The following is a 71321-nucleotide window of genomic DNA, read 5'->3' on the forward strand; positions in this document are numbered from 1 at the left end:
GCAACTTGTAAGATATAATTTACATGATACATATGCTTTATTACTACCGTTGACAAAATTGTTTCATGTTTTCAAAACCAAAGCTCTAGCACAAATATAGCAATTGATGCTTTCCTCTTTGAAGGACCATTCTTTTACTTTTATGTTGAGTCAGTTCACCTATTTCTCTCCACCTCAAGAAGCAAACACTTGTGTGAACTGTGCATTGATTCCTACATACTTGCATATTGCACTTGTTATATTACTCTATGTTGACAATATCCATGAGATATACATGTTATAAGTTGAAAGCAACCGTTGAAACTTAATCTTCTTTTGTGTTGCTTCAATACCTTTACTTTGAATCATTGCTTTATGATTTAACTCTTATGCAAGACTTATTGATGCTTGTCTTGAAAGTACTATTCATGAAAAGTCTTTGCTTTATGATTCAGTTGTTTACTCATGTCATTACCATTGTTTTGATCGCTGCATTCATTACATATGCTTACAATAGTATGATCGAGGTTATGATGGCATGTCACTCTAGAAATTATCTTTGTTATCGTTTACCTGCTCGGGACGAGCAGAAACTAAGCTTGAGGATGCTGATACGTCTCCGACGTATCGATAATTTCTTATGTTCCATGCCACATTATTGATGATATCTACATGTTTTATGCATACTTTATGTCATTATTATGCGTTTTCCGGAACTAACCTATTGACGAGATGCTGAAGTGCCGCTTCTGTTTTCCGCTGTTTTTGGTTTCAGAAATCCTAGTAAGGAAATATTCTCGGAATCGGACGAAATCAACACCGAAGATCTTAGAATCCCCGGGAGCTTCCAGAACACCCGAGAGTCGCCAGAGGGGGGCCACAGGCCCACCAGATGGTAGGCCGGCGCGGCCAAGGGGGGCCCGCGCCCCCCTGTTGTGTCGTCGCCTCGTTGACCTTCTGACGCCGCCTCTTCGCCTATATAAAGGTCCCTGACCTAAAACACGAGACGGAAAAGCCACGGTACGAGAAACCTTCCAGAGCCGCCGCCATCGCGAAGCCAAGATCTGGGGGACAGGAGTCTCTGTTCCGGCACGCCGCCGGGACGGGGAAGTGCCCCCGGAAGGCTCCTCCATCGACACCACCGCCATCTCCATCAACGCTGCTCGTCTCCCATGAGGAGGGAGTAGTTCTCCATCGAGGCTCGGGGCTGTACCGGTAGCTATGTGGTTCATCTCTCTCCTATGTACTTCAATACAATAATCTCATGAGCTGCCTTACATGATTGAGATTCATATGATGATGCTTGTAATCTAGATGTCATTATGCTAGTCAAGTGGGTTTTACTTATGTGATCTCCGGAGACTCCTTGTCCCACGTGTGTAAAGGTGACCGTGTGTGCACCGTGTGGGTCTCTTAGGCTATATTTCACAGAATACTTATTCACTGTTATGAATGGCATAGTGAAGTGCTTATTTATATCCCTTTATGATTGCAATATGTTTTGTATCACAATTTATCCATGTGCTACTCTAGTGATGTTATTAAAGTAGTTTATTCCTCCCGCACGGTGTAATGGTGACAAGTGTGTGCATCGTGTAGTACTTGGCGTAGGCTATGATTGTGATCTCTTGTAGATTATGAAGTTAACTATTGCTATGATAGTGTTGATGTGATCTATTCCTCCTTTCGTAGTGTGAAGGTGACAGGTGTGCATGCTATGTTAGTACTTGGTTTGGTTATGTTGATCTCGTCATGCACTCTAAGGTTATTTAAATATGAACATTGAATATTGTGGAGCTTGTTAACTCCGGCATTGAGGGTTCGTGTAATCCTACACGGTTAGTGGTGTTCATCATCCAACAAGAGGGTGTAGAGTCTAGCATCTATCTATTTATTCTGTTATGTGATCAATGTTGAGAGTGTCCACTAGTGAAAGTATGATCCCTAGGCCTTGTTCCTAAATATCGCTATCGCTGCTTGTTTATCGTTTTATCGCATCTTTACTTCCTGTAATATTAAAACCATCAATCGCACGCCGGCAAGCACTTTTCTCGGCGCCGTTACTACTGCTCATATTTATTCATACCACCTGTATTTCACTATCTCTTCGCCGAACTAGTGCACCTATTAGGTGTGTTGGGGACACAAGAGACTTCTTGCTTTGTGGTTGCGGGGTTGCATGAGAGGGATATCTTTGACCTCTTCCTCCCCGAGTTCGATAAACCTTGGGTGATCCACTTAAGGGAAACTTGCTGCTGTTCTACAAACCTCTGCTCTTGGAGGCCCAACACTGTCTACAAGAATAGAAGCACCCGTAGACATCAATGGCCTTGCTCTCTTTGATGCTTCGGAAGATATCCAGAGGCGCAAATCTTGGGACGCAGAAGCTACAGCCAAAGAAATGGCAGCCACTAACGCGCTGATTGCTCGCATCCAAGAGCTCCAAAACACCGAAGGGGCGGAACTGTCGGGTGTGCAAATCATTGCACACTTTCTGCGGATTCGAGTACAACCTCTTCAGGCTCGCAAAAATCCTCTTTGGATGTATTCGGGTCTTGAAGACGCTGACAGAGTTTCCGATGATCTTCCCTTGAAAGATTTGGAGAATCTTGTTCGCCGCTTCACCTCCCTGAGCAAGAATAATAAAGTCCCTTCTTCCTGCCGCGTGGAACCTTTAAGTGGTGACCACGCACTTCCCGATGTAAGTGCTTTCCTTCGAGTTTACTCCTATTTTTTGGCTGCTCTCTTTCGGGTTTTGATAATTTCGTCTTGCTCTCTCGTTCTTTTTTATTATAGGATCACCAGACTCTTTCCTCCCTTCCTCCACTACCTGAAGGTGGAGATGTAGATGAGCGAGCCATCGTTAATGACGACTCGCAAGAAACTTCTGTTCCTGAAAGCGAACCCGCGAAATCAGAGAAAAGTGCGGGTTCCTCTGACCAAGGTTCGGAGTCAGTACAACCTTCTGACTCCACTCATTCGGTCTCTCCTCCTCCTGACGCTTCTCTAGACAAGAGCAAGAGGAAGAGAAACGTTGACGAAGAAGATTCCGGTGCGTCCAAGCTTTCTGTGCCAGCTGTCAAAGAATCTTCTCCCGAGGATCTAGAAATCTTCGACCCCTACGCTGCTACTGGTCCTGTCAGCTCATAAGTTGATTCCTCTTTGCTTTTTCGTATCTTTTTCTTTTCATTTCAACGTATTTATATTGCTGCTATTGACAAAGACGACGAAGAGGAGCTGGAACCCGAAGCTCATGGGCCAGCCAATACAAGCACCTCTCACACGTTGGTCCTTTCTGAGGATCATCGTGTTGTGCTAGAAACTTCGCCTCCAGCGCAAGATGATCCAGAAGTGTCGACTCCAACGCCTAGCCCCCGAGTACCGAAGAAGAAGAGGCTAAAAGGAGAGCTGTTGGCAAACAAGAACTTGCCACCGGGAGTCTGTTGACTCCTCTCCTTAACGATGTAAGTTACCTCTTCCTGTATGTCGCCTTTTTTGTTTACTCGAACAACTTTGTGCTGCTTAGTACTATATTTCTGTCTTGTCGACTTTTTGCAGCCCTTGATGATGGAGATGGTTGACTTAGGCTCCCGTTTTATCGGGTTCCGCGACGAGGCTGAATCTTTGAGAGGTAATTTTTTACTGCACTTAGTGCTTTATATGTTTCTTTCTTGTTTCGTATCTAAATTCATCCTTTCTCCCAGAGGCGTCGCGTTGTGCCGAAGAACGCGCCGATGATTTGGAGAAAAAGCTCAAAGCCAGTGAGGAAGCTCGCAAAAAGGCTGAAAAGGATGCCGCTGATCTTCGCCGAAGACTTCAAGCCGCTGAAGATGCCTTGAGCGATAGAGAGGCTAAGCTCGTCCAGCACGACAATGACATAATTACGCGCCTCAAAACACAATCAGGAAGATCCTCAGAACGACAATGACATAATTACTCCTGCCATAGCCATCTGGTACAGTGATGACATGGGATCTCCTTGAGGTGGTTTGGACGCCATCAAGAATGCATGTGTCGCCATATATCCAGCCTCTGGTGTTTTTGGTATGATGTCCCCCCTCGTGTCTATTGACATGAAGGACGTGTCGAGGTTTCGAATCAAGTTCTCCCTTTCTTGTTCGGGTATACCAGCCAACCTAGATCTTGCTATTGCGCGGGTTTCCCTGTGGATATCTCCTGAGGTTCTCGAGTGTCGACTCAGGTTGGCCCTACGTTCACATGAATCAGCTGCAACTCTTCTTTCGTCGAGTGTTCGCCGTAATTTCTCTAACTCTCGTCTGGAACGAGCGATTTTATATTGATATGCTTGCAGCGCTTGCGGCGTAGCTGTAGTGGTCATCGGCTCTGTGCCATCCACGGATCTCTGAGCTCTATCCCACGCTTCCTGCAGCAGCTGTACTTTTTCTTGCGGCATGGTTACGATGTATTTATTTCCCATTCCGCGCGTGAGATCTGCGGGATCGATATAGGGGTTGCCCAAATCATCGAAAGCCTCAGATTCTTCATCGTCTTGATGACCTGCTCCCGCATCGCGCAGATCTGATGATATGTTGCGGCTGTGTTTTCTTCGGACTCAGGGTCGGTGACACCGTCGTATAGATCGACGAAGACCTCCCTACTAGCAGTAGAGTTGTTGGTGAAGTCAAAGTTATTGAAGCTTTCCGAGTCGCTGTCCAGATCGGTTTCCGTGAACGACCCGAAAGTCATGTCATCAAACAGATCGGCGAGTGCCTGATACGTCTCCGACGTATCGATAATTTCTTATGTTCCATGCCACATTATTGATGATATCTACATGTTTTAGGCACACTTTATGTCATATTCGTGCATTTTCTGGAACTAACCTATTAACAAGATGCCGAAGTGCCGATTCTTGTTTTCTCGCTGTTTTTGGTTTCAGAAATCCTAGTAACGAAATATTCTCGGAATCGGACGAAATCAACGCCCGGGTTCCTATTTTGCCCGGAAGCATCCGGAACACACGAGAGCCGCCGGAGGAGGGCCCTGTGGGCCCCGGACGACAGGGGTGGCGCGGCCGGGGCCCGGGCCGCACCCCCTATGGTGTCACCGCCTCGTCGCCCCTCCGACTCCGCCTCTTCGCCTATATAAAGGTCCCGGACCTAAAACCTCGAGACGAGAAAAGCCACGGTACGAGAAACCTTCCGGAGCCGCCGCCATCGCGAAGCCAAGATCCGGGGGACATGAGTCTCTCGTTCCGGCACGCCGCCGGGGCGGGGAAGTGCCCCGGAAGGCTCCTCCATCGACACCACCGCCATCTCCATCAACGCTCGCTGTCTCCCATGAGGAGGGAGTAGTTCTCCATCGAGGCTCGGGGCTATACCGGTAGCTATGTGGTTAATCTCTCTCCTATGTGCTTCAATACAATAATCTCATGAGATGCCTTACATGATTGAGATTCATATGATGATGCTTGTAATCTAGATGTCGTTATGCTAGTCAAGTGAATTTTACTTATGTGATCTCCGGAGACTCCTTGTCCCACGTGTGTAAAGGTGACGAGTGTGTGCACCGTGTGGGTCTCTTAGGCTATATTTCACAGAATACTTATTCACCGTTATGAATAGCATAGTGAAGTGCTTATTTATATCTCTTTATGATTGCAATGTGTTTTGTATCACAATTTATCTATGTGCTACTCTAGTGATGTTATTAAAGTAGTTTTATTCCTCCCGCACGGTGTAATGGTGACAAGTGTGTGCATCTCGTGTTAGTACTTGGCGTAGGCTATGATCGTGATCTCTTGTAGATTATGAAGTTAACTATTGCTATGATGGTATTGATGTGATCTATTCCTCCTACATAGTGTGAAGGTGACGGTGTGCATGCTGTGTTAGTACTTGGTTTAGTCGTGTTGATCTTTCATGCACTCTAAGGTTATTTAAATATGAACATTGAATTGTGGAGCTTGTTAACTCCGGCATTGAGGGTTCGTGTAATCCTACGCAATGTGTTCATCATCCAACAAAAGAGTGTAGAGTATGCATCTATCTATTCCGTTATGTGATCAAAGTTGAGAGTGTCCACTAGTGAAAGTCTAATCCCTAGGCCTTGTTCCTAAATATCGCTATCGCTGCTTGTTTATTGTTTTATTGCGTTACTATCGCTACCATATTACCACCATCAACTACACGCCGGCAAGCTATTTTCACGGCGCCGTCACTACTGCTCATATTCATTCATACCACCTGTATTTCACTATCTCTTCGCCGAACTAGTGCACCTATTAGGTGTGTTGGGGACACAAGAGACTTCTTGCTTTGTGGTTGCAGGGTTCCATGAGAGGGATATCTTTGACCTCTTCCTCCCTGAGTTCGATAAACCTTGGGTGATCCACTTAAGGGAAACTTGCTGCTGTTCTACAAACCTCTACTCTTGGAGGCCCAACATTGTCTACAAGAATAGAAGCTCCCGTACACATCAAGCTATTTTCTGGCGCCCTTGCCGGGGAGGAAAGGTGAAAGGTACTCACACTCCGGATCTCGGCTACTAAGATATTTTCGCCGTTGTAAGTACTCGAAGCTATTTCCTTTAGATCCTGCAATTGCATCTTTTTGTTTCTTGTTTACACTAGTTTGGCATAATGGACAAGAATGAGCTTCTTATTCTATTTCCTGATTTAAAACATGGATTGTTTGATGCGAAAATTAAAAAACCTATGAAATCTTATTTGCATGCTGGTAGTAATATTAGTATGAACGTTTTGAACACCATTGTTGATAATGATATAGAAAGTTCTAAGCTTGGGGAAGCTGGTTTTCATGATCTTTTTAGTCCCCCAAGCATTGAGGAGAAAATTTACTTTGATGATACTTTGCCTCCTATTTATGATGATTATAATGATAGTAATCTTTTAGTACCGCCTACTATGGAGGATAAATTTGATTATGATTACAATATGCCTCCTATATTTGATGATGAGAATAACAATGATAGCTACTTTGTTGAATTTGCTCCCACTATTACTAATAAAATTGATTATGCTTATGTGGAGAGTAATAATTTTATGCATGAGACTCATGATAAGAATGCTTTATGTGATAGTTATATTGTTGAGTTTGCACATGTTGCTACTGAAAATTATTATGAGAGAGGAAAATATGGTTGTAGAAATTTTCATGTTACTAAAATGCCTCTCTATGTGCTGAAATTTTTGAAGCTACACTTGTTTTATCTTCCTATGCTTGTTACTTTGCTCTTCATAAACTTGTTTATTTAGAAGATTCCTATGCATAGGAAGCATGTTAGACTTAAATTTGTTTTGAATTTGCCTCTTTATGCTCTCTTTTGCTTCAAATACTATTTCTTGCGAGTGCATCATTAAAACTGCTGAGCCCATCTTAACGGCTATAAAGAAAGAACTTCTTGGGAGATAACCCATGTGTTATTTTTCTTCATTACTTTTATTTTACATTTGTGTCTTGGAAGTTGTTTACTACTGTAGCAACCTCTCCTTATCTTAGTTTTGTGTTTTGTTGTGCCAAGTAAAGTCGTTGATAGAAAGGTTGATACTAGATTTGGATTACTGCGCAGAAACAGATTTCTTTGCTGTCACGAATCTGGGTCTAATTCTCTGTAGGTAACTCATAAAATTATGCCAATTTACGTGAGTGATCCTCAGATATGTACGCAACTTTAATTCAATTTGGGCATTTTCATTTGAGCAAGTCTGGTGCCTCAATAAAATCCATCTTTACGGACTGTTCCGTTTTGACAGATTCTGCCTTTTATTTCGCATTGCCTCTTTTGCTATGTTGGATGAATTTCTTTGATCCATTAATGTCCAGTAGCTTTATGCAATGTCCAGAAGTATTAAGAATGATTGTGTCACCTCTGAACATGTTAATTTTTATTGTCCACTAACCCTCTAATGAGTTGTTTCGAGTTTGGTGCGGAGGAAGTTTTCAAGGGTCAAGAGAGGAGGATGATATACTATGATCAAGGAGAGTGAAAGCTCTAAGCTTGGAGATGCCCCGGTGGTTCACCCCTGCATATTCTAAGAAGACTCAAGCGTCTAAGCTTGGGGATGCCCAAGGCATCCCCTTCTTCATCGACAAATTATCGGGTTCCTTCTCTTGAAACTATATTTTTATTCGGTCACATCTTATGTACTTTACTTGGAGCGTCTCGTGTGCTTTTATTTTTGTTTTGTTATTTCCATTCTCTGAATAAATACATGCTTGTGTGGGAGAGAGACACGCTCCGCTGTAGCATATGGACAAGTATGTCCTTAGGCTTTACTCATAGTATTCATGGCGAAGTTTCTTCTTCGTTAAATTGTTATATGGTTTGAATTGGAAAATGCTACATGTAGTAATTGGTATGATGTCTTAAATAATGTGATACTTGGCAATTGTTGTGCTCATGTTTAAGCTCTTGCATCATATACTTTGCACCTATTAATGAAGAAATACATAGAGCTTGCTAAAATTTGGTTTGCATATTTGGTCTCTCTAAAGTCTAGATAATTTCTAGTATTGAGTTTTGAACAACAAGGAAGACGGTGTAGAGTCTTATAATGTTTACAATATATCTTTTATGTGAGTTTTGCTGCACCGGTTCATCCTTGTGTTTGTTTCAAATAACCTTGCTAGCCTAAACCTTGTATCGAGAGGGAATACTTCTCATGCATCCAAAATCCTTGAGCCAACCACTATGCCATTTGTGTCCACCATACCTACCTACTACATGGTATTTATCCGCCATTCCAAAGTAAATTGCTTGAGTGCTACCTTTAAAATTCCATCATTCGCCTTTGCAATATATAGCTCATGGGACAAATAGCTTAAAAACTATTGTGGTATTGAATATGTACTTATGCACTTTATCTCTTATTAAGTTGCTTGTTGTGCGATAACCATGTTTCTGGGGACGCGATCGACTACCCTTTGTTGAATATCATGTGAGTTGCTATGCATGTCCGTCTTGTCTGAAGTAAGAGAGATCTACCACCTTTAATGGTTAGAGCATGCATATTGTTAGAGAAGAACATTGGGCCGCTAACTAAAGCCATGAATCATGGTGGAAGTTTCAGTTTTGGACATATATCCTCAATCTCATATGAGAACACTAATTGTTGCTACATGCTTATGCATTAAAGAGGAGTCCATTATCCGTTGTCCATGTTGTCCCGGTATGGATGTCTAAGTTGAGAATAATCAAAAGCGAGAAATCCAAAATGCGAGCTTTCTCCTTAGACCTTTGTACAAGCGGCATGGAGGTACCCCTTTGTGACACTTGGTTAAAACATGTGTATTGCGATGATCCGGTAGTCCAAGCTAATTAGGACAAGGTGCGGGCACTATTAGTATACTATGCATGAGGCTTGCAACTTGTAAGATATAATTTACATGATACATATGCTTTATTACTACCGTTGACAAAATTGTTTCATGTTTTCAAAACAAAAGCTCTAGCACAAATATAGCAATCGATGCTTTCCTCTTTGAAGGACCTTTCTTTTACTTTTATGTTGAATCAGTTCACCTATCTCTCTCCACCTCAAGAAGCAAACACTTGTGTGAACTGTGCATTGATTCCTACATACTTGCATATTGCACTTGTTATATTTCTTTGCATTGACAATTATCCATGAGATATACATGTTACAAGTTGAAAGCAACCGCTGAAACTTAATCTTCCTTTGTGTTGCTTCAATACCTTTACTTTGATTTATTGCTTTATGAGTTAACTCTTATGCAAGACTTATTGATGCTTGTCTTTAAGTACTATTCATGAAAAGTCTTTGCTTTATGATTTAGTTGTTTACTCATGTCATTACCATTGTTTTGATCGCTGCATTCATTACATGTGTTTACAATAGTATGATCAAGGTTATGATAGCATGTCACTTCAGAAATTATCTTTGTTATCGTTTACCTGCTCGGGACGAGCAGAAACTAAGCTTGGGGATGCTGATACGTCTCCGACGTATCGAAAATTTCTTATGTTCCATGCCACATTATTGATGATATCTACATGTTTTAGGCACACTTTATGTCATATTCGTGCATTTTCTGGAACTAACCTATTAACAAGATGCCGAAGTGCCGCTGTCGTTTTCTCGCTGTTTTTGGTTTCAGAAATCCTAGTAACGAAATATTCTCGGAATCGGACGAAATCAACGCCCAGGTTCCTATTTTGCCCGGAAGCATCCAGAACACACGAGAGCCGCCAGAGGAGGGCCCTATGGGCCCCAGATGACAGGGTGGCACGGCCAGGGCCTGGGCCGCGCCCCCCTATGGTGTCACCGCCTCGTCGCCCCTCCGACTCCGCCTCTTCGCCTATATAAAGGTCCCAGACCTAAAACCTCGAGACGGAAAAGCCATGGTACGAGAAACCTTCCAGAGCCGCCGCCATCGCGAAGCCAAGATCTGGGGGACAGGAGTCTCCGTTCGGCACGCCGCCGGGGCGGGGAAGTGCCCCGGAAGGCTCCTCCATCGACACCACCGCCATCTCCATCAACGCTGCTGTCTCCCATGAGGAGGGAGTAGTTCTCCATCGAGGCTCGGGGCTGTACCGGTAGCTATGTGGTTAATCTCTCTCCTATGTGCTTCAATATAATAATCTCATGAGCTGCCTTACATGATTGAGATTCATATGATGATGCTTGTAATCTAGATGTCGTTATGCTAGTCAAGTGAATTTTACTTATGTGATCTCCGGAGACTCCTTGTCCCACGTGTGTAAAGGTGACGAGTGTGTGCACCGTGTGGGTCTCTTAGGCTATATTTCACAGAATACTTATTCACTGTTATGAATGGCATAGTGAAGTGCTTATTTATATCTCTTTATGATTGCAATGTGTTTTGTATCACAATTTATCTATGTGCTACTCTAGTGATGTTATTAAAGTAGTTTTATTCCTCCCGCACGGTGTAATGGTGACAAGTGTGTGCATCCGTGTTAGTACTTGGCGTAGGCTATGATCGTGATCTCTTGTAGATTATGAAGTTAACTATTGCTATGATGGTATTGATGTGATCTATTCCTCCTACATAGTGTGAAAGTGACGAGTGTGCATGCTTTGTGTTAGTACTTGGTTTAGTCGTGTTGATCTTTCATGCACTCTAAGGTTATTTAAATATGAACATTGAATTGTGGAGCTTGTTAACTCCGGCATTGAGGGTTCATGTAATCCTACGCAATGTGTTCATCATCCAACAAAAGAGTGTAGAGTATGCATCTATCTATTCTGTTATGTGATCAAAGTTGAGAGTGTCCACTAGTGAAAGTCTAATCCCTAGGCCTTGTTCCTAAATATCGCTATCGCTGCTTGTTTCTTGTTTTATTGCGTTACTACTGCTACCATATTACCACCATCAACTACACGCCGGCAAGCTATTTTCTCGGCGCCGTCACTACTCGCTCATATTCATTCATACCACCTGTATTTCACTATCTCTTCGCCGAACTAGTGCACCTATTAGGTGTGTTGGGGACACAAGAGACTTCTTGCTTTGTGGTTGCGGGGTTGCATGAGAGGGATATCTTTGACCTCTTCCTCCACTGAGTTCGATAAACCTTGGGTGATCCACTTAAGGGAAACTTGCTGCTGTTCTACAAACCTCTGCTCTTGGAGGCCCAACACTGTCTACAAGAATAGAAGCTCCCGTAGACATCAGTGCCCCGCTGCCGGCGGGCTTGGTGAAGCGTGGCGGCGAAACTTCCTAGCTAGTCGTTTGACTCGACAGATGATGTTGACGATCCCGAGAAATCGGGCTTGACTGCTAATGGCCCCGAAAAAATTGGTGCCGTGAGACGATGCGATCCTTATTTTCCAACGAGGAGGCGGAAGCTCCCGAACGTCATCTCCGTTGACTCCTCCAGATCGGCATATGCATGCAAACGGGCGGGGGGGGGAGGGGGTGTGGTGACCCAGCATACCACTCCATGCATGTTGTAGTATACAAGTCGTTGATACGATCTTCATGAAGGGACTTATTCACAAATATCACATCCCTCAGAGTGGTACAACAGAAACATTGCAGGTCATAACACTCTAGATTATATTACAAACATGGTCTTAACAAGTTGGTATTCTCACAGGTCCGATGAGAATACCCTACGATATTACTTAAGTACTCTTACAACTCAAACTTAAAGAACATAACGAGCTTAGCAACTTATTTAGGTAAGCTACTACGCTGCTCGGCTCTAAGATGTCTAGGCTAAGACTCTATTCATCCACCTCGGTGTTGTCAGCTCCGTAGACTATCCCATAGTCCACACCTTCCACTCCTCATGATAGATCAGGCTCTTCGTAGACCAATTCGTAGTCCCCTTATGGTGCTCCGGCGCAGGCCTCTTCTTCATTGTCACAGTCTAGCAAGGGTGTGGAAAGAAAGTGAGTACAGAGGTACTCAACAAGTTCAAAAGAGAAAAGGTGTTTGATGCACTAGCTACGACCATTGATACGAAAATCTCATGTCAATGCATGTTTCGCAAACATTTCTTCAAAAGGTTTATTTTATTTTTAAAACTATGCTTTCCAGTCTTCATAGGTTGACTAGAACTTCACGGAGTTCCTTTCCTGCCTCGTTCGTAGTTCCCTTCCTGGAACAGGGAGTGACAAGCCACAATTTAATACACTCTGCAGAGGTGCGCTATTTTTCCCATAAGAGAACTTATCCTTGTTGCCATCCGGGTGTACCTTCCCATCCACACTTCCTTGGTGTGAGGCCCAGTATAAGAACCAAGCCAATCACTACCTTCTCCGCGACCCTGCATATCCACCCTTTTGTCCATCCGCACATCCCTGGTAGACATCTCCCGATCATACGGCTTTACACTCGATGTGCTACGGACAATCCATCATAGACGGTAGAGCGCTCTCATCCACATGGATGGGGATTTAAAAGGATTTCCCAACCTACTGCGGTATTATCACAACACCCAGCCATGCTCTATCAAGTCCGTTGATATGCAGAAGAGAAAAGATATAGCTGACTTCCCCAGAGCCATTATAGATCTCATGGTTAACGCGGTATGTACGGTGCTAGAATCACTAGACAACATTGGTGATTAGTCCTAGATGTGTAGAACCCATGCAATGGAACCTCCACCAATAACACATACCATGGTTCCATTGCCCACCACATAGTCATATTCATAATTGGAAAAGTAACATTTTATTTGTAGTGCAGGAATGATAAGTATATTACTTTGCGGATAAATTGATAGAAAATAATCAATATGACATGAGCAAGAGTGAATTAGCCTGGTGACTGCGAGATAATGCATTTCGAAGGTTTGGATGGAACCTGGACCTCTGGTTCTGAAAAGAAGCATCATTGTCCGATAAGGACAATGTTATAAAATCCAAATAATGCATGCATGAGTGATTTATTTTTAAGTTGAATTCCTTTCCCCGAAGTATTATTAAGGTTTGTGGATTTAAATCTTCATTTAAATATTTATGCCTTACGCAATAATTTATAACCTTTAAATCCTTTAATAAGGTTTTCCTTAAAAAGAAAAGGATTTAAGAGTAATAGAATTTTCCTTTGGAAAATATTTATTTCATAAAGAATTTGAAACAATAGAGTTTCCCCTTTTTGGAATATTTATTATAAAAGAAAGGCTTTGGAATATTAGAATATTTACTTTTTGGAAAATGTTTATCCTTTAAGAGAAAAGGTTTGGAATATTAGAATTATTTTTTAAAATATTTGATAAACAAATATTTAAATTCATGTGGAATTTTCCTTGATTTTTATATCAAAGGAAAATTGCAAATTTCAAATTCCAAGTTTATAATTCAATTCAAAAATTTCAAAATATGAACTTGTGTTGTTTATTTATTTTCTTATTTTATTATGGTTAAGAATTATTTTAATATAATATTCCAAATTTTCTTGAATTTTTGGAGGTATTTATAATTTCTTTGGAATTTTTCAAAGTCCAAGGGTTATTTGAATTATGAAATGACCAAAATGCCCCTTGGCCCACCAGTCGGGTCAACCAATTGGCTGAACCGGACTGGCCCAGGTCGGTCGGCCCACCGGCCTCACTTTCCCCTCTTCTCTCTCTCGCGCACACGAACCCTAACCCTAACTCCTGGGCGTGGCATCGCCGCCACGGTCGCCGCCACTCTCCAGCCGATTCCGGCGGTTCTAGGGCTCGCCAACGGTCGAGTTCGACGCAGCGCGCAACGACGCTCCTTCCTATCCGCGTCGATCTGGATCTCCTCCTCTCTACTGGCCACGCGCAAGTGCTCCCGTGCCTGGAATTGACGAGTTCATCGACGAACTCCGTCGATCTGAGCTCCCTGGACACGCTCGTGCTGCTCGCCGCCTTCTCCAGCGATGGTGTGTAGCTGGCACCGGCCTGGCCACGGTTTGGCATCGCCGTGGCTGGCCTGTGCCACTGTGCCGCCATGGACACCGTCATGGACACCTCCAGGTACCACTGCATCCCCCTCCACTCCTTTCTCTACTCCATCTCTTCCATCTGCTCGAGCTCTGGCTACTGGTTTATCTGATGCTTGTGCTGCTGCCTGTTGCGCTTGCTATGCTATCCTGATGCCATGCCTAAGCCTACTACAACCATGCTCATGCTTGTCTAGGCATGATGCTGCTATGCTCATGCTTGTTTGATCCTACTGGATGATTATGCTAATTCTATTCTACCTGTTCATGCTCCTAAACTGCTTAATTGCTTACTGGTGGCTTTTGTTGTTGGCAGTGGCTAACAGCCTGACACTTGTGATGCCAGTGTTGCTCTCCTGTGACCCTTTACTGGATCCAATTGATCCATTTGGATCAATACATGTTAGTGGCTAGGTTACAAGTTCAATTCTTGGATAATTTGGATACTTGCCCTAGCTACTGTAATGGTTTAAGCTTACTCTAGCTGCTACCCATGTGTTTGTGAACCGCTATTGCTTATCAAGTAATTGATTATCTAGTATTCATGCCTTGGTGAATTATTTGTGTATGAACTGCTTATGCAGTGTTGATTATATGCATGGATCTGTATGGAATGATATCTCCAATATCAATCGGAAGATATACAAAGTCTGAATCCATCCTCGATAATGATGACTTATAAATTTTGATTACTAGATGTCTTGTGGTTGATGTGACCACAGTAGCCTAGATAGTGCTTGGGTTGCTCTCACCGTTGGATCATTTCTTGTTGGCTAAACTCATTATTGTTTGCACAGTAGGGTATCATAATTCATATGAATGCCACTGTGACTTGTCTGTGAAGAAAATATGCATAAACTGATGGTTTAACTGGCTAGGAATAACTAGGTGGTCTGTGTAGCCTGTAGTATATATGTACTACTCTACTGGTTTGCTATTTGTGCATCTCTATTTATCTATTTGCATAAGAATAGCTTCTGGATAGTATTTGAATCTAGCTGCTCACTTTCTGCCAGCAAACTCTTGGTCAATACCAAGTGATGTTATCCCATCATGAGCATCTGCTCATCCTTATGCTGTGTGACATGCTAAGAGATGGATTGGATCCATTGGATCCACTCCAGGTATTAGCTATACCTTGCTCCAGCTCCTAGATGGTCATGTTTGGTTGTTGTGGAGCTTTGCTTGATGTTTTTGGTTACTTGTCCTTCTCCTTGCTCCTGGATGATCTTGCTTATGTTCCCATGTCTCTGATTGGTTTTGGTTTGGTTGGTTTGGAGAACTGGATGGTTTCTAGGGTTTAGTTTGTGTTCTTGAGCAAGAACATCTATCAATTGCTACTGTTCACTGCTAGCCGCTGGTTGATGTTGATCTGGTCGACTGGAATGACCACTCCAGCTGGTTTTGCCTATTTATACTCTCTGGTGGCTCTTCCTTGCCTTGACACACAGGCATGTGCACTATGGTGACTAAGCCCTGGTTGCCTAGTGTTGCTCATGCACAGCAGCTTGTAAGCTGTGTGTGTGTGCTTGAGATGGGAACTTGAGCCCATCATTTCTCTAACTTGGTCTGGTGATACCTATCTCACTTCTTGGCTTGGTTTTTGACATTGACTAGTGGCATTGACACTTGTTTTTCATATACTGGCTAGTTTCCATGTCTATGCAGGTTTAAGGACTTCCGTTGATTCAGGGACAAGAAGATCAAGACTAGTAGTTTAGGGTTTATGTTTATAGATCAATACTTGTAATCTTCTTTTATTTTCTTTATTTTCTTTATTATATTGCTCATTCTTGTATATTAAATAGTTTAAAGATAATGTAATTGTGTGTATATGATCAATAAAGCTCAAGGTTTTGTTTATGAGCTTTTATATAAATTTGATATTCACTTATGAATTATTTGTGTAAGATGTGGTTTTGAATTATGAATTCATAATTCATTTATATATTGATTACTTTATACTTATTTTATTTGAATTCAAATTTGAAATGCCAAATAAAATATTCTTCCAAAACTCTAAATTTCAAAAGTGGTCATGTCGAAATTCATGACACTCACATTGCTCTAACCCTAATAGCAACGAGAGAGAAACCTCGATCCCTCTTAGGTTTTATGTAATAAGGCGCGGAAATTTCCCCCTTTTTGCGATGAAATGTACATCTCATTTCTAAATCTACCTTTCGTTGGTCCTTTGTTCTGGGATATTACAGAGGTTGGACTCGTTTACCTCCGTCCATCGCGTTGCTTGCTGTTGATGATGATGTTGAAGATGCCATCGAGATCAAAACCTTGCAGCCTCCAATTCCCACAGACGACGCCAATTGACGAGGGATTAACTCATCAATGCCTACAATTGTAGACTTAGGGTTTCGTAAAAAGTAGAGGGCAAGTACATCTCGAAGGTTCAGTCGACAAAGGTGCTCGACTCAAGATTACGGTGGTTCTGTTGGCAAAGATTTCGATCCCTTGTTACTCCATCGGCTTTTCGTGTCGTACAAGTTACAAACTATCCGAGGCGTATCGGGCCTTTCCTAGGTTGGTACAAGATTCTTATTACAACTCTAATTTCCTTATCCGAATATCTCTGGGCTTCTGGGCCTCCAAAGCTTCGGGTCCTGTGGGCGTCACGTTTTCTTTATATAACTAGGGTACTTTATTCGGCATGTCTGCTAGGCATACCTATGTCACAAGGAGAATGGCATTTGTCTCTTTCACTTGACCGCCCGATTATGGCCTGTAAGTTAGAGTTTATTTCTCAATAACAAGTCTTTCGGTGATCTATTTGGGCTAGTATAACTCTGAACTTGTATCTCGACTTCTTATACGACAGAGCTTATTCATGATGATGTGAACTTCTAATATGGGAATTCCATCCCACTCCAAATCTAGTATGGATTACTTTCTTTTCATTGTTTGCTATCGTGTCTACAATATTTTGCAATACATAAGGCAACGTCACAAACAATGGGTAGGAAACTTCACAAACAAACAAGTAGGCAGCTTCATACTATTGGTAGGAAACTTCGAAACAATGAGTATGCAAATTCACAAAACACTAGGCAACTTGCAGCCGTACGAGACAACTTCGCAACAAAACTAGGTAACTTCAGTGCAATTGTAGTCAACTTCACTACAATAGTAGGCAAAATCACATGAACGGTAGCAGCACGAGGAAACTTCAGTGCGTTTGTAGGCAACTCCACTACAACGACATGCAACTTTGCAAGAACGGTATGCAATATGCATCAAACTCGACATTAGGCACCTTCGGAGCAGTAGGCAACCTCACAAGCCATAGGCTGCTTTCGCCATTGGAGCGGTTGCAGACTCGCAACTGGATTTGAGGCCAAGACAGAGGGATGTCCAAGGCGGCGAGCCAGGCGATGGCAAGGGGAGTTGAGGAAGCGGTGGCGCATGAGCTAGGCCAACGGGGAGGTAGTAGTCAGCGAGAGCCACAAGCGAGTGGGGTAATTGCGGTGGCGGGAGCACTAGGGAGGCAACGAGAGCACTTGGTGTGTGGTGGCAAGAGCAAGAGGGAGGCGGCAAAAGGAGAACATAGGGACAAGGGCGGGGACCCAACGCTGGGCTCGAAGAACCGGGCCATGTGCAGCATTACTGCGGTGAACAATCTGGGTTCTTCCTTGAGGAAGAAAAGTGGCTAGGGTTCCGACCGCGGAACACCTAGAAACTTAGGATTGCTAATCTTGACACCAAGTTTAGATCGAGCAGCCGTGAGAGTGTGTGCCCGATGATTTGCAAAATAGGGCAGCTGCACTTTCAAAAATTTGGGTTTACAAAATCATAAGCATATTATAAAAGAAAAATAAATACAAACCCTCCCGAAACTAGAGAATGTTAGCCCAGGATTAGTGCAAATAAAATAATACAAACCCTCCTCGTGAAACATTGTGCAGTCATCCGCGTTCGAAAAAGCAGTCAAATAGTACACGGTACAAGCATAATTAGTGGAGAAGTTCGTATCGCAACTTTGATTTCACGCTGCAGGCATGCAACGGCACGCCTGCCCTCTCGCCTTCCTTCCTCTAGGCTATAAATCGCTGCACCACCTTGGCTTCCCAATCAGATCGCATCGCACCCCTCTTGGCGATACTACTTCTACACACTTCATCCATTTCCCTCTTTCTCTGCCTCGCTGAGATGGGGGCAACTACGGACTGCGACGACGGGCCGGCGATCGGCATCGACCTCGGGACGACCTACTCGTGCGTGGCTCTCTGGCGGCCATTGCACAACCGCGTCGAGGTCATCCCCAACAACCTCGGCAACCTCACCACGCCGTCCTGCGTCGCCTTCACTGACACATGGAGGCCCATCGGCGAAGCTGCCGTGAACCAGGCGGCGAGGAACCCTGTCAACACCATCTTCGGTAAGAACCGGACATCATCTGTCATTGCTAGCTGGCTACTCATCTGGTGTGGTGTATGCATAAATTCTGGGGGATTACCTTTTTCATGCAATTAGCTTTTGTAGCCCGGTGTTGATCTTTGATTTTATTTCTATTTTCGTGTATTTTATATGCGACTAATTGATTTTTTTTATCGTGAGAACTGCCTAGTCGTAGTAGTTAAATGGGAGTGACTATATAACAGCCGTCTGTTTTTCAATTCATGAACAGACACTTTTTCAAAAGTAATTAGAATGTGACAACTGTACTACTAAAAAATCCATGAAAAAATGGTGCAATTGACCAAAAAGTGTCTGTTTTCATTGATGGAAAACAGACAGATTTTCTTCAGTACGAATTTCAGTTTGCAATTCTCACTTTTGAGTCCACGTTGAGTTACAATGGCTCACTGTCTCAGCCCACGTTGCAGCGGTGTACGCCTAAGTCATGTGTTCTGATACCCAGAACATGCAAAGCACACAGAATTGGAACATGGAACACCTTTAAGCCCATAACACCTGATCGACCTTCTGTCCAGCAAGCAAACAGAACAGGAGCTCTACCATCCCTTCCACAGAAGAACTGCCACGAGGTTTTTCCTTCTCTGGTTTTGACAGAAGACCTACTTCAATTTGCAAATTCTTTGCAGTCCAGGATATGCTCCTGAACTCCCTGTGATGCGAAAACATGAATTATGTTCTGTCAAATTCGAAACTACAAGTAAATGCAAAACTGAAAGTAGGGCTAGAGTTAGACACATGTATTAAGACCTCATTTTCTATACTCTTATAGTTGCACTTTCCTGGAACACAATACGTGCAAATTACTCCTAGCAATTAATAAAAAATAAGTGCAAATACTGAACCAAAATAAGAACCAACCCCACTCTTTGATACTGATGCTGATAGTGAAGTTCAAAAAATATATGAAGAAATGAATCTAACTAGCACTTACATACATAGGTGCACTAAGTTGTTTTGTGGTGTACCATACTACCATATGAATCATGAAGTTCAGGATTGAGACAAACTGTTCTGGAGGTCATTGGATAATGTGCTTTGTCCTGTACAATTTTGCAAATTGTGTCCTGTTCTCGGTGGAAGGAGTGACCTACCAAATACAACATTCAGACTTAAACAACAAATAGCATATACATGGAGAGAAACAGAATATATGTGGACTATAGGAGTAAATGGTAAATATCTGTGTACACATTGGTGACAAATTTTTGCACTACATGGACATCAAACATACGGTAATCAATGCCACTACTAAGAAATAATGAGTTCAGAACAAGATAGAAATTTAAGAGAGAGAAATCTAAGAACACTATGTGCTTGTGTAAAATAAAACCTACATGACAAACTCCTTCAAGAAAAAGTAAACTAAAAATTGATGGACCAAGTAACACTTACCAGATTTGGTAGTGGATGCGGGTTTGGGAACTGCTTCAATTTCCGTTGCAGGCCAAGTTGCTCCTGAAGATTTATTTATCGGTGTTCCCTTACAGGTTTCCTAACTGACTAGAAGAAAAGCCTGAAATAAATCTGAAAGATTTAATGAAAGAGCTTCTAATTGAGCGCTATCCAGATGAAGGACTAGCTACTTATGGGACCTATAGTGCTAAGAGTTTTCATTATAACGATCATCACTGTGGAGCAATACTATCTGGGTTTTGGGTAAGTGCAAATCCCTTACTACTATACATTAAGTAAGATTGGTAAGTTGAATAATTGAGTATACAGAATTGAATGTAATCAACACTATATAGAACTGAAGCCACTTGATACTTGACGTAACTGAAAACTTAAGCGACAGAATGAAAATGAAGCCACGCCGGACTAAATAGCTGAAGATTACTAAGGCTGAGAGAACAATCTGGCTATGCAATAACAATAGAATCCGCGGGTAGAAAAAAGCAAGCCAGGGCTAAGCAGAAGATAGATCACATACTAAATATGACAATATCTTATAAATGCATTGAGCAGAAAATGATCTCTGATAAATAAAATGTTGAGAATCTGAGAAACTGAAAGACTTGAAATGATCAAGACTAAGGTCCATTATAGAAAAGAATGCTTAGATAATGAGTAAAAAATGAAGATTACTTAACACTCGTAAGATTAATTAAGCAAATTGAACTGGCCAAAAAGATGAACCAATAAACTAAGAAAGACGGAGCATGAAACTGAGGAAAAAGACTTGAATGGGCACACAAAATTGTATTGATTTCTTCAATACAATTGACCCTAAAAGAGAAAAGTGTGCTTGAAAAACCCGAGCAATTGAGAAAGAATGAGCAATCGGTTTCTTCAATACAATTGAACTTATAAGAGAAAAGTATGCGTGAAAATCCCGAGAAATTGAGAAACAATTATCCAACCAATTAACTGAGAAAATGAATAAAAAATAATTAAAGAAATCGGGAATAAGTTGCAAGATGAAGTAGTGACTAAGACAAATAAGGAATGAAATGCCTGAATAAACTAGAAATGAAAGACTAAAAATGAGAGATGGAGAGCACTGAGCAAATAATACTGAGAAGAAGAGACAAAGAGATACTTAAGATATATAGAGAAAGACATAAACAGAGACAAAGCATCGGAGCGAGCACATCGAGGAGGAGTGCAGCGGCTGCTGTTGGCACTGATTCGTACAAGTGGCGCACGGACGGAAACGAGCGACTCCGGTTGTAGGTCGAACTGGATCCGGTCAGGAATGCAAATGGACAGTTTGAGGCAACAAAAAGAGACAATGCCTCAATGCTCAAGCAGAGACACGTCGAGTAGCTGAGAAAATAAGAAAAATAGCAAAGAAGACTAAAAGACATGAAGCTGAGGACTAAATGAAAAAGCGAAGATGACTGAAAGACTACATACCATGAAAGAAATAACTTAAAAATTATATCTAAAAGGCCAAAAACAGAGAGAAAAGGAATAAAAAAGCATTCAACAAGAATTATTTGAGTATACTGAGGAAATATTACTAAAAATATGAGATAAACCGAAAAAGTAACACTGAAGAAATATTTCGTAAACTGAGACAAGAAAAATAGAAATGTTGGAAGCTAAACGTCAGACTGAAAGACGAATGACTGAAATACAAAAAAAAGAGAAAAAGATCAGACTGAAATACTTTGAAAAATAAAAAGAGTGACTACAAAACTGAAGCAGTTGAGCACTAAAAAGAATGAGGACTGAACTCTGAAATGCCGAGAAATGAGTGACTACAAAACTGAAATATTAAACGGAGTTTTAGAACACAAAGAAATGAGTGAAGAACTGAGAGACGTACGAAACAAACCGAGCCACAAAGATCAACAAAAAAACTGAACAACTAAGATACTGAGTAAATGCAAAAAAATGATTGACTGAAATAATGAGAGACTTATGAAAATGAAATAAGAAACTGAATAAAGAGACTAAACAAAGAGGGACCGATAACTGAAAAACAGAGGCTAATTGAGAAAGTCACTAGAAAACTAAGGAGCTGAGGAGCCTAGAAACTGGGGACTAAAAATATATACTGAGGAAGTCACTACACTAAATGTGGAAGAGAAAATAAGGAGGAACTGAGCAACTGAAAAGGAGATATAGACTAAATCGAGAATGAAAAAATAAATAACCTAGGGACTGAAAAAGACATACCAACTAAATAATATACACACAATTAACATATCAAATAGTGTGTGTGCAGATCTCTAGATCGGCATTGGCATTGCCGTACAGTGTCAAGAATTGCTCAGCATCCGCAATTAGCATTAATATTTTAGATATAAATCTCCTAGTGCTAGTTGTATATCCTACGACCAAACACTTAGCAGAGAGTGTAGAACCAAACCTCCACCACTAACACGCACAACAGAAAAACATGCTCAATCAACTCACCATCATGTGTGCATGAACGGGAGTTCTAAGACAGTAAGACTTCTTAATCCACATCACATAATTTACTCGTGTGCATACACTAGAGATGATAAAGAAAAAAAGAGCTAACAGAAGAGGCAGTCCTGCTGTAAACAACAATAGTAGAGCCCGATGCATAGCCCACTAAGCAACAATCCTCTTGTTCCATGTGTCTATTAGTCCATGCTATTTTGTCCTATGTTCGGATGTGATGAAAAATTGTTCGAAATAGAAGAAATCGATGCTACTTCTCGTGTGAAGATGCTAAACCATTATCTATTCGACCTGTTCGAACAACACATCATGGGCAACTCATAGTGATAAATCAGGTGCACCGACTACCTGCATCAACTACGTACATGATCTAACACACATAAAGCATAGGAAAAAACAAAGGATACCCCTTTTATTAAAAAAACAAAAGTTATCTGCAAAAAAATTGAGCTGAAAAATCACAGACTCATCTTCAATGCAGGTTCGGTTAAATTCAGAACTGAAATGCTATCAACAATACGACAGTGAAACACAGGTTCACAAATTCATATAAGAAGTCTTCAGCAACAAAAATTTATCAGATAAGAACAAATTCCACACAGTATAACACAGGTTCACAAATTCATAAAACACAGGCACACAAATTCAATCTAGCTAGTATATTATATTATAAGAACAGTAGAGGAACATACAGAGAGACGCAATTTCTTTACACATGCAAACACAGGAAAGGGGATTGGGGAAACGAGAATCAAGGAGGGGAATGTGCACAAATCAAAGTATCATACTAACTTCTTGGTTAGTACTCTTGCCCCACGCACACGAGCAGACAACTGCCGATCTAATTTCTCTCCCGACGATCTGAAACTGAGAAACCACACATGAAGAAGCAGATACTCCCCTCGACCATGGAGCTCCCGGGCACAAAATCAAACAAAATAGGAAATCAGTACCCATGGTGACATCTCCGCTGCCGCCCAGCGACTAAATCCACACCTGAAGAGGACCGAACCACCGACCACCCCGTGGTCACGACGAATCTGCTACCCTCGAGCGTCTGTGTCGCCACTGAAAAAGGAGCATCCCTCTACTCCTACGCCGTCCACGACTACCACGAACAACACATCTTTCTCTCTCTGGCAAATAAATGAGAGTGGAGCAGAGGAAACGAAATCGAAGACGAACCTATCTCCACGGCGGCGCCAAGGGCTTACGCTCCAACGAGCGACTGCTCTCGCGGGTCGCCCCCGATCAGGAATCCCCGCAGACCTTTCCGGCTTTCCGCCATGACCCCGCCCTATCTCAGCTTCCCTCTCCCACCTCGAGCAAGAGGAAGACAAAGTGAAACACATGGCCGGAACCCAAAAGAAAAGAAACTGAGACCGTGTCGGTCGGTACGAGGCCCTGGCTAGCCCAAAACATCACAGCGAGCGCCGAGATTCGTGAAAATGAGAAGGGAATCAACGGATAGAAAAGTGACCGTGCACCAATTGAAAAACAGCTAGCAAGTAAATGCGTTCAGCTTCCCTAAGCGCCGCGAACAGTTTAGAGCTCGATCTTTCGGTTAATCCCTAGAGTGACCAAGTGCATTCAAGAGTATTTGAGTAGATGACTACCTGACGCGCGACCGTTTCGTCCTCGCGCTCCCGTGGGCGTGCGGGCGAAACCCTAAAACCGCCGCGCCGCCACCCCCTCCCCAGGTTCGTCTCCTGCTTCGCCGCCGCCAAGGGGCGCAACCTGAGCGAAGCTCGGGCGGCGCCGGCGGCGGCGGGGCACCTCCTCTCCCTCACGCGGTGGCGGCGGCGCGGGCCGTGGCGGCCGGTGAGGGCGCGGCGGCCCGGGCGGAGGGCGTCGGGGCGCGGGCCGGTCGGCGGCGGCGCGGAGACTCCACGGTCTCGGGCGTGCTCCTCGCGGTGGCGGCTCCCTCCGGAGCGTCCGCAGCGGCGAGCGGCGCGAGCTCTGCCTCGCTCTCGGCGGCGGGTGACGGGAGGCGGCGCTTGGGGCGGGGATTCGGCGGCTAATCGGGTCGGCGGCGGCGCCGTTCTTGAGGAGGGCGGCGGGGATCGGGACGGGCAGGGGCAGCGGCCGGCTGGCCGCCGCGTGCTCGGCCGGGGCAGGGCCCCGGGCCGAGGCCGTGATCTCCCGTAAGCCCCGGTTCCGGATTCGGCGGTTCTACGGCCCGCGGGGCCGTGGGGCGTCGATCCCTCCGCGCCCTCTCTCGTGGTGGTGCTCGGTTCCGGCCGTCGCGTGTCCGCAGGTCCGTGCTCTTTGTGGTGGTTTCCCGTCTTCCTCGGGTCGGCGGCGAGCGAGTTTGGGCGCCGGGCGGCAGCCCTCGGTCGGTGGGAGCCATCTTGGTTGGCGGGCGTGCCGGTGGCTCGAGAGCTGGCCGGAAGCCATGGTCGCGGGGGCGACGTGGAGGCCGGCGAGCGGCATGCGGTGGCAGCGGGTCGATCGTTCGGTCGATTTCCTGTGAAGAAGGCGGGGAGTGTTTGCCGTGGGGAAACCCTTGCCCGCTCGGGCCACGACGGCGACGTCCGCGGACGCCGCTCCCTTCTTGAAGGCGTTGGTGAGTCCTTCTTCGTGCTCCGGGTGAAAGCCCAAGATCCTCGGATCGGGCGGTGGCGGCGCTCCTGTGTCGTGATCTTCTTGAAGACACCGCCTTGGAGTTCACAGTGTGCGGCTCTCCGTTGGTGGTGTGGCTGAGGCGAGGTATTCGACGAGCAAGGGGCTTCGGGTGAAAACCTTAGATCTGCGGATCGGGCGGTGACGGCGATCTCGCGTCGTGTTCTTCTTGAAGACATCGTCTTGGAGCTTACCATGTTTCTTCGGATGGCGTTGGCTCTTCGCTTGGCGACCTTCGGCAAAGCTTGCGTCCTCCCCTGCCTCCTCGTCGAGTTTCCATGGTGCTGCGTGTTGGGGTTCGATCGGCGGTGGTCGATGCACAGTGGAGGTCGGCCACTGGTGGCGCTGCCCGCGGCGGGGAGCTCTGTTGACGGCGTGCGTGTTCGATAGCTCTCTCTAGGGTGAGCTCCGGCCCGACACTGTTGCTGTCCGGTGTCTTCTCCGAGTCTTCGTAGGCTTCGTAAGGGTCGTGATCGTCGTCCGAGTTCCCGGATGTAGCCATGTTGGCAATTCGTGTGGGTGTGTGGGTGTGTGTTGTAAGCTGGGTTCAGCTCTTTGTACCTTGTCGCCGTTGAGGGCGTTATTAATTTAACGTCGGGCCTTTGGCCTTTGATCTAAAAAAAGTATTTGAGTAGATTGGGGCGAACAGTATTTCAGCTATTAGCTTTTGCAGTCCGGTGTTGATCTCAGATTTTAACTACTCTCGCATCTATAAAAAAACACATGATTAATGTTTATGAAAAAACATTTTTTTTTGAAATGGGGTCATCCCAGTCTCTATATTGATTGATGCATACGGCTTATAAAAAAAAAATATGACTAATGTTTATGAAAGAATCACGTGACTAATCCACAATGGATCTTTCTTCCAGACGTGAAGCGACTAATCGGCCGGCATTTTAGCCACTCGTCCGTTCAAGGAGATATCAAGACGTGGCCTTTCAAAGTCGTCTCAGGTCCCAGCGACCGGCCGATGATCGTGGTACAGTACAAGGATGAAGAGAAGCAGTTTGAGGCCGAGGAAATCTCGGCCATGGTGCTCGCCAAGATGCGGGAGATCGCAGAGGCGTACCTCGGCACCGAGGTGAAGAGTGCCGTCATCACTGTCCCGGTCTACTTCAACGACTCCCAGCGCCAAGCCACCGTGGATGCCGGTGCCATTGCCGGCCTGAACGTCAAGCGCATCATCAACGACAACGAGCCCTCCGCCGCCGCTATCGCCTACGGTCTGGACAGGATACCCCACATCGATGAAGAAAAGACGGTGCTCATATTTGATCTCGGCGGCGGTACCTTGGATGTCTCAGTTATCAACATTGATCCTGCCTCCGACATTGGTATAAGCATCTTCGAGGTGAAGGCCACGGCTGGTGACACCCACCTTGGTGGCGAGGATTTCAACACCCAGATGGTGAAACACTTCGTGCGGGAGTTTGTGTTGAAGTACAAGAAGAAAGACATCAGAAACAACGAGACTGCGCTCCGGCGACTGAGGACGGCCTGCGAGAGGGCGAAGAGGATGCTATCTTCAGCAGTGCAGGCTAAAATTGAGATCGAGTCTCTCCACGACGGCATTGACTTCTATGGTAGCATCACCCGCGCCAAGTTTGAGGAGCTCAACTTGGACCTGTTCCGCAAGTGCATGGAGCATGTGGAGAAGTGCCTCGCTGACACCAAGATGGACAAGTCTCAAATCCACGACGTTGTCCTCGTGGGTGGCTCCAGTCCGATCCCAAAGGTGCAGGAGCTGCTACAGGATTTCTTCAACGGGAAGGTGCTCTGCAAGAGCATCAACCCTGACGAGGCCGTCGCCTATGGCGCCGCTGTCCAGGCCGCTAGCCTCAATGGAGAGTGCGAGAAGAAGGTGCAGGACTTGCTCCTGCTCGACGTCACGCCGCTCTCCCTTGGGATAGAGACCGTAGGTGGTTTCATGAGCGTGGTGATCCCCAGAACAACCACCATCTCGTGCAAGAGGGAGCGGATTTACACGACCGTACACGACAACCAGACAAGCATACACATCCAGGTGTTCGAGGGTGAAGCGGTGATGACCGAAGACAACAATCTCCTCGGCAAGTTCACACTGCACGGAATCCCCCCAGCGCCAAGGAGCGTCCCCAAGATCAATGTGGCATTCGACATCGATGTCAACAGTATCCTGAAGGTGACGGCGCAGGACACGGCGACTGGAAACAAGAACAGCATCACCATCACTACGGACAAGGGTGGGCTGAGCAAGGAGGAGATCGAGCGCATGGTGCAGGATGCTAAGAAATACAAGTTTGAGGACAAGGAGAGTGGTGTGCAATGGCTGAGCAAGGAGGAGTTCGTGCGGTTGGTGCAGAAGAAACGCATGTCGCAGTCCCAAGACAACAACCAAACTAATAAGAAGATAAAGAAGGAAGTGGAAACACATGAGGAGGACAACCTGCTTGATTTTTTTGCCTTTCTTTGACGGATAAGACAGGGTACTCTGCCAATTCATTTCAGAAGAGGAGAAGAGTTCACAAGTTACGGGGTTTAATCAGAAAACGAAAAACCAGCAAGAAGATGTGGGAACGAAGAGTTTCTATCTGAATGTCCTCAAGGTAGCTGAAACGTGGAAGCTGCAGGTCAGAGTTGTACAATGTGCCTCTGCAAACCTATAATCCCGCTACTTTTGCGACAAATGGATGTTCCAGTACTGTTCTACCTTAATACGTAGTACTATGTTTTGTGTGATTTGGGAACCCTCGTTTAACTAAATTAATTTATATATCATGTGAGTGCCTACCAATTGTTCGAATAAGACTTCTGCTGCTTAGTGAGTGAAGCCTTCCCCTCTGTCTCGGCTCGTGTTGAGTGTTATACTAGGACCCGCCGCTTCACAGCACAGTTTTACTTTTTTTTTCGATAAAGGGAATATATTAATATCAAAACGATATCAATTACACCCAGCCTCTGCAACAACGCACCACCCTAATGGCACTACGGATGCACACAGCCAAAAAAAGGAAAAGAAAACTAAGAAACAAAAGTCCCGCTACAGTATCTCGGGTCTAACAACAACAATATATCCACCGCCAAGACAACACCTGAAGTACAGACTCTCCAAAAACGACGCCTCCAAGAAGGGAACAGTGCGCTAACACCATCGTCGCCGGATCAAAGATCTTAGGTTTTCACCCTGAAGATAGTCCCCGCTCTTAAAACAATGCCTCCAACTAGTGTTTCCTCTGTGGCTCGTGATTTGTGTGTGCCGTGCATGATCTGGGACCTGTTGTTGGATGACGATGCAGTGGATTTTCGTCTACTAATAAATGGTGCGGAGGCCGCTAGAATTTGCCCCTAAAGAAAAAAAAAACCCTAAATGTCATGGAGGCCGCATCGGACGGTGTACATGTGTACCTAACGTGTCACCTACCGCGTAGGGATTGCATTGACGCGCTGTTTTGTATTTTAGCACTATTTCTTTCTCATGCTTTGGCTAAAATGTTGTTTATTGTTCTAAGAAATTGGTAGGTCAATAACATAAAAGCACAATGTACATTATACCAACAACTTCATCATCTGGGATATAACTTCATTTTGAAGGCAAGAACCAAACGTCATTTCACACAAAACATGTGTACATTGTTATTCGTTATCATCCAAAAGAATACAACAAAGCTATCCTAGCACATGAAGGCAAAGAATTGCCTAGTACAAAAAAGTAGGTCCCTAATATGTACCCCCTATGATTATTAAGAGTGTCTAGAGAACAAAATTCATCATACCTCACCGATTTCTTTTTTCAAATCAATGGTCTGGCTTGCCAACTCTTACTTTTTTTTTCCAAAATGGTGCCAACTCTTGCGTGCTTCCATGTTATCAAGACATCAAGGCGTGTTAGGAACTTCAGAAGAAGAAGGGAAAGTTCAAATATGGTTATGAAGTTATCTATATCTGTAGTCTCTCCCTTCCTCCCGGGTCGCACGCGCGGGCGACCTCGGGGGCTGAAACCCTAACCTAGCCAGCCACCACCTTCCTCAGCCTCCCCCGGCCGCTGCAGCCGCTGCCGGTGGTGGCGGCTCCCCTGGTCGTCGAAGGCGGCGGGGAGGAGGGAGGGCACGCCCAGATGGGCCAACGTCGCGCGGCTGCGGACGTCATCGGGCGGCGCTGGAGGCGGTGTGTTGCAGCGGCGCACGATGGAGACGGAGCTGGGTTGATAACAATGGATTAACTTGTCAATGCCTACGAGTTGTAGACTAGGGTTTTAGTCGAAAGTAGAGGGCAAGTAGATCTCGAAGGTTTCACCCGAAAAGTACTCGACGATATGAAAATTAGGGTTTGTGAGACAATGATTCGATGCTTTCTTTGTCCCTCGACTCCCCCTTATATAGGAGGCGGAGCCGAGGGATTCGTAATACACAAGTTACAGAGTCCGGGAGGGTTTCCGACTCATCCCGCAAGATTACAAGTATTGCTTCCTAATACAACTCTAACTTTCCTTAATAATAATTTGGGCTTCCGATTCTTCTTATCCTTCGGGTCGTGGGCCTTCAGTAAACCCTGGGTACCATCTTCGGCAGGCCCATTGGGGATGCTTATGTCAGTTGATGCTGGTCATGGCGGAGTGCCTTGGAGCGGAGCCAGAGTGGCGGAGGCCGGTGCTCAGCGAGGGTACCAAGCGGCGTCCCTGCGGCCTAGATCTGGGCTAGCTTGGGCTTGATCAGGGCCTGATCTGGGCATGACGGGACCTGCTTGCTGCGTCCGGTCATCCCCTCCGGTTGGCTGATGTGTCGACCAACTCCGCCATGGGCATGGCGGCGACGACTTAGCGAGGCATACCTTCTTCGTCGTCGTCGGGCGGCGGATGGCGGCGTGGGGGCATGTTCATCCGCGTCGAAGAATAAAGGTGGCAGTTCTAGGATTCTTCTCGGACCAAGTTTGAAGATCTATCGGATGCATGTTCCTACCAGTCTAGGTGGATTGTCGTGTTCCGGAAGGCCCTGCCGGCGAAATTCATTGTGCGAATAATGCCTGAAGATTGCTGGATTGGATGGTTTCGGTCGTGCGCACCCATGTTTTTTTTATCTGGCCGTTTGGTTTCAGCGGGGGCGCTTCGAAGCTCTGCTGGCTGTTAATATCATGGAGCTCGTTTTCTTTCCAGGGTGCTAGCAGAGAAGGTCATCAAGCCAAAATCGGTGGAATGGCTATGATGGTCGGATCTTGGTGCTAAGGTGGAATTGGCTTGGCGATTCGTGACTTGTAACATCGACTGGTATGTGTGGCCGACTGCACAGGAGAAGTTCAGAGTCTTATCTTTCAAGGTGAAAATCCAAGGTCTGGCCTTAATTGGTTGTGCCTAGTAATGTTCTTGTTGAAGGCATTGTTTTGAGAGAGATGATTTTCTTCAGGGTGAAAATCTAAGATCTATGATCGGGCAACGACAATATTTGTGCACTATTTCCTTCTTGGAGGCGTCGCTTATGGAGAAGCTGAGCTTCTGGTGTTATTTTGGTGGTGTCGGTGTTGTTGTTTCAAATTATGAATCTTTGTAGCGGGACCTTTCTTATGTAATTCTTTTTCCTTTTTTAAAAAGTGGCATATTTCACAACCATCAAATATTTAGAAAGAGACCCCTAGAGGCTACGCTGCCGGCTCTTCCATCTCCGGCTGCCTCGCTCTCCCCCGACGCGCTGGGGCCCTCGGGCGACCGCCCATGTCCCGTCCTTCTGTCGCTTTCAACAGCGACACGACCGTTGGAGGGACAACCCGTAGAGTAGCTCCTAGATGGCTCCTAGCCTGCGCCGCCCCGGAGAACCGGGTCAACATCACACTCATGTCATGCGGATCGCTGTAGAGCAGCAGTATCCCGTGACATGCGGGATGGAACGTCCTCGTGGACTTTTGCACCCGGGCGAGTGTCATGATGGCTTCTCCTGCAAGGCTCCGCTAACTTTTAGAGCCGGCCAGGGGAATTACAAAACCGGTCCAACGATGAGCACAACCGGCCTGGCAATGCTGAAGCTAGCCAAGCCCGTCTAAAGCCGACTAGAGGATGTCGAAGCTGGCAAAGACCATGGCGAAGCCGGCCATGGCCAAGCCGACCCAGACGAGGATCTAGCCGGCCCTAGGGTAGCCAGCCACGGTCATGTCAGCTGCTCCTCAGCCGGCCCTACCGTGGTGCAGTCGGCCCCAAGCCAACTGTTTCCCGGTCCTTTGACATACTCGGGGTCACCCCCCAACATTAGCTATATGACAAATAAATTTTGCATTTTCATTGTTGTTATAAGGATACCATATGATATGAAGGGGCTTGATAATGCAGTTCTTTATCATCTCATCAAACCCTATAAGCTATCGAAGCTACCCAAGTCAAAGCCTGCCTTCTTTAGTCTCCTTAGGTATACACGCTAGCTACATATAGATCTCACCAAGTGCATCTATAAACCCTACAAGATTCATCTTGTAATTTATTGTATGATCGTGTGATCATACCCTGAAAAAGTATGAGGCAAATTTCATCATTACCCTAGGAAACAAATAAAAGCTTCCCCACCTTTGGGTTCTAGATTGCCGAGGGATCGAAAAACAATCCCATTAACTGGCACTACCGGATGGGAGTAAAGTGCACCTAGTGTTTTCTGTGTCACAACTGAAGCAACATATGCCCGAAATCACACATGACATTGTGAACATGTTTCCTAGGTTTACATATTTGCATAATCCTATGACACATGACACTGTTGACATGTTTCCTGAGGTTATTTTGGACACATGTCTTAAGAAGGGTATTTCAACATATCTGCATGTATTGGTGAAGTGGAGTTCTTGTCCTACAACTATGGCTATTTGGGAAGAATACAAATTGTTGCTCAAGCGCTACCCATATGGTTTAACTTGCGGATAGTTGCTATCTTGAAAGACCGACAATGTCATGACGGGCTGTAGTGAGCTGTCAAACAAGGGAGAAGAACTAGAGGAAGTCGGCAACGATTTAGAAGAGGCATACACTTAACGTGTGGGCCCTAGTGGCAGCAACGACTGAGTGGATGTGTGCCTGGCAAGTGGAGCCAATATAAGGTTGGAGACATAAACCCTAGGCCGATCATCATGGAAGACAAGTAATAAGAAGTAAAACATATTATGGTGTCTCTCTCTAACTGCTCCCACTTTCTCCTTTTCGTCTTTGTATCTCTCTATTCTTCATCAGGTCTGGACCTCCCTTTTGCTGCTAGGTGCTCACATCAATTTTGGGTTGCAACACTCCTCCTTTACACCCTTGATTTTAGTCTCATGCACACTGCTGTGAGCATTACCAATTATTTGGTTTTGCTTGACCAAACCAACGAAAGGTTGCACTCAAGTGATGTGCATCGCTGCCCAAGCGTGTGAGTCAGGTGGGAGTTCAATGGGACAGGTCTCACATAGGACACGCCTAGTTGTCAGAAATGTGGAACTAACATCTGGGCTAGTCGGTGGGGTAAAATGTCGCACATGTAAGACTTAACATGGGTAAAATATGATATAAAATGTAAAAATCGATATAAAAATGCCACAAATATACAAGCAAAGAGTAAAGTGAAACTCACTGGACTCATATGCTACACCAATACACCATAATAGTCAATACAAACTTGTACTAATTATTTTTTTTCTGAATATCACATCCAACAAGGAGTGTATGGAAAAGATGCTTCAATAAGTCCACGTGGGCCTGCAATATCACTATAATATTTTGGGCCTAAGTTACCGAGGACTTCAACCTTGGAGGTGCTTAAGTGGTACGCTAATCCTCTGTTCAACTTGCTACTCAAGAAGAGGATTTGTTTGAAAGGATGAAATGCAAGGATCGAAATATAATTGTACCCGCCTTTGTCGGCTGTATCTCCAATATCCAGGGCATCATTATCAGAGTTCCATTCAAGATCAACGTCTATTACCGTGGACTCCCGATTGTTGTAGAGTTTCCTATACTTCTCTTCATTGTAGTTAACATCCTGGAAGATCCATGGCCCGTGAAGTTGTTGATCTTCGTTTAGACATGGCACCAGTGGCTTGATGTCTTTGTCGTGCTCTAAAACCCACTTGGCGCATCCGCTCGATTCGTCAAGGATCCATACCTGAAGTTGGAGAGAATATATACTTCTTCTGGGTAGTGATGCATAATATACCCCCTTTTCTGATTTTCCTAGAAGGCATTGTCCGCAATTCCGAGGTTCAAAACTTCTCGGTGTTTTAATTACCTGGTACGTGTTATTTGATAAACACAACCTGCAAGAAATCATTTATTATTAGCCAACGTACCAATAAATAAATCTGAAAAATGGAAATATCTCATGATGACGGGAAACCAAGAAAAAATAAAGAGTGAGTATGCCTACCTCATAACAAAAGAATTTGTGCAGTGTACATAAAGTGCACCACGCCAGTAGACGCCGTGTCGCTTGTCCTCTAAATAGTCGTCCGTTGCCAAGTGGGCCACGGTCCCTGCAGCCTCCCCTTCTCTTACAAACTGCCTCTCCTCCCATCGTCCAGTCAACGAACAGAAGATTCGTAGGGGAAACGACGACGGTGGCCACTCCGACTCTAATATTGTTGGGTCAATGTCGATATAGGGGTCTTCAAATGGTGCTATGTCGAGCTCGATGTAAGGAACCTGAGGTACCAGGAACACCTGGTAGTGAGACGACACCGCGGGGTCAAACACAAGGTAGGCCTCGTCGGGGAAGCACTCCAGCCCTGGACTCGGGGGCGGTTGGCGTGGCAAGGGTGCCTCCCACCCCGTGGCCGGGTTAGCCACGTAGTTGTACTGCAAGAGAAGACCATTGCAGTGATCCATCGTGCGGTAGACGACGAGCCTCTCTCTGATCCCGAGGCCTTCCGAGGGCGGCGGGCGGCAGAAGAACTCGGAGTACTTGAGCTCGTTGAAGTTGATGAAGATGCCCGCTAATGTGTGAGGGAGGAGCTCGGCGCGTAGTATGCGGCGAGTGTCGATGATGGTCAGCCACGCCTTGCACGCGCACCGGCACACGGCGAGGTCGCGTGGAGCGAGACGGCCGAGGATCAAGACAAAACTCAACAAGCAAATCAAGACAATTCATCTACCAACAGATCAAGGCAATTCATCACAACAAACAAATCAAGGCAATTCATCTACTAAACCTATAGAAAAAGTTCTTGTTCCCCCTAATTTTTGCAATAAGGATAATTAATCAAGGTTGCAAAAGATGGGGTGTTACATTCTTTCAGCTTCCTCAAATTACTTTAACTAAATTAAACTAAAACAACGACAACGATTTTATTGAAATTTAACTAGATATGTTAACTAAATTTAAACCAAAATAACGACTACGACTTTATTGGAATTTAAGTAGATACGTTAACTAAATTTAAACTAAAATAACGACTTCGACTAGTTCTTCTGCGCATCCATTGCTGCCCTCCTGGCTTCCGCCTCATGCTGCAGCTGCTGCTACAACTCCTCCTCACGACGACGCTTATGCATCTCCTCACTATCCAGCTCCACCACACGCCGCCGCTTATGCAACTTCTGGAGACTCTGCCTCTCAAATGCTTTTGTGGTAGCCGCTAGCGCCGCCTCCTCCCACTCCTCTATCTCCGCGAGCTGCGGGTCCACCTCCACCGGCGGCGGGTGCGGCTTTAGGGGCATTGTGAAATCGGCTAGGGTTCGGTGAGTGAAGTGGGAGACGGGGATGTAAGAGCTATTTATAGAGGCGTGTAGGCGGGAAATCTCCCGCGCGGCATCGTGGCGGGAAACTTTCGCACGCGGCCCCTAAACCCTAAAGGAGCAACATCCTGCGTGTGTCAGATAGAGGCCACGTGATGGCTGGTAAGCGGGTCGGGACAAAAGGTTGAACCTTTTGTCCCGCCTCCGTTGTCCTGGTTGGCCAGCCGGGACAAAACCCTCTTATAGGCCGGGACAACAGGCATGTTTTCTACTAGTACTAGTTGACAAAATGCCCATAAAACATGGACAATGGAACCCCGTGTGAAGAACTAGTTGACAGAATGCCCCTAAAACATGGACAATGGAGCATGTGAAGAACTAGTTGACAGAATGCTTCAGGCATAATCCTGAAGTGTACATAGTAGGTGTGCATGCTTTGTGGACTAAGTCATTATCAGACATTTTCTGTGGTAGTATTACATGACATAAATCGATCTTATACCGTTACCAGTATACCGTACCGCTCTCATTTTTGACTTCACCAAACCAACCAAAATGGTACATTGAAGTGAGGTGCATCGCCGCTCGGGCTTGCAAGTCGAGTGGGAGTTCGGTGGGTCGGGTGTAGGGTTTTAGTCGGCATCTCGCATAAGCATGCAAAAGTATTATTTAGTTCAAACTAGACTGACTTATTTAAAAAATTGCTACCAACTTAACAAGTTTTGACTATGAAATGGGGCGGATTGGGTGCCGTTTTGCAACCCCAGTCAAGTGCCACAATATGACACACTTAGTCGTAAAAAATGTGGACCTAGTCGGTCATAGTTGGGAAAATATTAATTAAACGGGGTAAAATGTCACACATCTAAGACTTAACATGGGTAAATTGTGACGGGATAAAACTTCCATAAATATAAAGACTAAAGTGAAATTCACTGGATATTTTCTCATATGCTACAAAAGAAACTTACACCAATACACCATGATAGTCAATAGAAACTTGTACTAATTATTTTTTTACTGAATATCACATCCAACAAGGAGTGTATGAAAAAGATGCTTCAATAAGTCCACGTGGGCCTGCAATATCACTATAATATTTTGGGCCTAAGCTACCAAGGACTTCAACCTTGGAGGTGCTTAAGTGGTACGCCAATCCTCTGTTCAACTTGCTACTCAAGAAGACGATTTGTTTGAAAGGATGAAATGCAAGGATGGAAATATAATTGCACCCGCCTTTGTCAGCTGTATCTCCAATATCCAGGGCATCATTATCGGAGTTCCATTCAAGATTGTCGTCTATTACCGTGGACTCACGATCGTTGTAGAGCTTCCTATACTTCTCTTCATTGTAGTTAACATCCTGGAAGATCCATGGACCGTGAAGTTGTTGATCTTCGTTTAGACATGGCACTAGTGGCTTGATGTCTTTGTCGTGCTCTAAAACCCACTTGGCGCATCCGCTCGATTCGTCAAGGATCCATACCTGAAGTTGGAGAGAATATATACTTCTGCTGGGTAGTGATGCATAATATACCCCCTTTTCCGATTTTCCTAGAAGGCATTGTCCGCAACTCCCAGGTTCAAAACTTCTCGGTGTTTTAATTACCCGGTACGTGTTATTTGATAAACACAACCTGCAAGAAATCATATATTATTAACCAACGTACCAATAAATAAATCTAAAAAAAGGAAATATCCCAGGATGACCGGAAACCAAGAAAAAATAAGGAGGAGTAAATATGTACCTACCTCATAACAAAAGAATTTGCGCAGTGTATGTAAAGTGCTCCACGCCAGTAGACGCCGTGTTGCTTGTACTCTAAATAGTCGACCGTTGCCAAGTGGGCCACGGTCCCTGCAGCCTCCCCTTCTCTTACAAACTGCCTCTCCTCCCATCGTCCAGTCAACGAAGAGAAGACTCGTAAGGGACACGACGACGGTGGCCACTCCGACTCTAATGTTGTTGGGTCAATCTCGATATAGGGGTCTTCAAATGGCGCTATGTCGAGCTCGATGTAAGGAACCTGAGGTATGAGGAACACCTGGTAGTGAGATGACACCGCGGGATCAAACACAAGGTAGGCCTCGTCGGGGAAGCACTCCAGCCCTGGACTTGGGGGCGGTTGGCGTGGCAAGGGTGCCTCCCACCCCGTGGCCGGGTTAGCCACGTAGTTGTACTGCAGGAGAAGACCATTGCAGTGATCCATCGTGCGGTAGACGACCAGCCTCTCTCTAATCCCGAGGCCTTCCGAGGGCGGCGGACGGCAGAAGAACTCGGAGTACTTCAGCTCGTTGAAGTTGATGAAGATGCCCGCCAGTGAGTGCGGGAGGAGCTCGGCGCGTAGTATGCGGCGAGCGTCGATGATGGCCAGCCACGCCTTGCACGCGCACCGGCACACGGCGAGGTCGCGTGGAGCGAGACGGCCGAGGACGGCGGCCAGCACGTCGTCCGGCAGCAGCCGCGTCTTGTCGCCCTGCTCCTCCATGGATGGATGGATCGATCGATCTCTCCAGCAATCGGTTTGTGTGGCCGAACGCTCTAGTCTGCAAGTTCGTTCTTGGGTGCGTGGGCTCTTATAGTGGACGGATCCCAATCCGAGTCGGAGCAACGGTGGGCCGCACGTGGGCCGCACGGGAGATAACGAGACGGCCCATGAGGAACAACTAGACTACGCGAAAGAAAGCTAGCGAAACGACCAGACAAAGCCCACCTAGCTTCTTCCCCTAAACCCCGAACCCGAAGAATGGCGCAGTGTCTCCGGGGCAAGGGCGGCGCCGCCGCCGCCGTCGGTGAAGCGCTCCGCAAGGCGGCCCCGTGGCAGCGGGCGGCCTCGGCGTCGTACCACCACACGATCCAGGCGGTGCCGCGGGAGACGGCCGGCCCGCGGGCCGCGGCGCGCGAGCGCCGCAACGGCAACGTCCCGGCCGTGCTGCTCAGCCTCGCCGGCTCCGGGCCAGGAGAAGGGGTCGCGCACCGCAAGCTCCTGACCACCGACAGGAAGCAGCTCGGGGAGATGCTGAAGCAGTCGCCGTACTTCCTCTCCACCCCGGTCCGCCTCCAGGTCCGCGCCGGAGAGCGGTCCACCGCCGTCGTGCACTCCGGCACCGTCCTCCCGATCAAGGTATACCAGCGTTTGTCTACGTTTTATCAAACATTGCAACCATTTGTTGAGCATGCATCCAGGATCTGCATTTTTGTGCTCTTTCATGGTGACTCACCTTGTGTTCGACAAAATGCGCGTTACTGTAATTGCTGGTTGCTAGGTAGGGTATTCATATACACTGTAGTTCCTGTACTGCCATAGCAGAAATTGCTCCTTTCATTGTCTGGGTAGTCAAACAGCCACTCCCTTTTCATTGTCTTGCTAGTTAGTATTTGTCTTCTGATCATAGTATAGTTCGATTTCACAAGTTATCTTGTGGCAAGCTTTTGTCAGTTCGTTATGTATTTCTATCTTTGGAAATCTCTTGTGAACAGAAGCTTTTCAGAAATGGGATGGGTCTACAGTGGGAGGAGGTTCATACCATTTGGCATATAGTGCATTGTCTCTGATCTTTGTGCTCTTTGTGTACGCAGGTGCAGACAGATGAAACAACAGGGAATATATTGAACCTGGTTATGGTGGAAGCAGATGAGGGAACAATGCTCAAGGTGAATTTGCCTGTAGTGTTCAAAGGGGAGGATGTCTGCCCTGGATTAAAGAAAGGTATCCCCTTTCTCTTTTCTAGTTTTCAGCAACATCCTTTCGTGTACTTGCTAGTGATGAACCGATGATAACTAAGAATTTAAGATGGCATAGGACCCTAAGCTTGTACATTTGTCCATCACTGAAACACATGCTAAGAACAACCATCTTGGTGGCTATGCCGAAATATTAACTGGTGTGTGAATCATATTATTTATGGACTTATGTTAGTAACCACTTTTTGTGCATGGTAGGATTTAACCCTATTTTATATAGCACGACAACGGATAACCTAGTAAAGCGCAGTCTGGCCATATTTAGCTCAATCAAATTGATTATTTCCTGTTGTCTTAACATATGTGTGTGAACCACTGTTCCACTGGAAATTGCTTAAGTATGAATAAGTAAAAATGTCTGGTCTCAATTTCTACTCCCTCTGTCCATAAAAGGATAACCTAGTAAATCGCAGTCTGGCCGTTTTTAGCTCAACCAAATGGACTATTTCCTGTTGTCTGAACATATGTGTGTGCACCACTGTTCCACTCGAAATGGCTTAAGTATGAATAAGTACAAATGTCTGGTCTCATTTTCTACTCCCTCCGTCTCTAAGACATCCTTTTATGGACAGAGTTAGTACATTTTTCTTCTTCCTTAAGATGTTCACCTTATAAATGCTAAATTAGTCCTCCTTTTCCAAATGTATATAAAGCTTAAGGCATTAAGATGGCACAGTACACATGCTTGTGACCTTTTTTAGTACTTTTTAATGAAAATATAAAGGCATTGAAATACTATTAAGAAATTTTGTTAATAACATTACCAGTTAAAAAATCTGAATATTTTCTGTATACCAGCAGTCAAAGTTTCAAAACTCTGGGTGCATGCTTCTGTTTGACTTTTTTTAAATAAATTGATCAATTTCTCCACATAAAATTCAGACAGACAGTCTTTGTGATTCTGGACAGTGAGGTACGACTATGAAAGTTTGGCTCTGTAGTAACCATTATTTTCAGTGGGTACTCCAGCAGTTCTGTCAGAGCTTATTAAAAACGAATGTTGAACAGCACGAATTTCCATAACAAGATATTACTAGTCTTTTGGCATTCTAATAACATAGTATGCTTTTAGGTTTTGTTTTGTTTTTATTACAACAGTGATTGACTGATCGTGTATTTCTACTATTTACTACGCTTCAACCATGGTTATGTGCTCCTCACCTGTCATGTGGCATTGTTTGTATCGAGTCCTCTCAACTAAAGAAGCAACCGTGTCTATGCTACTTCTGCAATGACATATCGCATTTAATATGCCCTGAATTTTCTTCTAATTAGGAAAGTCATGTTGGTTTATTAGAGAGACAATTTTCTGTTACTCAACTTCCACTGGCCTGAATGCCAACTTCAGTTATCTTATATTCCTTCAGAAGCAGTAAGCTGGCTTCTTGAAAAGCTTGGTGGTTCGGAGTCAATGCAACACCTCATCGCAAAGGTTGAACAGCACAAAGTTCCTAGCCTCACACTCCTCACTACGAGTTGGTTCGGAGTTTGCATAGAAGATACTGCATTAGCAACCTGGTTATGATATTATAGACTTACAGTGGGTCTACGCTTACACTCAAGATCCCGCGAGCAATATCTTTTACTTTTTAAGCAGTAGGTCGAGGTTAGTACCAAAGTGAAAGTAGCTGAAAACTGAAAGACCCCGCCCCCTACTGCGAACATAAAGGTTCCTTACCTGTAGAGGTACAAACAAATGATTTAGATAGGCCTAGGTAGGAAGCCCATGATTTTTCAAGAAGATAGCCCAAGCACCAAAGTCCACCTTCCTGTTACCGAAAATCACATCATTTCTCAGGTGTCATGCCCAACAACTTACATCACATAGGGGAGTCCTATGTCTTCAAAGCTTACAATGGGCCTACTCTTATGCTCAATCACATCAATTTTTTGTACTAACATTTTTGTGGTATACTCGGTTAGTCGGTTGTGATGAACTGCTGATAACTAAAGAGTCGAAGATGACATAGGAGCCTAAGCGTCTGCATTTTTCCATACTCAAACACATGCTAAGAATAACCATCTCGATATATATGCCAAAAATACCGGGACGTATTCAGCGGGGCTAGCAGGGGCGACACCTCCCTCTAACGATTTCGTCGTACTTACTATATGTCTAATAATCACGGTGCTTTCCTCACCCCCCCCCCCCTGCCGGAACCTAGTCTACTAATTCCCATAGTTAGGATAAATCTCTAGTTTATTCAAATTAGCGCAATAGAAACTAATTAGAAAAATATTCAATTGTCAATTAGCTTGTGTTTGTGTAGACATGAAGAGGATATTAATCGAGAACATGATTTGTTAATTAGCTTTTGTATCAACTTTAGATTATGTCTTCTAAGATTTATTATGCTCCTGTTCTCCCCACCCCCACCCCACCCATGTCTGGTTCCTGACTCCGTCCCTTCATGTGCATGTGAATTATATTAGGTATGGTAGTAAGAACTTGGTGTGCATAGTAGGATTTGAGCCTTTTTTATATAGCACCATAACCCGGTGAAGCACAATTTGGCCATATTTAGCTTAATTTAAATTGACTATTTCGTATTGCCTGAACATATAAACCAATATTCCACCGGAAATTGCTTATGTATAAGTACAAACGTCTGGTCTCCTGTGTAATCTACACTTTTTGTTTCTTCGCTGTGATGTTGGCGCAGTACGCACACTCAGTGACCTTTTTAGTACGTATTATTGAAGATGTTGAAAATATAAAGGTATTGAAGTACTACTGACAAAATTTTGTTAATAACATTACCAGTTAAAAAATCTGAATATTTTCTCTGGTATTAAAATTTTTAAAGTCTGGCTGCATGCTTCTGTTTGACATGTTTTTCTTCATATAAATGGATCGATTTATCTACATAAAATTCAAACAGACGCTCTCTTTGTTATTCTTGACAGTGAGGAATGACTATGTAAGTCGATAAGAACTAGTATTAGGAAAATGAATGTTGAACTGCACGATAGTTCCATAACAATGTATGACTATCCTGTAAACATTCTAACAACATAGTATGTTTGTTAATTTTTTTATTATAACAGGAACACATGTATTCTCTACTATTTACTAGGTGTCATTGCATTGACCGTCATTATGTGGTACCGACCTGTCATGTGGCACGTATCGAACCCTCTTACCTAAGGAAGCAACCATGACTTTGGTACTTCTGTAATGATACATCACATTCAATATGCTTGGAATGTGCTTCTAGGTACGAAGACAAGGTTGGTTTATTAGAGAGACAAGTTTCCGTTACTCAACTTTCACCGGCCTAAATACCAACTTCAGTTAGCTTATATTCTTTCAGAAGCACTAAGCTGGCTTCTTGAAAAAGCTTGGTGAGAGGAGCCTAGCTGACACTCCTCATTAGGAATGTGGTTCAAAGTTTGAATAGAAGCCATACGTATTGTAAACTTACAGCGGCTCTACGCTTATGCTCAAAATCCCATTAGTATTAAAGTTAGCACCAAACTGAAAAGTACTTGTGGAAAACTGAAACCCCCCACCCCCTCCTGTGAACATAAAGGTTCCTTTACCCTCAGAGATACAGCTGATCGATTTAGATTAACCAAGGTAGGAAGCCTCATAATTTTGCAAGAATTTAGCCGAAGCACCAAGGGGTGCCTTCCCGTTGCCAAAAACCGCATTATTTAGTTGTCGTGCCCAGCATCTTACAGCACATAGTCTAGCCCTTATGTCTTCAAAGCATACCAATCTTAGTTTGTGCAAACGTGTGGCTCTATGCTTATGCTCAAGATCTCCTGAGTATACCTTTCATTATATAAGCAGTAGGTTATTGCCAAACTGGCAGTAATGCAAGAAAACATGCGAGAAAGCATTCAGCTACACACCTGTGTAAGACAAATATAACAAATTATACCAGACTATTATGGCATGTTCAATATATGCAGCACTCCTTACCTTTTTTGTGTAGATCGACTGTGTAGCTCTTGCTTTGTTGTTTTTAATACTCCCTCCGTCCATAAAAGGATGTCAGATACACTAAAGAGTGTCTAGATACATCCAAATTTAGACAAACTTGCGGCATCCTTTAATGGACGGAGATAGTATAATTTTCTATTGCGTGTTACGCTTCTATACTATGCTTGACCTAACTCTCGAATTTGATCGAAAAAGCAGGTGGGTTCTTGCAGAAAATAAGGACCAGCTTGGTGTATCTGTGCCCCGCTGAGCACATCCCTCCAAAAATCGAGGTGGACCTGACAAATCTTGACATTGGGGATAGAGTATTAATGCAGGACATCCCCGTACATCCGTCTCTCAAGTTACTGAGTAAAAACGAGACGATGCCAGTCTGCAAGGTCCTATCCTCAAAGCCAGCTGAGTAGGAGCCTGTTCAACCATCTAGAGCTGGAGACATGTACCTACCATGGGTGGTGCAGCGGCCTGAGAATTTAATCCCTCTCTCTGTGTTGTCTGGTTTGATTTCAGCACATCTCTTGGCTAGGTTCCAGTTTGCCAGTAGTAGATTCAGACAAGTTTATTGTATTACGAACAAACAGGCTGAAGAGAACAGTCCCATGATCCATCTTGGCTGTAATGCCGTAAAATAATATATCTTGGCTTTCTCAGTTCAGGGACATACACAAGACATTCTTGTAGATTCTTGGTTGTTGTGGCCTGGGTGAATTTGACACACCTGGCTGATGATTTGGGGGTGTCTATGATGCCCCTCTTGTTCCCAATCATTCCTGTTTACAGCTCTTGGTCATCATAGATCTTTGCATGTATTGAATGCTTGATGCGTGAACCACTAGAGGTCTGGAGTGGAAAGGCCAGTCGCTCTGTCATCTAGATCATTGATGGGTGTCGTTGTTTCTTCATTTCCTGTACGGTGCTTGCTACGCTGCGTAGCATACGCGCACCTTTTCACATTTATCTGGTCCTGGGATGCGAATTAAATGGGCTGGGTTTGGTTCTCCAGCAGGCCAGGTCTAGCTTCGCGATCGGTACCTCCAGTCACCGACCATGTGTGCCCTTCTGGGCCTGGCATTTGGACCACTGCATGTCTAGCCAAGCTTCTCTTGTGACTCTAGAGCATTTTCCCTCCTGAACATGAAGCATCTTCACGCTTGACATGTGAAAACGTAGCTGAGCCGTTTGGGACAATGGAAGCGCGTTTGGTAGCCTGCAACGATTCTTATGCTACAGGGTATGGGGACACGCATAAGGTCTTTGGGCCACGTTCTGCACTTCGTTTGGTAGGCTAGGTTGCATCATTATGATTAAAATCGCCCCATTGAGTGGTTGCTTTCATTCAAGCACAAATGGCTACACAGTGATTTTGATCACCGCTTCTCTCTTCCAGTGACCTAACACATAACAACTAAGAAAATAAGGTAGCAGTTCATGGTGGCGGAGCTAACCATCCCAGGCTTCTGGCCGGTGACACAAGTTATTTTGATGAAAATTTTGGTGACAGTTTGACAAGGCTTACAGTGTGTCCATGCTTGATGAAAATCTTAGATCCACCATTGGTAGTCTATGCGTTCATTATTAGCTACAATGGGTACTTAATTAAATTCAATTCCTAGCCAATATGAATGGCAGCTCATCAGTTTGGTCCCTAGCTACTACGAATAGTTGTTTATCGTCACATGCCGCTAGTAAAATGAAGAGTTCAATCTTCTTTTTTTCTTCTTCTTATTCTCGGATTATGGCATTACCTCTATTATCCCTCATTGTATTTTCCACTCCATCTTCTTGTTCTTCTAAGATTTATTATTGGTTTTTTTTTTTCACACCATGGCTAGTCTCAACTTCATCAGGCTCAACCATCTCCAGGAAAAGCTCATCTAGACCCCAACCTAAGATCGAGTTGCAAAGAATACAACAAGCAAGAATCATTTTACTTGGGTGTTGTAAGGGTGGAATGTTTTCTGGTCAAGGACCTTGAATCTATTTTGCAATGCAACAAATGTGCTCTCAATGCTAACTTTAAGGCTAGAGTGTATGAGGTTGAACAATTCCATGGCATTCTATGGTATGTTTCTTGCAGGAAATCATTCAGATGGTACCTAGTTTCTGAAGGTTGGTAAAATCCCTGGTCGGTATGCATGCATATCTTGTATCTCCTAGGTAGAACTTACCATCATAGATATTTGACCTATCAAGCATAGACGCGCTGTCAGTAAGAATCCTTGCATCATTAGCAAACCCTTTCGAACCAGCTAGCACATATGTGAACTTGAGATCGAAATCATCAAAAGACATCACATCATGGCTGGTGCAGTGTTTCCTTCCGCTATATGTTGAAGAGTCTGATTTTGGCACTCTAACAATCACATGAGTACCATCGATAGTCTCAATACAATCATGTCAATACACGAACAAAAGTTGTGTTTCTTACTATAGTAGTCGTTTGATGAAAAGAAACTAGAGTATTAGTGCTCACCCTGAAATATGACCACCTTATGTAGCTATTTTTATTTTTATTTTATATTAGGAGGCGTGCAATCAATTGGTGGCTTGATCATCTCTCATCTGAGCTCTCCAATTGCATACAAGACTTCTTTGAGATAGCGAGAAATAATATCTTTGGATCTCCTAAAGCGCTATGGATCATTCTAAACATCTGGTTCTGACCCACACCATAAAAAACATAGTAAGTTGCTCTTCCACAGGTTGGATGCTATCTTCCGACAATCCTCTCTCCCCAAATCTTTTGACAAGTTCAAAGAAAGGGTTTCTTCTCATCCGAAGTATTTGGACAGACTCTACATCATTGGAGTTGTAGGGTAGAAGGAATCAGCCGGTGAGGTAGATCCGCGTCTCCGTCGCCGTCAGTATCAAAAGGGGAAATGGGGATTTTTGGTTGGCACAAATGCGGGAGGTGAGCGAACGGAGGAGGTGACACCGAGCTTTGCCGCAAAATGCAGAGAAAATTTCACGGTTTCCTGTCATCTCACGCCGAGCTCCCGCGCGCACGGCGTTTCTTCTTTTCGCACCGCTGGGTCTGGCCATGGAAAAACTGCAGATTCGGCCGTTTAGAGAGGGCATAGCCCGAGAGTGATTTTGAGAAGCATGCAGGCCACAACGCAGACATTGTCCAAACATCCAATCAACCTATTTTTGCATCTAGCTGACTTTGGAGGGGATGGGAGCTACCTAACCTAACACGCGTAGATGTCCCAGATGGCAAGAGCCTGCACGAACTATTTGGTGCGAGCCTGTTTCTTGAGTTCCAGATAGAATTAGGCCTTTTCGACGATGACAGTGCCCTGGCGCGTTAAAATCCATGCATGGGGATGAACAGGAAGAGTGGGTGCTTGTCTTTTTGGACGAGTCCAATGATTAACATGGCACTGAAACCTTCAACGGTTGGAATTTACCGTGCAACAATCTCCACAAAAGCCTCGGCCAGATCTCGATCAACCAACACCGTGCAGCGGGGAGGGAGGGGTCAGGCAGGACAGACAAAAGGGTGATGGCGAGGAACGCGAGACAATTCCGACGACGACTCTCGCCTCGGCAGGAGCGCGGGCGATCGAGGTTGGTGCTAGCTAGTAGCTTGGCAATAACTCCAAATCAGGCCAGGAGCAACGACAATTCAGGCAGGCAGCGGTTTAGGGTCCCCGCCGGCCGGCCTGTGTTAGATCGATCGGCTACGCGCCTCTGCATTAAGATTCATCGGATTTCTCCAGCGCGCGGCAACAGCGAGCCTACGTACGCACTGCTGCTGGAGTACGTACGAAGAATTTCTCCTTTCTTCACCGGTCGCGGTCGGTCGAGCTCCTGTCCCCACCCACGTCCCAGCTTGAAGATGGGATCTACCTAGTAGGGGCCGGGAGGGGGTGTGGGCGGTGGCCGGCCAGCGGCGGAGCTTCTCCAAGTCCCAGCAGGTGGCCCTTGGCCCCTTGAACAACTTTGATCTACTTCTCATGCAATAAGCTTCTCTACTGGGATTACTGCTGATAATTTAGTCTGCTTGAGGATTCATAACCTCAAAGTAGATTTGGAACCTCCTACCGTAGTTCTTCATTGAAGCTCCGGCGACACTAGAGTCTAGCGATGAACGACAACGTTAACACTTGCTAGTTGCTACAAGAGGAAGGGAAGTGGGCGGGTAGTTGCAGGTGTCTATGCCGTTTTAGACGAAAAACTATTCGAAATAGTCCACTAGTCCAACTTAGAAATAGTAACTAACTATTCTTAGAGTCAACGGATGATCCCTTCATTTTACTTTCCACCGCTGTAAATTAATCGATCGATCCGTGATTCCGTGCACACTACTACTACTGCCTGACGTGTGGTAACTGATCGATGCTGCTCTCTCTACTGCTATCATAGATCATTGGCAATGACAATTAATCGATTTCTGATACTGTGCCGCTGCATGCGTTTGCACCAGCCTTTTCTTGCTTCTCAGCTCAGCTCTGAGGAATTCTGATGGCTACAGTAGGTACGATCACAGCTGAAGGCTTTACATGGGGACAGCTGCTTTAATTTGGTTGCACGTACGCAACACATAACTTGCAATTGTCGACACACATGACATGGCCACGTACGGCCCGGTCTGAGAAATGTGCATGCATGAATAGACTTAGCTGGCTGTGTATTATGAGTATCATATGTTTGCAGTATTTGTTTATTTCTAGGTTCGGGAGGGGGCTCATGGGTTTGTATATATGAGATCACTAGACAATCAAACACCGCATGACATATCTTAATTATTAGATTCAGTGACTAGGTTGGTGAGATGATGAGAAGCAGTCTACCCTAGGTACTCCCTCCGTGCATTAATATAAGATGTTTTAGATAGTTTTAAATTAGACTAGGTATATACTAAAAGAAGTGAACCTACATACTAAAAGTAGACTAGATACAAATACAAGTGAGTGAACCAAAAAATAGCTAGAACGTCTTACATTGTTGTACGGAGGAAGTAGTTGTTAGCAAATCACCGATTTCAGCACAATTCATGAAGGCCCATCTCTAATTAGTCATTCCATTTTCAGCCCTCTCTCCATAGTGCATGATACTATCTTCCCATGTTGCACATATAGTTGCATCATAGTTATCATGTGTTTATTTATTTATCCATTGAATTTGGTTGTGAACTTGCGTGCAATAACCTATTTGCCATTAAAGTTTCCCGTGGTGAGCTATGAGACGCTATCTTGTCATGATACTCGTACCATCTCTTTCTCATTGACTACAATGCCACATCATCTACGTGCTACTTTGTACTCCTTATGTTGAACCTCCTTACGTGTTACTTGGTACACCGCATAGTTGTATCATAATTATCATAGGGTTTATTCATTTATCTATTGAATCTCAGTAGCGCAAGATACTTGCCATAACATCTGCATTGGGAGAGGCCTCATACTCCATATGTTCAAAAATATAAGGAGTATAAATTTAGTCAAAATTAACTGCTTAAAAATAAACATCTCTAATACCAAATCAATATATCCACACCATTAAAATTTTTTCACATGTATTTATTTGATCTTATAAATATTTGTCTTTTCAAATAGAGTTGGACAAACTTATTAAGCATTAAAATTTGAATTTATGCATTTTTTTTGAAAAGAAGGTAGTAATCATTAATGGCATGTCCGCGGAAGTGCCGTACAATATTAGTATATGTTGGATGCGACAAAGACAGAAGAATACTTTAGATTTTTTTTTTACAAAGATCACGTTTTGTTTTCTATTACCTCCATCCATAAATATTAGATGTTTTTGTAGGCTAAATTAGCCCACCAAAACTTCTTACATTCCGGTACAGAGGTAGTAACTCGGATGTGAGCATCTTAGTTATGCAAAAACCGGGTGTAATATGCTTAAACATTTTAACTAATAAAGCCCTTTAGAAAAATAGAGGTAGTAACACGTATAATATATTCTTTAAGGGTAAGGGAGGTAATCTCTTAATTCCTAAGGGATTATTTTTCCATTCTATCCTATATTACCACGTTGTCCTCTAACAACACATTTTCTAGTTAACTTTTGAACACAATATGTTTATGACATACACGTGCTATAAACGTTCACTTTACTACATTTTATAGAATAACATTTTCAAATGTGGCTTGCCAAGAAAAGGAAATTATGGTGATCTAAATGCCGAACACTGACAAAACCACAATTATACATCATCAATTATGCCTTTTCTGTGCATGTCTCAAACAAAACAATTTTTGAGAACTTTGTTGGTCTATTGGTTCAAGGTGTTTTTGATACTTTTTTTTATTCTCACTGGTCACCACACATGAGAACTATATGTGAACTTTTCGGGAACTTGCAAGTGCGTTTTTAATTTGTTTCATAATTGGAGTCTGAGAGACAAAAACAATCACCACCCTTTCTTAGCGAATAGAGATCTTTTTTGTCATTTTCAACTGGGTAGCTACGTTGTGCGAACCGCACATGCACGACCAAAGTCATGTGTTGGTATGTGCCTTCTTTTTGGCACTAGCGAATAGAGATCTTAACGCCTAAGGAAAGATATTTGTGTTGTTCTATCTCATGCATGCCATCCTTCAACATAATGTTCACTGATTAAATTTCAATCATACTATGTTTTATGATTTGTTAGTCATCAGATTATCAGCTCCAGAGCTCTAGGGGGGTCTTTATTATGGGATTTTTTTATAAAAAAGTATCCCCTCCGTTTATAATTACCAAGTATATATAGGAAAACACCAACATATTTAGTTTCAAATGCATATAATATGAAAATGTTGTTTATGATTATCCTAATAATATTAATTAAATTATATATGTTGATCTGTCTTCTATATATTGGGTCAAATTTTACAAAGTTTACAGCAGGGTAATTAGTAGAAGAGGGATTTTAATTTTCAAGAAATTACTATGTAGACACTCCACTTTATAAAGGGTTGAGGAGTGGGGAAATGCACTTTGGCTCATAGGAGCATATGCTCTCATTATTAGAATCCACATTTTAAAGTGTTAAAAAATTCTAAACTAAATTTGTACATGTACATCTAGATATTTTATGTTGGTACACAAGTTTTCAAAAGAAAAAACATTTTTCTGTGCCTCATGTAAAAAAGACAAATTTTGATGCTGTAACACGACTACGTACAGGACATTTTTTTGTCTTTTTTGTACACACCACACAAAATATTGTTTTTCCACGAAAACTTGTGAACGAACATAGGATGTCACGATGTATACCAAAAATTTTATGTCAGATTTTTTTGACATTTTTAAAATTATTTTTTTATTATTTTCTATAATGGGTGCATATGCACGCGTGTGCCAAAACGCCACCTCCGGAGGAGTGGGTCATGTGTATTGGTGAATGAAGGGCGAATTTGTAATGAGAGGAATCTGAGTATCCGACTAGCTATATATCACTAGGCTGGATTGTGGCGAGAGCCTAGAGGGGGTATACTGTATACACACACATGCATGCGAGAGAAGCGAAACATTGATTCCACGTTGCATGGTGATGATTTCAGCAACATGGGGTATGCATGCCTAGCTAGACACTATCTCTGCAACTAGCTTGTTAATTTGTATTTTTCTCAAAAAAGGATTCACCAATATAGAATCATGGCATGCATAACAGCTGTGCTTGTGATACAGTGAATAATTCATATCGTTATGATGAAGTGAGCTACACATTTACCGTCTTTATATGCATAACATCATAGGCACGAGTCGAACGGAATAGTGGATTCATACAGTACAGTATAAACTATACGAGAAAATGGTAAATGGCTAACTGATCACACTATCTAGTTCAGAACTTCAGATAACGTATTTTTACACAAAAATTTACCGGTTCAAAAAATATATTCTGGAACCAAACAGAAGCTATAGTAAACTTTATGATTAGAAACAAATCCGCCCAGAACTGAAGAGAAAACATGTAAGCACTACACTAAACTGAAAAAAGAATAATGCAGAAGAATTGAAGTCCTTTGATGCCTTTATTCTGAACTTTCTGGTCTAGTTTTTTTATGCTTGCTGACTGTGCCCCGGGCTGCGTGCTTCACCATTTGCCCCCCCTTTGCACACACACCTTGCATGCATGTTTCACTGTCTCACTCTGATCTCTGTCTACCTCTACCTCCGTTCATAAGTTTCCCTTTGCTGCCTCTGTTTCTGGCCTGCATTTATTTGGCTGCCAATCTTGTGAGGGATAAAAGCAGCTGATGAAGAGCCTGCCAAAGCATATTTCCAGGAGTATGATTTGTCAGTGTGACTGAATTCGATAGGGTACGTTCAGGAGTTATGCATATGCGTATGTCAAAATCTCTGAGATGTGTGCAGAGCAGGTGTGTGTGGTTGTGGGGGTGTCACAGCTACAGCCTGCCCGAGAGACTCAGAGAGATCATTGTTTGCTGGTACAGTGATGACAAGCCACTATTTTGCATGCACTCACACATTTATTTAGGACAATGTATCTATCTTAAAGAAATACAGTTTCTCCTTTGATAGTTGACCTATTTTTAATTTGACAAAACCAAAGAACCTAGCTATATGTGTCAAGCTTGTCGAAACAGCAAATCCAAATTCAGTCCTAAAGCCAAAATAATGTTTTATAAATAAGGGAAATGGAAATTCAGATCTTATTTTAAACATGGCAATGCATTCTCTCCCTAGTTCCTATAATATGCTGATTTAATTAAACACATAGTTCTGCGATATTTACACACAAATGTTTTGCAGATCGCGTTACACAGATCAACTTATGCTACAGTAGATTTTTTGCACCAAGACACAATGAGAGCATTTTTAATCGACACTAGGACGGTCTTCAGGATTACAAACTCTATAGGGTAGCTATATGCTAAACTTCTTGCTTACTTTGAAAACTAATTTGACATGCAGATTCTTCCACTACACATTGGGGGCCATTCTAGTTTCATCACAAAAAATGCAGCCATCTTCTAGATCGAGTTGACTAGTGTACAAGTGATGTGCAAGTCAGAGCAGTAGTTTTTAGAATAGGTGCCAGCTAGTATCGATCGTTGGAGTTAGCAAACAAGTAAACAAAGTAATTGGCACACACAACCACACAATTTAACAAGTCGACCTCCATGCTTCATTATAACCATTATTCCATCATGAACCATGAACGTTGCATCATTATCATTTCAGAATCCAGAAACACATCTTAATTTCCGCTATCTTCATGCACTGATCGATTAAGTAATCGTTTCGATGAACCAAAAATGTTTACAAGCAGTAACCCAAACACAAACCGTAACACTGGAATCAAGCTAGAAACTGTTTCGAGACCAGTAGTACTATATGCATGGAAGAAGAATACCTTGAGCAAGATCACCAGCTTGTCCGCCTCCGGGAGCCATATGGAAATGCTTTCCGGGAGCCGCGAGTTCGATATCACATGATCAAGAAGACTGAAAAGACTCGAGGTACGTGTGACCAACAAATGAACTGCTTGAAAGAAACAAAGGGAAAAAAAAGCTACGGGGAAATGTTCGATGGAGACACTGCGACGGGTAAGGCAGGCGGGAGCAGGGTCGGCCATCAGGCCGAGGGCGGGGCGCCCCCGCTCCCCTCGTCGCTGCCGTCCGTGTGCTGCCGGTGCTGTGGCGCGTGGGACATGTCGACGTGGGAGTGTCCCGAGGACTGGGGCGGCGGGGACTGCTGGTCCGTGCGGAAGGTCGTGAGGGCGGAAGGCGTCGGCTGCTGCTGCTGCTGGATGAGGAACTGCGCCGGCGCGCCGCCATACGCGGCGGGGTTCGCCGAGCCTGGGCCCGGAGGCACGATCGCGACCGTGGGCACGCCCTGCGGCGGCGCGTAGCCCTGGCGCATCATCATCATGTCCTGCTGGTGCTGGTGCTGTCCCCGCGTGGCCGCCTCGACCGCGGCCGCCATGTGCTGCGCGTCGACGATCTGCTGCTGGTGGAGCTGGTTGTACTGCTGGTGGTGGTGCGGCACCTGCTGCTGCACGAGCATCTGCTGCTGGGGGTGCTGCGGGTGGAGGCCCATGGCGGCGTACTGCGCGAGGGCGCCCGGGTGCATGCCGGCGGCGTTGGGGACGGGTACGACGGGCGCGTATGCGGCGTTGCCGATGTACCCCGCGAGCTCCTTGCGCGCGTTGGCGATCTCCTCCCGCGTCTGCCTGATCCTGTGCTGCAGGATGGAGATGTATGCGACGCATCCGTAGACGGGGTCCTGCAGGCGCGCCTCGGCCTCGTAGGCGAGCGAGTTGACGGCGTCCTCCCGCTGCGAGGCGTTGAGCTCGTTGAGGAGCTTGGAGACGTTGCTGGCGCCGAAGACCTTGTGCACGTTGGCGAACTTGGAGGGCTGGTCCGGCGGGAAGTAGGGCGCGAAGACGCACCCCTGCGTGCACTTGCGGCGGAGCAGCTTGCAGGCCGCGCACGGGGAGCTCGACGACGACATCTTCCGCCTTCCTCCCCGGTGAGATGGAGGATCGAGAGATGGATCGAAGAAACCCTAGCGGCTCCGCGCTTCCGTCTCTATCTTGTCTACTCCTGCTGCGCTGTGGTTAACAGAAAAAGATAACAGACCGGGAAGGATCAGATTAGATATCCTCGTAACAGAAACGCGAATTAAACGCGGAAGAAGAATGTACTAGAGACAGCGGTATTAATACGCCGCCATCTCTCTCGGTAAATAAAGCGCCCGACTGGTAGTGCATGAATGATGAGATGGCTGGCGTACACACGCGCGAACACGCAGTGTGCATACCTGCGGTATGCGAACGGCCGGAGACGATCGATTCTCCGGCGGCGGCGAGGGGGCGAGGGGATCAGATCCGTACGGTGGTGTCGCGGCCTCGGGCGGACGGATCTTGCCGGCGCACGGCGATGGCGGCGCCGCTCGACGGGAAGATCAGCCGACACCAATGCCGCGGCCGCCGCTCTTCACCTGCTCCTGCATCACAAGAACGCGCAGAAGAAGCCGGGGTCAGGCTTCTTGGATCACGCATAGCAACAGAACGCGATGAAACAAAGAAACCAGGCGATCGCGCGCGATAGCAGAAAAGAAAACAAAGAGAGTGGCCGGAGAAAGAAAATCAATGCGCGCTCCGGGTTTCTTGTTTTCAGGGCGGGGCGGGGCGGGGACGAGCGGGATGATGGGGAGCGAATATAGAAATGGCGGGGGGGACGCACCTCGTCCGGTGCGGTGTGGACTTGGATCTCGGCGATGGATTTGCGCCGGGTTGGGGGGAGGAGGAGGAGGCGGAGGCCGGGTGGTGGTGGTGTACAGGAGAGGGGAAGACTGCGCAGATCCCGAGGACAGAGAGAGAGAGAGAAAGGAATTGTTTAGAGATCCTCTCCTCTCTCTCGTGCCTCGCTCGCTTGCCTTCCAGAAACGAATTTTTACTATTGCGGGAGGGAAGGAGGACTGGGGAGGAAGGAATTATAAGATGGGCGAATCTGGGATTTCCTGGTGTGCGTGCGACAACAAAAGTTTGGTGCCATCCATCCCTTTCTCGCCTACTAGGAATAAGTCGGCAAAGGACTTGTGTTTTCTTTCTCATTAATTAAACAAACTCATGTTCAGATACGTTGCGGTACTGAATTTGGTACGGAGCAGCAAACATTTTAGTACTCCCTCCATCATAAAATGTGTTGCATATGTATGAAAAGGTATCAACATGTACAATATCAAACATACGTTATAAAAACCAATATGAATTTTACTTTTATGGTGTATATGCATTATATATTGGAAAGGACTATATATTTGCCTTTATACATGGTCAAACTCCACAAAGTATGACTTCGACAAAAAAAATATATACAACACATTTTAGGGAGGGGAGTACTGAAATAAATATGTGTCTTATTCTAGAGCTTATTCGACGACGCGAAAGACCACACACAATGGATGTTGGTCTGGATCTCAATAGGGAAGATTTCCACCGCGTCGAGCTTTGGGAAGGCACCGGGGCTACCTTTAATAGGCATGGGTCAACGGATCTAGCGCCGAGGGAGCTTCGACAAGCCATATTCTTAGCCGATGTGGTGACTTTAATGCCTCAAAATATGTTTTGTTTATTCTTAGATATTTTTATGTTACATCTGTGTTTTTTCACATGCTGTAAACTCGTTGTTTTCCCGCAAACACATGAGCGAGATGTTGCAACAATTATTGATGTATACAACAAATGTTGCGCTCATGATGAAAATGTTTTTTCGTTCGTTTGCAAGCATTTGACCACCATGCTTACATCATGTGGCTATTCTTTTACGAGTTTTTTTTAGGAACATTGAGGATTTGATGTGTACCTATATGTGTTTTTTGTATTGCTATTTTTGAAATGTTATGATGTTACTTGTACAATTTTGACATCACCGCTTAAATAAACGTTATGATGTTACTTGTACAATTTTGACATGACCGCTTGAATAAACGTTATGACTATGTTGCAACCTTACGGAAGAATGCTACGGGTGGATGGGTAAGGGGTATACCGCAAAGATTGTGAATCCAAACTTTATTCAGATTGGATGGTGGAGGAAGGGATCGAATTTCCTATCCGCCCGGCCAATGCCTAGCATCAGGTCATCAGGTAAATCTTTATCTAGTCTACATTTACCAGCTTGAATCATTTTTAGGAGGTGCATAACGCCATGTCCCAAAGGTACAAGCCACTTATGAAAAATAAAAAAAAAATGATTTTGACTTAGCAGGTGTGTAAGAGACTCCGTTTTTAACTTCAAAGCTAAAATCAGTGTAAAAGTCTACACCAAAAAGAAAACCCTATGTTAGAGCTATTCCCTTCAAAGCACCTGGCCTCTTATTCGGTTAATTTCATCTCTTGTCTCCTCTTACCGCACCTTCCCACCTCGACAGATCCGAGGAGTTTTGGGTTCCTCGGGGCTCCCGCCATCTTCTGTTGCCCAGTGGAATGAAAGAGTGATCGTACAAATCTGTTATTTTTGCTTCTTTAAGATGATTTTTTCTCATTGTGGTTTCAGGTTACCGTGGACGGGCAAGTTTGATTCAATCTCAGGTCAATGTTAATTGGCGCAAGCTAGCTTAGATTAGATCTCGTTTGATTAGAAATGAGTTTTATGTAACATGTCGATTATAAACGAGTTATTTTGCAACAAGCATGATCGTTCTCTTTTACCTGCCATAACGATTTGATTTGAGTTTTTTAATCAATGATGATATTTTTTTGCGAAAATTTCACCGATCTATTAATAATCATGAATAGCAGTACAAACACATAAAAAATAATAAAAATTACAAGTAGATCTTTGGTTATTGAGTTCAGTTAAAAGCAACCTGTCTTTTTTGCGCCTCAGACAGCATTCCCGTCCAGTTAAATCGACGCATGGAAATCATATTATTGAGGAACCGGTAGACCTGATACGCGTCAACACCAGCTTGAATTCTACGATTGGACAGGGGAAGTAAGCAAATCAGCCAGGAATTCGATCTGTCGCCCGTTACAAGCATCCGTGTTGGACATGATCTAAACAAAAATAATAATTACTAACATGATACGTACAGAATTGCGTGTATCCCAGCAGTCTTCTTTACTTGACCAAAGTTACAAGAAGTTGTGATTGCCGAAACCCGAGTCATATGTTAGGGTTGTTGTTAGATTCGTATGTGTCATACATCCAGGAAATAGGGTCAGGTGCTACCTGTCACTGCCGAAGCTGGGGTCAGTGTCACGTATGATATTGTCTGATGTAGGTTCGATTTATGTCATCATACATCATCATCATTGCCGATATGACAAGTTGGCTTCATACGTGTGCAAGCCTTGACAGTGAGTTAGACAGTAATTTTGTCTTGACTTGTTTGCATAATTGCACAAATAAATCTTTAGTATAACCTGTTGATGGTAGTTCAACTACAGGTGATAGATATGGCAATCAAATGATGGTTCCCATCGATTACTTGCGACTTATCTCGCTAGTTGAGGAAATTGGCGCCTCTTTGCTCCGTTCATATCTTTAAATAAGAAAAATGTTGGATATACTTGTTCAGCTATATATTTTTGAAATTTAAAACCATGGAAAAATATTTGTGAACCACAATAAACATGTACCAAAACATCATGAAATACATGTACATACACAGGAAAAGTTATGTAGCACCGAAATTTATCTGAAATATGAAACATGAAAAAAACTTATATTGTATTGAAAAACTATGTAAATACATCCAAGGTCATGTAAAATAATAAACATATTATATGAGAGATATGTCCTGAGGTACTCCCTCCTTTCCAACAATAAGGCATATAAATTTATTCAAAATTAGCGTTCAAAGTTTAGTCAAGTTTGTAGCTAAAAATATGAACATCTACAATACTAAATCAATTTGAGAGAAGTCCATATGACCCCCCTAAACTTGTCCTAAAGTTTAGTTTACAACCCTTAATTTTGAGTTGGTTCAATTTTCACCCTCAAACTTTGAAAACCGTTCTGACCTACCCTTACTCCAATTTAACCTGGTTTTTCAATGTTTCTTCCGAATACATTTTTTTCCAAACAAGAGGTATATATGTATTTCGGTATGTCCCTCATGCTTCTACATGCATGCGGTAGAAAAGTTTTGAGAAATGATCGCCCTAGTTCATAAGAAAGGCCAGTATCAGTCGGGCCGCCACCTCCGCCGCATTGTCAGCCAGATCAAACACACCAGATGGCCGGAGCAAGGGAAATCATGGACAAAGACCCTCAGCATTGGAGCAGAGCATGGTTCAAGCTAGGATCCGAGTGTGACTCTGTAGACAATAATATTTGTGAGTCATTCAACAAGTGGATAGCTCAGACTAGGAATTTGCCTATAATTAGCATGCTCGAAGCTATTAGACGCAAGGTGATTGTAAGGATACAATAGATGATAACTCAAATGGATAAGTGGGTTGTAAATGTCATTGTGTGTCCTAACATAACAAAGAAACTAAGAGAACCAACCTGAGGTTGGGTGGTTAGGTGGGTGGTTGTACCCCCAGCCCACCAGAGTTCAAACCCCAGGTTTGACATCTGTGTGTCTCATAAAGGAGGAATATTCATTCAGTGGGAGGCGACGTTCCCGTCGACAGCGAGGCGCCTGTGGTGACTTCGTCAATTTCAAGATCCACTCCGCCGGCTCGGTCTTCCGGAGGTGCTCATAGGGGTAGGGTGTGCGTGTGTGCGTTCATAGGGGTGAGTGTATGCGCGTGTATGTGAGCGTCTGCGTTTGTACTGTGTTTCTCAAAAAAAAAAAACAAAGAAACTAAAGAAGAGCATCAACTAGTCACCATATTGTGAGACTATTTTTAATGGCAAGGATTTGTATGAAGTTAAGCTGAAAGAGGGGGGAGGGATAGAGCACGGGTTTACTGTTAAACTTAGCGAGAAAACATGTAGCTGCAGGTATTGGCAACTTTCTGGGCTCCCTTGTGCACATGCTATAGCTTGCATATATTTTCATACAAGCTGCCTTGATGATTATGTTACCAAGTGCTACTATGTTGAGGAGTTTAGAAAAACCTATGAACATTGTCTTCAGCTGTTGGAGGGCATGCCTGCATGGCCAATTTCGAATAGGCCCATGCCTGTGGCTCCAGGGCACATTGCCATGCCTGGTAGGAAGAAGAAGTTGAGGACAAAGGAACCGGAAGAGAAGCCAGGGAACAACAGAGTGAGCAGAGTTGGAACTACCATTAGGTGTGGAAAAGTAAACAACAAGGCCATAATAGGACATCTTGTGAGAGGAGGAACCGAGGGTGTAGATCCAACTCATCAAATGGTAATCTCCCTTTATTCTTTATTTTAGTTTAGTTTCATGTAGTATGAAGCAAAACTAATGTTAGCAATCTCCACTTGCAGCCTTTACAACAAAGTCATACAACCACACCATCTACACAACCACCGGCTACACAACCAAGGGTTGTACCATCCATGGTAATCACTCACAACGTTCTTATTTAATTATAGTTTTTTGTGGGCATTTTTATCTCAACTTGACCTTCTGCATGTAGCCTTCACAACAAAGCACAATAGCTAGTACAAAGAGGCAGGCGAGCACACAATCAGGACCGTCTAATTCAAAGAGGTCATATAACAAGGGTAGCAAGAAACTTCATGGTTTGGTGCAAGGGTCGCAAGCAAGTTCAAGTGTTACTGTAAATTTTTCATCTGGAAATGAAACTTCAAGAAACAATGAAACCCACCACTAGGGAATTCTTGGCTAGTAATTCAGGCTCAATTGATCTTCAGTTGATAGTTATGCTATTTTATTGTCATATGCCAAACGTTGGTTTGTCGGACTAGATATCTCGTTGAACTATATTTGAAATCTTAGTGTGTTATGTGTGAACCTTACGGATCATGTTTTATTTTGGTTCTTAAAGCAAATTCAATAATAGAGCCAACTGCTGGCTATAAGCCATATGCCATGTTATCTATAGTCAACCTAGAACTAGTATGTACAATAGTAACCTAGTACTACCTCCATCCCAAGGCTTAAGGATTATATTTTTTTTAGAAAAGTCAAAACAAGTAAAGTTTAACCAAAAATTTAGAATAATCTATCAATAAATATGATTTTTTGTAGATAGCACATAAAAATATATTTCATTATCTATCTAATAATATTAATTTTATATTTGACATGTTAATGATTTTTTTATAAAAACTGTCAAACTTAACATAGTTTGACTTTTTGAAAAAATATAGGCCTTAAACTTTAGGATAGAGGTAGTACAAAATTGTACTACTTTATCAATGCATGATCCACCTTTCACTCTCATAAATTGCCTAGGAGCACGTGCTAAAGCTGGCTCTTGCCTGAGAGTCCACTTCTCTTTCTCTCATTCTCTCTCCTCCAACTAAACAATAATATATTATTTTAATCCTTATAGTCAACTGATTGAAATTTATTGTACTTGCTTTTATAGTCAATACCTCAAATATACCACTGTTTTAATGCATTCATTTATGTATGACAAACGATTACTTTTTGTATTTATCACCATCGCTCCTAGCCAACACAAGATTCATGGAAGTAAAAAGATTTTGAACTGAACATTCATGCATGCTTTCTATTTTCGTCCTGACTGGTTGTTGCTTGTTGGTACGTGATAGTCTCTTCATGCTGATGCATCGTATTTGCAAGAGAAAAAGATATGAAGGGCGGATGCAAGTGATATCACCATGCAGCTTGAGGGCGGACGCCCGTGCTTCTGGCCGACGGAGGCGCTCATCTGTGCTCGATGTACGAAGGGGAACCTCAGAATACATGCACAGCCTAATCTTGTGTTAATTATATCAGCTGATGTGTTGGCATACCCAAAAAATTCCTGATGTGGAAACAAAAACCGGTTCACAACCAGCCTAAATGGTACAAAGGGTAGTTCCGAACGGTTTTCACAATTTGAGGTTAAAAGTTGAACCATATCATAATTAAGGGTTGTAAACTGAACTTCAAAACAAATTTAGGGGGTAATTAGACTTCTCTCAATCAATTTTAATAGATAAGCTATAGAAAATATTTTACATTGTGTTTATTATTTATTATGAATATTAATATTTTTTATATACATTTAATCAAACTTACTATATTTTTTATTTTTTATTTTTTGGGGAAATTTTGACTTTTTATCTAAATTATAGTACCTTCATCCCAAGGCTTTAGGCTTTTTTTTTTGAAAAGTTAAATGAAGTATAGTTTGACCAAACTTTTAGAAAAATATATGAATAAAAATAATATTTTGTAGTCGATATGAAAATATATTTCATTATCTATCTAATGATGTTGATTTTGTACTTTTCATGTCAACGATTTTTGATAAAAATTTAGTCAAACTTAACGTAGTTTTTACTTTCTAAAAAAAATATAGGCCTTAAGCCTTGGGTGGAGGTACTATATTTTGGAGAGGAGGAAGTGAGGGCATGTACAATGGGGTGATGTCAGCCTTCTCTTATTGATGCCACATCAGATTTTTGCTTAGTTGGAGGAGAGAGAATGAAGAGAGAGAAGGTTGTCTTCCCTTAGCTAAGGGATCATCTCTTAGGAAATAAGGGAAGACTATTTTCTCCATTGTATCACATATGTCTTCCCTTAGCAACAAATTTCCTACCAAAATTTAATTTTTCATATTAATTGCTAGAGATGGCCGTAAGAGATGATGCGTTGTATGACTTATATCTAATGCCTTCTCTAGCTGATGTGGCGGGGTAAGGGAAGGCATGCCTTCTCTACCATTCTACATGCCCTGAGACATCCCTTTGTGGCCATAGAAATGATGAAAGTCCGGACGGCAGTTTTTTTTTTGAGCTAAAGTCTCGACGAGTACGACCGTAACGACACCATATTCTGGCCCAAATAAGGCAAAAGGCCCATCAGCCTCGCACTCCAAAAGTCCAAATCGACCATCCACTCCCCCAGGCCGGGCAGATGCTGCGTTCCCTCGCCGCCGCCGCGCGCTGGCCGGCGGCCGCTGGTCGTCGACGCCTCCTCCACCTTGGCAAAGGCGTCGGCGGTGGGGAGGAGGTGGAGAGCGTGGCTTACCGCATGTCGATGCTGCGGGCTCCTCCTGTCGTGCGGAAGAGCGCGATTATTTCCCCTAACTCGTGCAGCCTCATCGGCCGCCTCCTTGCGCCGGTGCGCCCTTACCGCAACAGCTCCGAAGATGAACCGAGGGCTTACACCTTCCTCTCCGTTACTCCCTCGTCCTCTTCCTCATCGAGCTCTTACGGCTTCAGGTTAAGTCGCCCTCCCGTACTCCCCACCCCACCTCCCCCAAATAGGTTGCTGTTTTCTTTTGATCGCGCTAGCTGTGTGCAGAATGTTTTGTTCTTAACGAAGAAAATTTGGTAGGATTATATACCTTGCGTGATCGTTTTGGTTTAGATTTTGCTTGGTATTACGTCCTTGCCAGGTTAATTATGTTCCTGGTCTCTTGACTCTTGTGTGGGTTTGTATTTTGTGATGTTTCTACTAGGAATGTTTATCTGTTTTTCCTGTTACTGTAGAAGTTTGTGTGATTGAGTCAAGGATTATATGTTCTATTCATGGTTTGTCGGCTATATGGGTGGTAGATATAGTGGTCAAAGCCACTGTTATACCAGTTGTAGCTTGTAATAGAGGGAGTTTCCAGTAGTGCAGAGTTTCATGTACGAAATAGCGGGATATTTAAAACACTGGTTGTGTCGATCAAAATCTCATGGGGAAAATGTTCAACAAAATAATTAAATCTATTGTTTGTTTCTTCAGAAAAGGTGTTCATCCTTTTTGATAACCTGCGCACCTCCCATCTTTTGGAGCTCGAGATGACTTCCATGCTTGTATTTTCATAAACTATGGAAACAATAGTAGATATACATACTGTTTATGACCATTTCATCTCATGATTATCGTAATTTGTGTTCATTGAAACTAAAGTTTCTGTTACCATACTCACGGTGTAAACAACTTGAACAGCGTGACACTGCAGTTGGACGGCAATCTGGCAAATGTATGCCTAAAGCATTTGAAGCACAATGACCTTGTATATGTATCTGGTTTCCTGAACTCTTATGCTAAATTCAGTGAAACTGGTGAACGGGATATCTACTATAAGGTTAGTAAGTGGTTTTCAACTTCTTATGAACATATGATGATGATTGATGATTTACCACCCTGTTATACAGTTATATGTATGGGATCATGTAGCAGATTAGTTTGGTGCTCTTACCATTAGTGGTTCCTCCTAGCTGTGATTTGTATGTGTTCCTATGTCCTGCCTCTTATGATATACTCCTATGGTCCTTCCACCATCTTTGATCTTATATGAACATATAAATTTATATGCACATCTATAACCACAAAGTTGTTAGCATTTTTTTCATGTTGTTATGTATATTGCTGGTCTTGAAAATATTTCTTTTGTGCATTATATCTTCTGCGACCTTTTAATTAGAGCTCTATCATTGCATAGATTCACGTCAAGGAGCTAAATTATGTTCTCGATCACAACAAGAAGGAGGTGGATGATAAAGACGCAGGAGATCCTGCATCTACCTCATCTGCCAGTAGTATGCTTCTGATTTGACTTTGTGTATTTCGGTTACATATTCTAGTTTTTAAATCTCCTCCTGTCTTCTGTTGCATCAACTAGCTGAAATACTTGAAGAAAACAAGTACAAAGACCGGCTTCGCTTGTGGCAAGTCTTCTTTGCCAGCCCTTACGAGTGGTGGGACAACCGGCAACACAAACCGTACATCAACTGCCCCGATTTCAAGCACAAGGACACTCATGAGAAGCTCTGGCTTCATCCGGATGATCCTCCTTGGGTAAGAAAGCAGATTGAATTAATTGACCAGCAAACAGCAGAGATTGGTCGCAGGGATGGCAGAGGGCGCTTGACAAACCCTAGATGGAACGCTCAAGATTTCGACTACTCTGATGACTGGCAGGATGATGAGCAAGAAACACGGTGTCAGGCCAATGGATGACTGATTTCTGCAAGATGACTGACAAGGCCGGTATCCTGCACTAGTTGCCTTGCTTGACTGTAAAACTGACTAAAGTGTCTGTATATAGATGGTAGAGAAATCGAGCACTAGAATTTTCAGACTATTTGGAACTGGTCCTACTGGGTGAATAGTGTGGGTTGTACTTCATGTACATGTTGTGCTGACATGGAGCAAATTTGCGAGTCACAGAAATTTGCAGTTATGGAATTGTGTTGGATCTTCAATTTGTCCGCACATACAGGTGTATTTTCAAGTACTAGTGTATCACTGTCTACTCTACTGGATCAGTTAAGCAAACTTCATAGAAGCCCTCCTGTAAAGCAGCCCCAGGTTTGGTCATGCAGTTGCTGTTTCGATGCTGAAGCACGCCGACCTTCTGCCATCTCTGTCCTTGTTGGCTTACTCTGGCCGTCGCCCTACAGATGATTAGGTTCATGTGCACACAACCAAAGCGATCTGGTTTCAGTGTATGGAACCCAGGAATTTCACAAGAAACTGTTCTGGTCACCGCATCAACTTTGGAAACTCCCTTGATGCAAATGGAGTATGTTTTGTCATCCATACCGTAGAACTGCATGACAGAAGCATCATCAATCTGCAGAAACTATAAGCCTACAAATTAAGTTGATAATAAACTGATAATAGCATCAGTCGATAAGTTTGTAAACTATCATCGTTTAAAAAAAATATACAGACAGCTAGAGAAGAGGTAAAAGAATGCCACTCTCTTTACACTTCCCGAGCTATTAAGCATCGAATCAGATTCTAAAACAACAATATACAGTGTGCTGTATGTCCTATGACAGTGAACCATTTGCAGGGTCATCTGCATCCTGAAAATTGCTGTTCCTTGTATATTAGGTAAAGGTAAAAAAAAACATCTAGAGGACTGCTGGGTCTCGGTATCGCTTGAAAATAGTCTCAATGTCATCAACAACTTGCAGCGGCAGAGGCCGTGGAGCACTGATAAATGCATCTATGTTCTCCTTCAGCTGATCCATGGTGGTCGCTCCAATGATGGTGCTAGCTGTGAATGGACGGTCGCGAACGAAGCCCAGGGCAAGCTGGACCGCGGTTAGCCCGTGTTTCTTCGCGACCTTGATGTATTCCTTAGTTGCTTCCTTTGCAAATTAAACAAAAAACAGTAAGTCTAAATTAACAGACAAGTTTTTTAACGGTTAATCTTGATTGTAATGTTCCAGCGTATATAGTATACTTGAGCCAAAGGAGAGTTGTAACGCTGCATGTATCCGGGGAAGAGATTTAGCCTGAAAGTCTTGGCATCACTAGCGTTGGCATCAAGATACTTTCCAGTGAGAACACCGCTGCCCAATGGGGAGTAGGCGAGTAGACCGATGTTACAGTTGTTTGGGTGGCAAACTTCAGCAAGATCAACTATGAAAAATGAAAAAACAAGCAACTGAAGTTTCCAACTGAAAGAGAATTGATAGATCAATGGTTACCATCTTTATCACCTTCGAAGCTGCATCTCACAAGTAGGCTATAACCGTTCTCGATGCTCACAATCTTTGGGAGTCCTTGAAGCTTTGCAGCCTGTACAAACTGCATTACTCCATATGAGGTTTCGTTGGAAACACCGATGTATCGTACCTAGTACACAGACCAACAGTGAATTAAGCAAGGGTCACCAATGTGCTGTTCTTGGCTGTCTTTTGCATTTGCTCCGAGTGAACTACTAAAACGTAAGCATGATTTTTAAAAAATCTACAAAATACAAGTACACAAATTATACTGAAAGATGACCAAGATTTGCTTTCCAACTAAGTTTAGCCTTCTCCAGCCAATAAAAATCGTGTCGCTGCTGTGTTTGTTTGGAATATATCCTAAATAAAATAGTATTACCTTTCCTTCATCAATTAGTTCCTGAAGAGCTTTCAGTTGATCCTCAAATGGGACGCTTGGCCTCCATTTGGTTGAATTATAACTGAATTCACCGTAAAGTGCCACATACCTATCTGGCCTGAAGACATAAAACAAACCTTTGGAGCAAGGGTTGTCTTTTTGTCAAGTAATTTTTTTGAACTAATACATAAATATGAAAAAATAACTCCTATTTGAAAAAAATTATGCGGTAATGTGAATACTTGAAAAACTAACAAAATTACACTTAAATAAAGCTTGAATGATTGTATGTGAATCAATCTGGAACAAGATAAGCAATTTCCATTGAGCAGGAACTATCTTCAAACTAAACACTAACCAGTGTATGTGAAGCAAATCAATGTAGTCTGTAGATAATCGTGAAAGGCTCTTTTCGACACTTTCCTTTATATTGGCAGCATCAACACGCACCACTTCTGCGTTGTCTCGAAGAAAAGTGCGATCTGAATAACCAGAAATTTTGGTTGCCAAAATTACCTGGATGGAAAATACAAAGCGGGCAGGCACCATGTTTTCAGTGCACCGTTCCAACATGCTTTTTCAAGTGGGAAATTAAGGAACTTCTATCCATAGTAAATCTTAAATATATTCTTCAACATATTGCAATGATTATAGTATTAATGTCAACATCCTAGACACTGATATCAACTTGAAGGATGTAAAACAGTGTAAGATATTCAGATCGTTCATCATGTGCAAGTAGCAGCATTTTTTGTGTGTGGAAAGTAGCAACATGTTAACTAAACAGAGTTGAATCTCATGGCTATGAAGTTCACGTTATCCTGCGTAACTGGGCATGGTTTGAGCAAGAAATCACAAATGCATTCAGAAACTGAAAGTAAATTATGGGGCCTATTTAGGATACCTTATCTCGTGGCTTAGATTTCATCCACCTGCCTATATATAGATCAGTCCTCCCTTGAGTCTCTTTCCTGGGTTGAATTGGGTACTAATAACAGAAAAAAAAAAGATTGTGGTTGAGATCAGATAAAATTGGGATTAACATCAGAAGATAAGACAATGGTTGAATGAAAAGGACTGTGTACTGACAATTTCTGCGGTGTCAAGTATGTTGATGCCCTGATCAAAAGAATAAGAGAGCATATCATGTGATTCCTTCTCTGTGCTTTGTTCTCCAAAAGTCATCTGAAGGAAGCAAAAGAACAGCCTAGGATGTAACAAAAATGTGAAAACAACAACAGAACATAAAATTTAGCCATGCACGTACTGTTCCAAGTGTTATCTCGCTGATAAAGAGATCTGAATCTCCCAGCTTCCTGTACTGCAACTTCGGCGCTTCCTGCGCCGACCGAATTTGGCTGCAGATGCGTCTCCTGTGCCATCTTCGAGATTTATGGGAAGCCAATACTGATGAGGTATTCCTATAGGATGAAGAGACTGCATCGAACGTGGACAGGGCCATTTGTTGCATATATTGTTGTTGAAAGAACTTTGTTGCATATACTGAAAGTTCCTGCTTTTGCACATTCCAACAAACATATCAAGAAATACACATTGGCCCGAAACTGATGCAAAAACAGTTTAGTTTCTGACTAATAGATACTAGATCTTGTCTTTGCTCAAAGAAACTCTGACATATGCATTTTAGTAGTATATTACTAGCAATGACCATGTGTAATCCACATCACAAATGATTTTTTTTCCATAGCCTGATGAATTCATTACTCGAAAAACTAGTAGTACTACAATGGATGCAGTGTAAATAATTTAAATAGTATTAACATGCTGAAGCAAAAGACAGTTATGCCGATTAGCTATGCTCATTATTGTACTAAGCATGTATGGTTCAAGTGTAAGGGCCAACTTCAAATTTCGGACCTCCCACCCCATACTCATTACTCTACTCAGTATTTGTGACTACTATATTCCAACAATCTCGAAAAAAAAAACTACTATATTCCAAGTTGTCTCAGTATTTATTGTTGAATTTCTGTCATATTTTTTAAGCCTTTGGATTGAGACCTAACCATCCCCATCTTTCTTCATGTTTACCAATACTATAGACTCAAAATTACAGCAATGTTTGGCTAAAACGGCACTGTTTCCAAACCGCAAAGGGAGAAAACCCAAGGGCCAAGAGAAGGAGAAATGGAATTTACCCTGGTGCCGTTTGCTGTTCGGCTGCGCGTCTCCCCAGGCCGGCAACACAGTTCTTCAGTTCGCCGCGGAGCAAAACGAAGCACGGCGCGAGGACGCTACGACTAGGAAGATTGCAGGGGGGTTTAGCTAGGGGAGAAAGCTCACGAATGGTGAGGACCATGCAGGTGTGCGATGCTACTATGAATGTTGATTTGGTTCGCAAAAAAGAAAAGAAGAAAAAGGAAAGTCAGTCTGCACGTGATGCGGATTGACAAGCTGAGACAGGGCACATTTTCTTGGGAAGATTGGTGGGAGCCAAAACGGCCGACGTCCGAGAACGACGTATGGGAACGCACCAAAAGAAAAATGAAAATGCGCTCCCGGCCGGGTGTTCCTACCCCTGAAAATGTGTATGTCGGCTCTTTTAGAACCGCACGTACGAACATGAGCTACACGAGGAGCAATGGATATTAGTATCATGCATGGATCTGGCAGTGGCAGGTGATCGTTTTCTCTTGCATGTACGATCAGGGTCATCTGAGTTTTCTTCCAGCGATAAACTGATGAAAACATAATATAATGCACGAGTCTGCAAATCCAACTGTAGTGTTTCTAGAAATATGCAGGGATTGTATCTGCCAAATGGTTGCAAGCTGGGGATTGGGGATGATTGGGCTGTAGACTGTAGTAGGAGGGGGACGGAAAAAAGACAAAGAGAAGAACAAACGGAATTCCTTGTAATTGGTCCTTGGCTGTTCGCCTGCACGTTTCTTCAGTTCACCGGCGAACAGAACGAAGCACGGCACGCGCGAGGGAGGGGAGGAGAGCTCATGAATGGTGGGCTCGGGTTTGCAGGTGATGCGGATGGGCAAACCTAGGACAGGGCAAGTCTGTGGCAAAGGTTTCTTGAAAGCGAGAACAGGCCAACGTCTGAGTACGACGTATTGGGAACGCGCCAACAAAATATGCTGAAAATGTATGACAGGTGTTTCAGAACCGCGCGTACGAAAATGGAATGAACTAGCAACAACTGAAATTATGGGTCTATCAAATTCAGATGATCCCTCACTCCTCACGGATAGTACATTAGGTCGCTTTCTTCTACGTTCTCCACGCTGTAAGTTCATCTCTTGGATGTGTTCGGTTCTGGAATTTGGTGGAATGGAACGGAACGGTTCCGCATCCATCACCCATTGCTGTGTTCGGTTGGAGGGAAGGAACAGAACCAAGTCATTCCTCAGAAGGGAATATACCCTGTAGATGCGGAACCAAGTCGTTCCACCAATTTGGTGGAATCTGGAGGAACGGCTCGTATCTGTCACCGCGCGAGACCCCTCCTTCTCCTCTCAACCCTAGCCTACCGCACCCCTCCTCCCAACCCTCCCGCCGCCGCCGCCGGGGCAAAGATCTCGGGGCGTGGCGGCGGCGGGGGCCTCCGCTCGTGGCACGTCGGGAACAGCGGCCAATGGAGCCTCTCACGCGGCGGCGGCCCTTCCGCCTCCCGGGGCGGCGACCGGATGAGGATGTAGGGGCGGTGGCGGCCCTCCCGGGGTCGATCCAGCTGCGGGCTGCGGCCTCCCCACCTCCCATCCGCGGCATGCCGGCGGTGGTGGCTGGTGGAGACGGGCGCCTTTCCCTCCGCCTCTCGCCGGTGAGGGGTGATGATCTTGGGCTTCTCCCGCAGTACGACGACGCCCGGGGCAGCAGCCTTGGGTTCGACGGTGGAGGTGACCCTCTTCTTCGCCGGAGAGGATCGGCCTGCGGTTGGTGGTGGTGGATCTATTGATCTATCACCGCGTTCCGGCGGCGAGATGGAGGGGCTTGGAAGCCGGCGATGGTGTCGCCGGTGGAGGGTTGGAGTGGCCAGCCCAGGGTGGTCGCCGACGTGGGGGTCCGACCTGAATAAAGGAGGCGGTCCTAGGGCCTCTCTTGCGTGAAGAGGAGGACCTACCGGAGGCCTGGACTCGTGATCTGACCGGAGTGTTGAGTTCCGAAAGGCTCCGCCGGCGAATGTAACAGTGCTTTTGCCTGGAGTTTGATGGATCGGTGGTATTCGGTCGTGCGCACCCATGCTTTCATTCCGACCGATTGGTTCTGGAGGGAGCGGTGCGAAGCTCTTTTTCTGTGTTGACATCAAGTGACTATGGATCCATGATGAAAGTCGTAAGAAGAGAATTTCACGAAGGCCGGAGGGGAGGACTAGCTAAGGGAAGTTCAAGTCTCCGCGCTATTGAGGGACTTGCTTGGTGTTTCGGGCTTCACAGCAGCGGTATGAAAGTGAGGGCGACAACACAGGTGAAGTTCAGAGTCCTACCTTTTCAGGGTGAAAACTCAAGGTCTGGCCTTAACTGGTTGTGCCTGGCAATGACCTTTTTGGAGGCATTGTTTTGAGAGCGAGGACTATCTTCAGGGTGAAAACCTAAGATCTTTGATCGGGCGACGACGGTGTTAGAGCACTGTTCCCTTCTTGGAGGCGTCGTTTTTGGAGAGTCTGTTTTTCAGGTGTTGTCTTGGCTGTGGATGTATTGCTGTTGTTAGGCCCGAGATACTGTAGCGGGACTTTTGTTTCTTAGTTTTCTTTTTGTTTTTTGGCTGTGTGCATCCGTAGTGCCATTAGGGTGGTGCGTTGTTGCAGAGGCTGAGTGTAATTGGTATCTTTTGATATTAATATATTCCATTTATCGAAAAAAAATCTGTCACCGCGCGGACTGAAAAAGAGGTGAGCTGAACCAAAATCCTGCCATTCCGTTCCGCGTTTTTTCCCGAACCGAACACAGGCACGGAACCATTCCGTTCCTCGCTTTTTCCGAACCGAACACGGGTACGGAACCATTCCGTGACATTGGAATGGAACCGTTCCGTTCCATGCATCAGGATTCTCAAACCGAACACATCTAATGTCTTAGTTAGCGATTCTCTTTTCCGGAAAATTGGATGACTTTTTTTTTGGGGAAATTAGATTGCGACTAATACTGAATAGGTGAACATGTGACGAACATGATACATCTTGTACAACGGGAAATTTCTTAAGCACGAAGATATTATCCTTTAAGAAAAAAAAATAACAATCTCCTTTTCTCTTTGTCCACAAAAATCAAAAGGCTTGCATCACAATGTTATATACACTCTTATCTTCTGTTCAGCTGCTTATGAAGCACGAGGTATGAATGACTAACCCGTTATGCTCAACTCTCAGTATAAAGATTTACAGCACCAAGTTTAGCGAACTGAGATTATTAATTAGAGTTTTTACTAGCTCAAAAGTCCCATCAAGATGGTTCAAGCCAAAGAGTTTACACCCGCCTCTGCATAACACGATGCACGTAAGAAATAAAAAGTTTGAACTAAGCTCTTATTTGTATGATTACTGAAGATACATTATAAGGTGTATGAGATCCAATCCGTAGATTTCGTTGTCATCTTTGCTGGTTAAAAACCTCCTTAGCCAACCAATCCCCTAGGACGCATGCCTCATGAAAAGATCTTACTCACGAAAAACATTGCCAACACTTGGGAGTTGATATAAATTTGATGCAACCTAAATGATAAACATGGTGCACAATCAGATTTGCATTCAAAGAAGATATGCTTAATTGTTGCACCTGTTAGATGTATATATTTGTATATTGTAGTTTCCCCATATGTTAGGGGGCTTCCTGCATATTTGCACCTATACATGTACTATATACTGTGGCCTTTGGCCCTGGTAATACAACAAGTCTATTACCCTAACATGGTATCAGAGCAAAATTAGTTTCTCTCCTCGCAGCCCCTGCCGCCGCCGCCTCTCACTCGCCGCCTGCGAGCTTCGGCCGCCGTCTCCGGCCGCCGCCCGCCCCAGCCGCCGCCGCCCGTCCCTGTCCGGCCGCCCGGCCGCTCCGCTCGGCCGCCCGGCCGCTTCGCCCCTGGCCCCTGTCTCCCCGGTCGCCGCCCCTGGCCGCCGCCTTCCGGCCACCCTTCGGCTGCCGCCTCCCGGCCGCCCTCCGACCGCCGCCTCCTGGCCGCTCTCCCCGCCAGCTCGCCCCGGCCGCCCACCGCCCGCCAGCTCTCTCCGCTCGCGTCGCATCGTTCTCTGTGATTCGATTGGGCGTTGACCCGATCTAGATCCTGTAAAAAAAAACTATGTCTTCCTCGTCGGGCTATCTTGCGATTCCTCACAGCCCGGTGATTTTTGATGGCGCGAATTACCCTGATTTCGCT

The 71321-nt window shown here is 44.2% G+C and overlaps 5 protein-coding genes across 5 annotated transcripts; 3 read left to right on the top strand and 2 right to left on the bottom strand.

The window, feature by feature from the left end:
- The first annotated feature begins 18527 nt into the window (after positions 1 to 18527).
- LOC124696528 (heat shock cognate 70 kDa protein-like) lies at positions 18528 to 27750 on the top strand. The gene is made up of 2 exons (XM_047229244.1): positions 18528 to 18756; positions 26168 to 27750. The coding sequence occupies exons 1-2, from the start codon at positions 18528 to 18530 to the stop codon at positions 27748 to 27750; spliced, it is 1812 nt and encodes a 603-aa protein (XP_047085200.1).
- A 9947-nt stretch (positions 27751 to 37697) lies between these two features.
- On the top strand, positions 37698 to 43309 carry LOC124699496 (50S ribosomal protein L25-like). The gene is made up of 3 exons (XM_047231792.1): positions 37698 to 38075; positions 38531 to 38660; positions 42843 to 43309. The coding sequence occupies exons 1-3, from the start codon at positions 37698 to 37700 to the stop codon at positions 43049 to 43051; spliced, it is 717 nt and encodes a 238-aa protein (XP_047087748.1). The 3' UTR covers positions 43052 to 43309.
- Positions 43310 to 52202: 8893 nt separating this feature from the next.
- LOC124696529 (LOB domain-containing protein 36-like) lies at positions 52203 to 53081 on the bottom strand. The gene has a single exon (XM_047229245.1). The coding sequence runs from the start codon at positions 53079 to 53081 to the stop codon at positions 52203 to 52205; it is 879 nt and encodes a 292-aa protein (XP_047085201.1).
- A 7977-nt stretch (positions 53082 to 61058) lies between these two features.
- LOC124699497 (protein OSB1, mitochondrial-like) lies at positions 61059 to 63343 on the top strand. Its single transcript, XM_047231793.1, has 4 exons — positions 61059 to 61366; positions 62085 to 62223; positions 62581 to 62677; positions 62761 to 63343. Exons 1-4 carry the CDS (start codon positions 61059 to 61061, stop codon positions 63096 to 63098), a joined length of 882 nt encoding a protein of 293 aa, XP_047087749.1. The 3' UTR covers positions 63099 to 63343.
- A 637-nt stretch (positions 63344 to 63980) lies between these two features.
- Positions 63981 to 67320, bottom strand: LOC124703427 (protein tas-like). Its single transcript, XM_047235641.1, has 9 exons — positions 67142 to 67320; positions 66250 to 66495; positions 66072 to 66167; positions 65887 to 65970; positions 65341 to 65498; positions 64983 to 65100; positions 64595 to 64730; positions 64336 to 64514; positions 63981 to 64240 (listed from the first exon to the last, which is right to left on the bottom strand). Exons 2-9 carry the CDS (start codon positions 66451 to 66453, stop codon positions 64001 to 64003), a joined length of 1215 nt encoding a protein of 404 aa, XP_047091597.1. The 5' UTR covers positions 66454 to 66495; positions 67142 to 67320; the 3' UTR covers positions 63981 to 64000.
- Positions 67321 to 71321: the final 4001 nt, after the last annotated feature.

Source organism: Lolium rigidum, chromosome 3 (genome assembly GCF_022539505.1).
Source record: "Lolium rigidum isolate FL_2022 chromosome 3, APGP_CSIRO_Lrig_0.1, whole genome shotgun sequence".
NCBI classification, from domain to species: Eukaryota; Viridiplantae; Streptophyta; class Magnoliopsida; order Poales; family Poaceae; genus Lolium; species Lolium rigidum.

What these genes read in the sequence shown, in the direction of transcription:
- LOC124696528 (XM_047229244.1), top strand. Translation starts at nt 18,528, where the DNA reads ATGGGGGCAACTACGGACTGCGACGACGGGCCGGCGATCGGCATCGAC. An exon ending in CCCTGTCAACACCATCTTCG is followed by an intron (nt 18,757 to 26,167) that starts GTAAGAACCGGA and finishes TCTTTCTTCCAG; the next exon opens with ACGTGAAGCGACTAATCGGC.
- LOC124699496 (XM_047231792.1), top strand. Translation starts at nt 37,698, where the DNA reads ATGGCGCAGTGTCTCCGGGGCAAGGGCGGCGCCGCCGCCGCCGTCGGT. An exon ending in GCACCGTCCTCCCGATCAAG is followed by an intron (nt 38,076 to 38,530) that starts GTATACCAGCGT and finishes TTGTGTACGCAG; the next exon opens with GTGCAGACAGATGAAACAAC. An exon ending in CTGCCCTGGATTAAAGAAAG is followed by an intron (nt 38,661 to 42,842) that starts GTATCCCCTTTC and finishes TCGAAAAAGCAG; the next exon opens with GTGGGTTCTTGCAGAAAATA.
- LOC124696529 (XM_047229245.1), bottom strand. Translation starts at nt 53,081, where the DNA reads ATGTCGTCGTCGAGCTCCCCGTGCGCGGCCTGCAAGCTGCTCCGCCGC.
- LOC124699497 (XM_047231793.1), top strand. Translation starts at nt 61,059, where the DNA reads ATGCTGCGTTCCCTCGCCGCCGCCGCGCGCTGGCCGGCGGCCGCTGGT. An exon ending in TCGAGCTCTTACGGCTTCAG is followed by an intron (nt 61,367 to 62,084) that starts GTTAAGTCGCCC and finishes CAACTTGAACAG; the next exon opens with CGTGACACTGCAGTTGGACG. An exon ending in ATCTACCTCATCTGCCAGTA is followed by an intron (nt 62,678 to 62,760) that starts GTATGCTTCTGA and finishes TGCATCAACTAG; the next exon opens with CTGAAATACTTGAAGAAAAC.
- LOC124703427 (XM_047235641.1), bottom strand. Translation starts at nt 66,453, where the DNA reads ATGCAACAAATGGCCCTGTCCACGTTCGATGCAGTCTCTTCATCCTAT. An exon ending in GCGAGATAACACTTGGAACA is followed by an intron (nt 66,168 to 66,249) that starts GTACGTGCATGG and finishes TGCTTCCTTCAG; the next exon opens with ATGACTTTTGGAGAACAAAG. An exon ending in AACTAATTGATGAAGGAAAG is followed by an intron (nt 64,731 to 64,982) that starts GTAATACTATTT and finishes TCTGTGTACTAG; the next exon opens with GTACGATACATCGGTGTTTC.